General features: G+C 34.5%; 1 protein-coding gene across 1 annotated transcript; it reads right to left on the bottom strand.

Moving 5' to 3' along the window:
• Window positions 1-35,958: 35,958 nt before the first annotated feature.
• On the bottom strand, window positions 35,959-48,104 carry LOC131162581 (protein neprosin-like). Its single transcript, XM_058119196.1, has 8 exons — window positions 47,864-48,104; window positions 44,919-44,983; window positions 43,703-43,789; window positions 42,555-42,782; window positions 41,877-42,041; window positions 37,726-37,779; window positions 37,480-37,626; window positions 35,959-36,336 (listed from the first exon to the last, which is right to left on the bottom strand). The coding sequence occupies exons 1-8, from the start codon at window positions 48,102-48,104 to the stop codon at window positions 35,959-35,961; spliced, it is 1,365 nt and encodes a 454-aa protein (XP_057975179.1).
• Between the last annotated feature and the right edge of the window lie 23,985 nt (window positions 48,105-72,089).

Genomic DNA, 72,089 nt, shown 5'->3' with positions numbered 1-72,089 from the left:
CATATATTTGTGTTTCCTCATCTTTTGAAATAAATATATTTAATGGTAAGATATCTGGTTTCCATATTTTTAATAGCATGTGAAAAATGTGGGGATAGCGGTATTAGGTTAAATTTAAATTCACAACTTTTTTCAACACTCTATACCCGGGCTTTTACCTGCTAAGCAAATTGAAAGGAGTATAATATCGTTGTCCCCACGGGTAGGGCTTGGTGCGGGACTTCGCGAACACTCCCTCATTTTAAATTTTGTCCAACCCCTTTTGGGTGAGTAGGAGGTTTAGATTTGGGAACCTTTTATCAATAGGCAATTAGAGTCTACCCACACTACTTGTCTATAGGTCCTTTTCCTTAATTAAATAGAGCCCTTCAGAACCCTGTATAGAGTACGTACCCTGGTCCGGGACAGGAGCCACATCCCTCTCCATGTAGATATGTTGTCAAATATATGTTGTGAGATATTCTTGTATTATAATCATGCATTTGGCAGTTCCTTTTAGACATACCTACTACTTAACCAGTGTTCTGAAAAAGTCCAATAATATACCATGGGTCCATTCCTTTCAAAAAAAAAATAAAGCACTTGGGCCAAGTATTAAAATATGGGTCGGCCCAACCAACTTTTCAATAACTCGGACCCTTTATTTTTAAGCGAATAACCAAGCATAGGTCCAACCTTTTCCTAAGTAAAAAACTGCGGCCGGCTCATACTTGATTTTCAAAAGGGCACACCCAATTTTCGCAAATAGGCTTCAGCCCTAATTATTTACCTAAAAAATTCGGGGCCATACATTTTTTAAACAATCCAACCCAAGTCCTTTTTCAAGTAGGGTCGGACTCATATAAAATGATTAAAGCCCATATTTTAATACTCGAGATCCCAGGTGCATTTTAAAGTCCACAGCCACATTGAACAAATCCAATGGATTGACTACCTGTGTCACCCAAAGTTAGATCTATCTGATCCTTTTAGGATCTAAGTACATGGACCCTCACCAAGAAGAAACGATTGGAGGGAAAGATTTGAACTAAATTGCGTCATCAGATGGTTTGAAATCCTTTCATTATCGGACTTTTTCTAGATTTTGGCAAAGTAGTCATTAGGTTCGAATCGGCAATATTGCACTCATTTCACGCATAGCCATGTAGGAGAGGCCTACAGTGCATATTCTATCTTTGTTTTATATGTATAAGTGCACTAGTTAGATCCATGGCATAACACCTATTTTCATCATTGGTTCATGCCTTAAATACTCACACATTCTCACTTCGGTTCTAAAAAAACATTTTGGATCCACAGCTTCTCAAGGAAAGAAGCGCCTGAATAATCGAAAGCAATATTAGACCACTAACGCATCCGTACAATACTAAGGCGAAAGGCAAGAAGAAATGATTGAACAACCTAGAAAATGGGTACCGGGGCATAGAAACAATACAGAAGACTTTGACTGAGAAAATATGAGCTAAAAATTAAATGACGAAACAACTTTTATTGATAAAGAAAAAGCAAAAAAACAACCCAAGAAAAATGGATACAGAAATGATCCTGAACAGATACGGACCCTACTCATCCTCCAGGGCTCACCCCAAATCATGGACAAACATCAGCTCCACCACCTGGCATCATGAGGGATCCAATGCCAAATATACCTCCATTCATCCTTACTGTGCCAACACAAGGGTTTCATGTGGCAGGAACTTCCCCGTTAGTAACTTCGATATGGAGATAAACATATCTGAGTCTGAGCGTCGTTGTGACGTATTGGAGGAGCGCTTGAAAGCAATTGAAGGGTATAATACATTCGACTCCGTTGACCCTAGTGACCTTTACCTAGTGCCAAAGGTCACTGTGCCGCCAAAAATTCAAGATGTCGGATTTCGAAAAATTCGATGGAACCCACTGTCCTCGGACCCATTTGCGCCTTTATTGCCAGAAATGGTTTTGCACACACCGATGATGAGAGGTTAATGATGCATTGCTTTCAAGATAGCTTGACTGGAGCAGCTATCAGATGGTATACTCAGCAGGATCGAGCTCGAATCCGTACTTGGAAAAATCTAGCAAATTCCTTCATAGCTCAGTACCGCCACGTGATAGAAATGGCACCTGATCGCATGACCCTACAAAGCATGCAAATGAAACCTAACGAAACATTCAGAGAATATGCATATAGATGGAGGGACATGTCCATCCAAGTGAGCCCTCCGGTGGAAGATAAGGAGGCTATCTCCCTATTCTTGAATATATTGAAAGATCCTTACTTCGGATATCTCTTAGGGGCAACCCCTCATGGCTTCATGGATATTGTTTCTATAGGAGAGAGAATTGAAATGGCCATCAAGTCGAAAGAACCAAAAGTAATGGCGCAGAAACTGATCCGAGTAAGAGGAAGAAAGACAAGGAAGCACAGATGATTTAGGGGCATCCTCACCAAGAGGGTAAGACCCAGTGGACTAATAAGAACTTTGCTTACAAACCCACAGTCCATCAAATAGTGCAGCTAGGTGGGCAACCCCAAGCAATTTCCTAGGACCTAAGCCTGTTACAAGGCAGCTGAATGTTCAGGACATGAGAGGGGAACCCCCGATGGAAAGAAAAAGAAAAGAAATTCAACCTATTCTGATGACTTATGCGGAATTGTTCCCGCAATTGGTGTCAATTCAAATGGTTTGCACCAGTACCAGGATTGTTGCTTGTAGTCCCCTTTCCCGAGGGTGGTACGATCCAAATGCTCAATACGAGTATCATTCTGGGGCAATAGGTCATTCAATTGAAAAATGTTGGCATTTTAAGCATAAATTACAAACCTTAAGAGATTTGGGTCTACTGGCGATTTAAAACGGAGGAGCCCGTTGTGCAATATTAAAAGAATATTTTGACGTTCAAATCAGTCAAAGGAGTACAGCAAGTTTTGGATCAGAGATATTCTACATATAGTCTGAATGAATGGGTTTACTCTTTGACATGGAAACGGAGAAATTCAAGTGGCAAACTTTTGATCGTCCGCCCCCTTCAAGATGCTTTTGTTTTCTTCTTTCTTTTGTTGCAATTTGTTAACGCTTGTGTCTCAAAAATTTCCTTTTCTATTAATGAAATGAAATTATGCATTTTCGTATATCACTTACGTCAAGAGTTCAATTTCCAAAATTTGTCTACTCGTGTTTCATCCTAAGATAAGGAAAACAAAAATGCCAGTATTCATGAGCCACAAACGGACGATAGTTATGAAAATTCAAGTTAGGAAACAGAAAGTAAAGGAAGATGAAATAATGTTCGTCACTCTATGAATTCAAATACTGCGAAGAAGTTTTCAAAGCCTCATTAAAATCGTTTTTGGTTCCATTAATCTCTTGTCGGTCCGTTAATCTTGTTTTGATTGAATGATAGATGGTCATCTTTGGCTGACAAGTATCCCTACAAAGAACCAAATATTGATTTACCATTTGTTAACCCCATTTGAGCTTGATTGTTAAACCAATTTTTCTTAAAAGTCAGTTCACCAAAAATTTAACTTTTAGTTCTTCTGACTTTGATGGCTTGTCTCAATCCTCTCTCAGGTAGAAACGATGTCCATGAAGTCATGGGGGGTTGCCCCTAGAGATGCCCGAAGTAAGGATCTTTCAACGTATTCACAAATAGGGAAATAGCCTCCCTATCTTCCACCGGAGGATTTACTTGGACAGATATGTCCCTCCACCTATATGCATATTCTCTGAATGTTTCGGTGGGTTTCATTGCATACTCTGCAAGGTCATACGATCGGGTGCCATTTCTATAACATGGCAGTATTAAGCTATGAAAGAATTAGCCAGATCTTTCCATGTGCGGATCCGGGCCCGCTCTTGTTGAATATACCACCTGATAGCTGCCCCTGTCAAGCTATCTTGAAATCAATGCATCATTAGTCTCTCATATTGGTATGTGCAGCCATTTTTTGGCAATACAGGCGCAGGTGTGTTTCGTGGACAATGAGTTCCATCAAATTTTTCAAAATCTGGTACTTTGAATTTCGATGGCAGGGTGACCTTTGGCACGAGGCACAGATCATTGGGATCTACAGAGTTGAATGTATTGGATCCCTCAATAGCTTTCAGGCATTTCTCTAGTACATCACAACGACGCTTAGTTTCAGATTTGTTTATCCCCAAATCAGAAGCTACAAATGAAACAGTGGCTTAATAGATCATGTTTAGTTCTTTCAGAAAAATGATCAAACCGTAAATAGTTAGTGCCATTATATGTATCTGAACCTCTTCTTTTTCTCTTTTTCTTCTTTTTTCTTCTTTTTCGATTATTTCTTTCAACTGCTTCCAAGAGATTTTCCTCATTTCTGCACCTCCCTTCGAGAATGTTTTCTGGATTTTGACGCCGACAGCATCGTACATCTCCTTCACGAATGAAACACTAGCATCTTGCACATAAGGTTTGTATGGTGTCTGTAACTTGACCAGACGCAAAAGCAAAGTATACTCCTCGATGGTTGGTGTCAGGTCGATTCTGTTCATTGTAAAGCAACGATATGGTGCATTCTAGAACTCAACCAGTGCTTTTATGGCATGAATATTTACCGATATATGCAACAAGAAACCAATGTGCCCATATGTCTGAGAGAATTTTAAACGGCGTGCAGGGGTCCATTCCTTCCAAATGATTTTTAGATCGTATAATGAATTAGATCTCATGTTGATGAAAGTCAGAGCTGGTAGTTTGATGATAGATTTCTGAGTAAGACTGTCACCCCACTTGTTCTGCTGACTTTCTGAATATTGTTGTACTGTGGACTCAATCTCATGGTAAGCCACTGTGTTCCTTATGAATGATTCAGATCTCTTACAGAACCTTGATGAAGTAGACAGGATGCCTATGTGAATGCAGCATGTTAGTAAAGGTATCATACAACTCAAAACAATGCATGCAGTCATGAAACCAAATTGAAAATGATGAAGCTTATATCCCCCACCCGAGGTAGGCTTATATACAAGATTCTCCAAGGCTCTATCTTAGGCAAGGGGTGTTTATGCATGGGTGTACCTACCAATAGGGATATGAACATGTATGCAACCAATCGTGCATGGCTACACATGAAATGGAAAGCATGAATGCAATAACTACTTTGCCAAAATTCTGAAAACATCCCACTAATAATTTTGATTCAATTCTTCCCTTAACCATTTCTTTCCTTGATGACAGTCCACGTATGAAAGGTCAGGTTATGATATAGGACTGGGGTGACCCAGGCTAGTCAACCCATTGGATTTGCTCAATACAGGCTTGTGGACTTTAATATGTACTTAGACCTCAAGTGTTTTTAAAACATGGGCTTCAAGCTATTTCATGATGGGGTCAGACCCTAGTTGAAAGGAATTGGGCTTGGATTGTGTTAGAAAATGTTTGCTTGGATTTGTAGGTAATAGGGCCAAGGCCCACTTTTTGAAATCTGGGTTTTGACCCCTTTTTTAAAAATAAGGCTTGGGCCAAATTTTTGCTTAAGAAAAGGTCGGACCCCAAGTTTGTTTTTAAAGAATTGGGGCCGATTTATTTGAAAGGGTTGAGCCGACCCATTTTAAAATGCTTAGGCCAAGTTCTTCATTCTTGGAAAGGATGGACCATGGTCTCATTATTGGGCTTTTTCAGAATACTGGCTAAGTAGTATATAAGTCTAAAATGGATGCAAAATGCATGATATAATACAAGGTATCTCATAACATATATACAACAGACGGTATGGGGAGAAGGATGTCCCGACCCAGGGTAGGTATGTATATACAAGGTTGTTCATTGCTCTATCCTAATTAAGGAAAACTATATACAAACATGTGTGGGTAGGCTCTAACCCTATTGACAAAAGGTCCCCAGTTTGGAATTCCATCCTCCCCCATAAGGGTCCAAATAAAACCCGCACTGAGCAGAGTGGTTCGCGAGTCCCATCGAACTCTACCACGAAAGGACTGACGCTATTACACTCCTATTTAATCTTAGCAAGGAAAACTCGGGTATAGAGCGTGAAAGTATGTGAACCCTAAATTTAGTCTAATCCCGCTACCCCACATGCATGCACATGCTATTTCAAAATATGTAAACAAAATATCTACAATCAATATATATATTCAAAAGGTATGGAAACACAATATCTGCAATTAATATGTTTATTCAAAAAATTTGGAAACAAAATATTTTTAGTTAATATACTTACTTAAAAAAATATATGGAAACAAAATATTTACGATTAGCATACAAAATATCTATAATTAATATGCTTATTCAAAATATCTACAATTAATATGCTTATTTAGAATATTGGAAACAAAATATCAACAATTAATATTGAAAAAATTAGGAAACAAAATATTTTTAATTAATTAAGGTTGTTTGTAAATTATGGAAATAAAATATTTACAATTAATCAAAGTTATTTACAAATTACAATATTCACAAAATAAGGAGTAATTAAAAGATTATTAAATTTGAACTTGGGATAATTTTCTAATTAATTACTGGCTCGACTCTCTAATGTCCCCAGCGGAGTCGCCAAGCTGTCGCGACGTCCCGGAGCGCGTGTGCCCCGGCCCACGAAATTAAATCATTTTTAATTTTCAAGGAAAAATATGAAATGTTGGAGTTGCCACTAACCTTTAGTGTGGTTAGAACACATGATTACTACCCCGTTAGGGATGGAATGGGCTTACGTTACCAGAGCTGGGGTCGGGAGTTCGGTTACGCGAGGGGAAGGTACGAACACCCCCTACGCGCCCGTTCTTATGAATGGTACCTAATTAATTTAGAATTATTCCTACGTTAATTTAAAAAGTCTTTAAATTACTCATTTTATGAATTTATAAATACATAAGAAAAAACAATAAATAAATGTAATATATACATATATATTCCCTCAGAGCTTAAGGTACTTGAAGCGCGAAAGCTCATACCCTAATATTAAAATCATAGGAATATACCCATATAAAAATACTTACTAAAATAATACCAAAATACTAGAAATAATGGATACCGTAATACGAAATATAAACATAGGATATAGTTGAAAATTCCAGAAATATGTGATAATAATAGCCCTAATATATTATAATGATAATATATTACCTGTAATAATAATACTACTATAATAATAACACATATATATCTCATAATATTAATAACACATAAATACCAATACAATATTATAATACCACTTTAATATTTATATATATCATAACACGTAAATATTAATATCATACCATAATAATACTACTAGACTAATAATACATATATATCATAATTTTAATAACTATACAATATGATAATAATATATATCCTAACAAATACAGGCAAAAGCCTTAATTATAAATAATAAAAACTTTGACATAACACTAACAAAACCCAATATTAACAATAAAGGAAACATGACAATAAATCAAACCCTAAAAGTTAAATATAAACAAACATGGAAACAAATAAGACGAAATTATGGCATTTAGACAAACCTAAAAATAAATATACAATAATATGGAAATAATCAAACCCTAAAAACTTCAACGTGCAATAAAATGGAAATAAATCAAAAATCCTAAAAAATATGTACTAATAATTTGGAAACATAACAAATCCTAAAGTTAAAATGTGATAATAATATGAAAACACTCATAACCCTAAAATTAATAATCAATCTGTATAGAGGCAATCAAACCCTAAAAATATCAATAACATGCTAATTATAATAATGATGATAATAATAATAATAATAATAATGATTTAACAATAATAAACAATATGCTTGTATTTATACATAAACAATGTACTTAATACTACCAATAATGTACAAATAATATAACATTTATACTAACACAATTCATCTAATAGTAATACTTAATAAATTAACAATGATATAACCAATAATAGTAACATGCTAATTATATAATAATCTTACCAATAATGCTATACAAACAATATAGTAATAATACTAATATAATTAATATAATAATAATGCTAATGATAATGAGCCAACTACAAAACAATATGACTAATAATAATATATAAATCATACAATATTAATACAAATACAATCAACATAATAACAATACCCTTATAATCAATATAATGACAATATTAAAAATAATATACAAACCATATAATAATATTATTGATGGTAATATACAAACAATATAACAACATTATTAATAATGATATTCACACGATAATAATATTATTAACAATAATATATAACAATAACACTAGTATGGTTTATACATATAAGCATAAATATACATGTGTTTACAGAGGGACTTACAGAGGGGGTGTACCGTAGGAGTTGGGTACTGATGGTGGAGCCGGAGCTGGGTTGAGGCGGAAATAGGAGGCAACTGCTGCTATAGTTGCAGGCAGTCATGGAACACTCTCGGGTTCCAGCAGTGAGGTGTTGTCGGAGGGACGACTTGTGGAGTGTATTACTGCTAGCGAGTGGCCGGTGATGGAGTCGTGGTCGTGAGCAGCGAAAGCATCGAAGCTGGTACGCTGCTGGTGCTCGTGGTGGCTAGAGTTCCGGAGAACAGGGGAAATCCTGTGGTCCTGCTAGTGCGTGGCTGGAATAGAGGAAATCTTGCAGGAGAAAGAGGGGTGTTGAAGGAGTCTCGGCTACCGCTGTGTGCTCGGTGCTGCTCGGAGTGGTGGCTGGGATGTGGGGAATAGCAAAGAGTAGGGGGAGAGACCGAGGGAGGTCTAGGGGAGCCAAGAAAGAAAGGGCAGAGAAACAGGGGAGGTCTGAGAGAATGAGAGTCTGAAGGAGAGAGGACGGGAGTTTATGGGAGATGTGGGAGAGATGGTTTTGGCTGGAGAAACTGTGCGGAGCAGCAGGGAGCAGAAAGACAGAGGGAGAGAATGAGAGCAGGGGTCGGGCTATAGCAGGATGGGTTTTTTACTTTCTGTGCACCCCGGCTCTGTCTCCTTGGGTGTGTGCGTGTGTGCTTTATAGGAAAAAAATAGGGAGGCCGAGAAACCCTAGGGTTTCCACCCCCTCTCTTATCCTTTTCTTTTTTATTTTTTATTTTTATTTTTTCATTTTTTTGTCTCCTTTTATACCTTTATGGTAACAAAATATATGGGAATAATAATAATAATAATAATAATAATAATAATAATAATAATAATAAAGATGGAAATAGTAAAAATAATCATAATAAGGTAATAATAAGAGTAATAATAAAAATAACGAAAATAGTAATAATAAAGTAACAATAATAAAATAATAATAATAACAATAACAATAATGAAAATACTAAAAATAATACTGACACTAATAATAAAATAATAATAATAATAATAATAATAATAATAATAATAATAATAATAATAATAATAATGGTGGTAATAATAAGAATAATAATGAAAATAATCATAGTAAAATAGTAATAATAATAATTATATTTACAGTTAATAATAATAATAATAATAATAAAAGAGTAATAAATAGTGATGATAGTAATAATAATAAAATAATAAAAATAATGGTAATATCAATAATAATAAATAAATAATTTGTTATATTGGGTCTGGGAAAAAAATGGGGTGTCTACAAACCACATTTTTGAAATTAAAAATGACTCACTTTTTGAAGAAATAGGATTCACCTTAAATAATGTAGCCTATTTATTTTGAAATTATAGGACCTAAAATGAGATTAATTTTGCAACTAAAAGAACCTATACCAGGATGATGGAAACTGGATTAGAAAAATGAAAAAAATTTTATTCAAAAACCTGACAACTTGATTTGAAAATTTGTGAGACTCTATTTTTGTAAAATCAAAGACTCAATTTAAAAATTACAATTGTAGTAAAACGAACCCATAAAATAAAATAAAAATAATTAAAAGAAAAGGGAAATAAATAAAGGAAAAGAAAAATAAGAAATCGGTGAAGGACAGGACAAAATCGTTGACGATTTGGGGAACTTCAAATAAAAATCGTCGACAGTTTCCTCCAAAAAGGCTCTCGGTATTCTCTAACTCAGGTTTTCTATCAACGATTTCAGGATGGCCAACAAAACCATTGCCAGTTTTCTACGGGGATAGCCCACTTATAAATAGATCTTAGGTCATTTTTTTTTTTTTTCAAAATTCCACCCTCTCTCTCTCTTTTAGCCCCAAATCTCTCTCATCTCCCTCTCTACTTTAAGCCTCCTGGTAGCTCCCGAGTACTCCAAAATCCCCTCTCCCTCTTCCCAGCACGTAGGTTTACAATCATCCATAGATTTGAGCAGTTAGGGTCTTGGTTTTTCCATTCATTTCGGGTTGTTTATGGAAAAATAGGTAAGGGGAGTAAGTTATACCTATTTTTATTAATTTTGAACCAGTTTGTTTCGAGTATAAAAGTCGTATATTTATAGTATGATTTTCTGAACAATTTAGGCATTCCAAAAATGATGATTTTGAATATAATTTATATTTGGGAAAAACTAGTGTGACATGAGATTAACATTTTCATATTAGATTGGTTACGAATACTGTTGAAAATGCATTAATGGGTTTGGATGGTTTGTTTGGTGTGAGATGTTGTGAATACTGTTGTGAATGCATTGATATGTGTAAATGATGTGTGGTAAATGCACTAATATGTCATCGTATTGTAATGTGGTTGATGTAAATTACGATATAGTGTTCGCAGTGATATGAGGAGGTCATTATATCGTACCTGATATATATCACCATATAACGTTGGCAGTGATATGAGGAGGTCGCCATATGGTCATTTATATAAAGGGGATAAAACGTTGGCAGTGGAATGAGGAGTTCGTTTTCCGATTTACTATGAGTAGTATAGGTCGATTGGGAAGTTCTGGTGTGTATCTTATGTGGATGTGAATGAAGTATATGGTATCCTTGGTGGATGTGAATGAAGTGTATGGTATCCTTTGTGGATGTGTTGTGGTGTGTATGTATACGTGGATCTCTGCGGTGAAATTGATATTGTGTGAGTGTATGTGTGTGGAATTAACTGCATGAATATTTATGGCAAAGTAAAACTCTCCGCCTGAGGGCTAATTGAGTAAGGTGAGTGCCCTGATCAGTATCACTTGTAGTCATACTCAAATTAAAGGGTCAGGTTACAAAAGGTATCAGAGCAAAGGGGCGTTACATGTATGGGCGTGTAATCTCCCCAATCCACAAAAACTTTTGTTATAAATATTGGTTATGTATATATGAGTACGATCTGTCTGTGTGTGTCCTTTTAGTTAATCTTGATTATTAAACAACTATATTTTGTAAACGCTAAAACTTATTTGCCACACACTATTATAATTTATTCCTTCCTTACTAAGAAGTGTCTCACCCTGGCGATTTATTAAATTTTTTTGGTCCTTCAGGTGATCGAGCTTAGAAAGTTCTGGAGGCAAGGTTTAGTTTTTGTTAATTTTGAGTGGTGGTAAGAACAGTTACATGTATAGTTTATGTTTTAAATATTGGTGATGTAATACAGACAGATGGATACACTTTTTTGGGATGTATAGATATTACTCTCGTATTTCTATTGGAGAATGTTTAATTATTTCCACTGCGTGAATGGTATCAGAGACGCATGAATGGTCTTATCACACCCCGGCCCCCACCTAGTGGGTTCGAGGCGTGACAACAAAACTCAATTTCTAATTAAAAATCAAAAGGACTCAATTGGGGACTCAAGGTTTTAAAGGGATCTAGTCCAGGACCCAAAGTCAAACTTTATTACGTTAAGTCTTTTCCAGGTTGCCTAGTCAAAATTGGTGTGTCAACAGCCTCAATCCCAAATCCATCAAATACCAGTTCTCTCTCTAGTCGTCTCCCTTATTTCGTAGCTTCTACAACTCTCTACTTCTCTCCCATGGCAGAAGCTTTGGTCACACCCACCCCACTATTGAAGGATAAGCTCATTATCGTAATACCCAAGATCCGAAACCTAGATTTCTTAGAGATGTGGAGGCCTTTCTTTGAGCCTTACCACATGATCATTGTCCAAGATGACGATCCATCGAATTCCATGAACGTTCCAGAGGGCTTACACTATGAGCTCTACAATTGGAATGACATCAACAAGATTTTGGGTCATAAGGCTTTCTGCATCTCTGTTGACCTTATAGGTCATACCCTGTTTTGATTATGACAAATACTCAGGAATTTAATGGCTATCTAGTTCATGTGCAGGTTTAAATTGGCATATCATAATGATGGTACAAAGAAAAGATTAAAGTTGAAGACCCAATATATGTGTTGTAATGTATTTCATTTATACAAAGGGTCTGTAATAGTAAATAGGGTTTTGATTATAACAACTACTTGCATCACCTACAAGATATGATAGGTAAGTTCAAAATAAAAATGATCTTAGAAAAACCTTAGGGATCACTCTTCGGTCGATCGGTCGACCAACACTAGATATTTTTTGTGTGTTCAAAAAGATATAGAACTGGCCATAGGACACTCACTCACATACTTGTATATGTTAGGCACTTAAATAAAGTGATTGTGGAATGAAACAGGACCGAAATGCACAAAATGTGCACCTTCGGTCGATCGACCTGTGTAGTTCATTCTGACCTCGATCAACCAAACCCGATCTGGGTCAACCAGTTGACCATAGCCCGGTAAACCGAGCTATGACAATTCAATTGACTCCGGTCGACCGAACGTCCCTAAAGTCAACAGTTTGACTTCCTGGTCGACCGAGTTCCCACGTGTGGGAACCCAATGCCCTGGTCGACCGACCAGTTTAGTTCTAAATGACCCTGGTCGAATGAACCTCGCAAAATTGGAAAAATCGCCTCGGACATACATGTCCGGTCGACCAACCTAGGCAGTTCATTTTTGGTCTGGTCGACCGAACCCCAAGAACTTCGGTTGACCGAATATGTCCTAGTCGACTGGTGCTCTCGGGTTGGACCTATTTTTTACCGCGGTTAAGTCGGTTAAACGGGTTTAAAATAATTTAAAAATCATTAAATCTTTTCTAATAAATCCCAACCTTGTCCTTAACGGTTATAATTCAAGAGGAGTCTATTTATACCCCTTCATTTGGGATGATTGAAAACCATATTAGCCAACTTGATTAAGAAATTCTCTCTCAAGCTCTAAATTCCTACTACTCACTTTTACACTTCATTTCACTCATACTTACCTTCTACTATTGTCCAAACTCTCTGTAAGTTGATTGAGTGATTGTTTTTGAAAGGTTTGCATTCCTTGATTGGTTGTGTGATATGTTTTTTTCTTGAGAGCTAAACCTAAGTGTTCTAGGGGACTTTGTTAATAAGTCCATCTTAAGAAGACTTGTATAAAACTTTTGAGTAGTGCATATTCATTGCAATAACTTAGGAAGTTTATATTTATTTTTGGGTTGCAAAAAATTTTTCAAAAACATTTTCAAATATCTTGGGTGATTTATTTTGACATACTTTAGAAATGGTATTTTTTTATATAATATTAATCTTTTTTGTAATATTCATTGACTTACGTATACATATTACTAAATACAAAGATTAAACATCTTTTGCAAACAAAGCTTATACATTACTTGACATTTACTCGATTAAGATAACCTACGGGTTGATATACTTGAGATTTGATCGATATCTTTGTTTGAGCACGTTGATTGAATATCTTGTGATACAAAGATCGTACTGGTTTGCACTTTCATGCACTGATTACATCGATAGTAAATATTTATTTGAGAGTACATATTAAATCACATTGAGCTTACTTATTATTTCATATTGGTGGCATTTGTGATTGAGCATAATTGGGTACATATCTGCTTTACTTGAGAAGCATAATTACTATACCATTTACTTTGTGAAAAATACTGTTGTATTTCCAAGCATGGCCTGAGGGGGTTTGATCTAGCCTGTAAGGATCAGGTTGGGGTCAGCCCTGTGAATTTGACCTAGGACCTTCTCCACCCCGCAAGGAGAGTTTGTAAAGATTGAGGTTAGCCTTGTGTTAATTAACTTACTTGTATTAGGTGTCGCTCCACCCGTTAAATGAGCTATTAGTGGAATCCTCGGACTTGCGAGCTATAGGCGGGGACGTAGGCACAGTTGGCTGAATCTGGATAACGTATCGTGTGCCTTGTTTATATTTCTACACTTTATATTTACCGCACATATATGTTATGGTGTGAATGATGCACTTGATTTAAATTTTTGTACATTATATTATTGGCGCATTTGGAATTGCATAGAAAGACCCTAGATTGTATTATACAGGTATTTCATTTAACCTAGGAGATAAAACTTTAAAATTTCCAATTCACCCCCTTCTTGGGAATATACCAATTCTAACAATTGGCATCAGAGCATCATTGCACTAGACTTAAATGTTTTTACAAAAAGATCGCAATGGCTCATATTGGTGTATCCCCATTCGAAGAGGGACAATCAACTACTAGTCCTCCATTATTTTGTGGTGTTGATTACACCACTTGGAAATTTAGAATGACCATATTTTTAAAATCCACGAACTGTAGGGTCTGGCTTGTGACTGTTAGAGGAAGATGTGCACAAATAAATTAAAATGATTTAAACATGATTAATTCTAATGCCATGGGTATATTATACAGTGCTTTAGAGTTTAATATTTTGCTTGAGATTTTGACATGTGTAAGTGCAAGTGCAAATGATATCTAGGATGAATTTGAAAGAAAATATGGAGAGAAGTAGGAGAAAGAGATCACTCTTCCGGATGCTCTGAGTTCAAAAGGTCAGGAGGAGGTAGATCATGAACATGTAACATTTACAGTAAGTGAGGTATATGATTCATATTTAAATTATTTATTTTCAATATACAGCTAATTTTCATTTCATAATTCCATTCCCTCTCTAACTTACCAAACAAGTCATATGAATCGAATGTTCCAAATACTAAATCAAGCTTAGTAGTTAATTGGGTGGTCGCCCATGATAATCATACATGCTAGTGGGAGGGATATGAGATATTTCTCCTCTTTTATTAAGAAGGAGGCAAGGAGGCCCGTCTTGTACGCTTTTCTATTGCCCAAAAATCAGTTTTTATCTTTTGTTCCCTCTTTAACCTAGGAAGGGTACGCTCATTTAGTCCAAGAAATACCAATATATAAAAAAAATTATATATGATATAAAATTGCAGTCACTATTTTTAAGTTTCCTTACAAAGATAATAAAAATAAAAGATAAAAAATTATAAACTATTTAATTAATACTTCAGTGCATGCATGGAGGACCATACAGCTAGCACACATATACAAATTGGGCGGAGGAGAATTGGTCAAAAATTAAGGTGGAAAATTTAGTGTAAATAATAAAAATAGAAGATACTTGTTTGAGCTTTAAGATTTTTTTTTTTATTTAATTTTGTTTCTAAATATTAATAAAAAAAAAAAAAACTGTGGGTCAATTTTGAAAATAAAAACCCTAGGCCTAGGCCTAGAGGGAAATCATGGCATGCCTGTTTTGGATTAGCAAGACCACCATAGTAATAATGAGAAGTGAGAGCCCAACAGGAAATAAGGAAATAAATGGGCGCGGAGGGAGGTGGGGGTTGTTGACACTTGGGGCAGCTGTGGGTGGAAAGGGCGATACATAGAAATTAATAATATTACATACTATATTAGGAATGGAGTCACATTCCTACACGCCACACGGAGGTTCCAGCTGTCCACCATTTTTGATTGCGCAACTTCAAAAATAGTAAGGAACAAAAGAAATATACAGTACGCGTTGCTTTCCTCATCTTTTTGTATGGGCAGACGCTTTGATTTTTCCCAATGCAAAATTTGTAAGGAAAAAAAAAAGCTTTCCGACGGGCTCTAATTTCCAACCGGTCGTCTACAAATTATAAACCATAAACTATTTAACGACTGCCTGCGTGACACGTGTTACAAGTACCATTCAAAAATTCCTTCTCTTTTTCTTCCTCAGGAGACAGCGCAGTGTGGGCCATTTGAAATTAAGTGGGTTTTCCGGGGAAGGTTATTTTTAATAAAGAGGAGAGATACCTCATATCCCTCCGGCTAAGGCGACCACCCAATTAAATTAACTTCGAAGCTTGGTTTAGTATTTGAAACATTGAATTGATATGACTTATTTGGTAAGTTAGAGAGGGAATGGAATTGAATGTTTATCCATAATAATATTTATTTAATAATTTGAAATATTTTATATTTAAAATGACCCACCGCGTGCGCGTGTGAGTGTTTCTTGTTTTGATGTGAAACTCGTGCTATTATGCTTAAATTTAAAGGAATTGCATGTCAATTACACCTCTTTATTGTATGTCTATTTGTGCGTGTGCCTGTGTGTGTATGTTTGTGTATATACAAATTATGAAGTTTTTAATTACCCACATTTGTGGTCTCTCTCTCTCTCTCTCTCTCTCTCAATTTACCACAAAGATGTTCGACGATATACCATAGAGAAAATCTTGCTCATTTTAGATTGATGAATTGGGATGGATTCCACTCTAAATGTACAACTTAATTTGATTCAATTCTTTGAAATGAATCAATAAAGGCACTCGCTCTGCTCACATATAGATTGGATCGATACTTTGGCACAATGGTGACCACATCACCAACACATCATGACGAACAAACTCAGCATCATGAGAATTAGTCACGCCTTCATTATATGTGTGCACTAAAGCATGGATGTAACTAGATGTAATATTATTTTTATGTGTTGGGGGTGACAGGGAAAGTAATACTATTTGGGCAGATTTTTAATTTTTATTTTTTGGTGTGTGGTTTGTATTTGATGTCATATGTAAAAGAGTAAAATCCACTTTGATAGCTTAAAATTTTAAAATAAATAAATATTAAAGTGCTGATACATCCACAATAAGTTTTCAATATAATTAAAAAAAATTGTATATGAGAGAAAAAATTTCAAGAATAACAATGGGATGTTACATAAATCGTAGAAAAATATAACAATAAAATTTTATGAAATTTAAATTAATTTTCAGAAGAATATTTAGTGTCACAAAGGCGAAACATTAAAAAATGTCTACGTCTGATAGTAAAAATTATAATTTTATACACATCATAAAGGTCTATTTATATTCTATATAGCCATGATTGCGGTAAATTTAGAGAGAAAGACTACTAATGTGGCTAATTGAAAGCTTCATAATTTGTATATACACAAACACACACACACACACACACACACACACGATAAAAAGGTATAATTGGCATGCAATCCTTTTAAATTTAAGCATAATAGCATGCGTTTCACATCAAAACAAGAAACACACACACACACACACACAGGGCCATTTTAAATTTAAAATATTTTAATTTTTTTAAATAAATATCATTATTAATGTTGCGAGATAAAATGTCAAAGAATCTTCGATGAACTTATGGTTCTCGGTCGTATGAAAAAGAAGAAAATGACAGTGGCTTAAAGGAACCGGGGTGAACACCGGGGGATCACTCTGATGAACTTTTTGTTCTCATTCTTACTCACCAATCTCTTCTTTCTTTTTTTGTCCTTTCAAGTTCTTCCCATCTCAGTTCGCAATTATTCTTAAAAACCCCTCTCTCCTTTCTTGAATCTGAAAACCTAATTTCACACAACTTCCTTGTCGAGCCTTCGCGGTCTAGTTTGAACCGTCTCAAAGTCTTTCGGTGAAACTTATCATGAGCAGTGAACACCCCAAGGGGGTGTGTCGAGGGGGTAGGTCGAGGGGAACTACGTGGAAGCCCTATTCAAATTTCGAATATGTTTCCCACAAAGATAAATCTATTTGCTTTGATTTCTTTCTATTTGATTCCCCCTTTTTTTAGACTTATTTTATTTTGTTTTTATGATTGTCTGTGTGTGATCTGTGTGCGAGGTTGTTCTACTTTCTTGGGGGTCCTAGGTATCCGATCAAGGATTGGTTGGATTAGGGTTCTATTGCAGGGACAGGGTTGAAGACGAGTCACCTTGTCTCAACCCAGTGAGTAGTGTCGAGTTGACTCACATGAGTTAACCCGGTGAGTGGGGGACTCAAGTAAACTTGAGTTGGGCTGAGACACGTGGGAAGTTTGGACTTTTGGCTTTAGGGTTAAATGGGCTTGCGGTAAATTTTTGAAAGGTTGGGCCTCGGGTAACTTTTAAAACGGGCTCTGGGGTTAAATTTTCTTTAAAAATGGCTTGAGTTAATCTTGGAAATGGGCCTGGGTCAAATCCTTTTAAAAGACTGGCTTGGATAAAATTTAACACGGGCTTGGGCAAAAAAAATTTTAAAAGTAGGGATGAATCAATTTTAGCAATGGGCTTGGGTTAGATTTTGAAAACGGGCTAGGGTTTAAATTTTTCAAAGGGGCTTGAGGAACCTTGAAAATAAATGGGCCTAGGTTAGGTTTTTAAATCGGAAATGGGACTAGGGTTTGAAATGGGCTTGGGGGTAACACAGATGGGCTTCGGTTTAAGTTTTGAAAACAAGCCTAGGGTGACATTTTCTTAAGACAGAGCTTGGATTACGATTTTTAAAAGGCGAATGAGCTTTGGGGAGTTTGAAAACAAGGCCCTAGGCTGGGGAGTTTTAAAAACGGGTTTCAATTTTAAAATTAAAATGGGTTGGGCTTAAAAATTAAAATGGGCTTGGTTCAAAAGGGGTTTGGGTACTTGGTTCAGGGGCTTGTCCTGGGTTCAACAGACCTGAACTTGAGCTCAGGTTCAGGTTCAGGTTCAGTTTCATGGTTGCTCTAAGCTCAAGTAAACCTAAACCTGAGAAGAGGGGGGGGGGGGGGGGGGGGGGGGGGGGGGGGTGGTGGTGTGGGTGGGAATACCAGCATTCAAACCTAATTCATTGCTATCACATGAATTGAATCATTCAAGAAGCAGAGTTTTTAGACTGTTACTCTTCTCTTTCCCTCCTTCTATCTTCTTATCCTTTTTCTCTGTTTGATTTACTGTCTGCGTCTGTCTAGGTGTGTGGGGTGCTCTGAATAGGCCTCGGGTTCCCGGGAGAGATCCTCTATGTCCGCTCTTGTTCTGATCCCTTCTACTTCTCTCTATTTCTCCTCAAGTTCTGAAGAGTTTCTACAAAGCTTCTCTCTATTTTATTTCTTCTCTCTCTCTCTCTCTCTCTCTCTCTTTATTCCAGCAAAGGTTTTCTACTGCCCTCAATTCTTTTGTTTTTCTTAATTTTTGCAGAGTTCTCTCGAGGCTCTGATGGTGTCCTTGCTACAGGCGAGCCTTCCATTTATAGGGAGGCTCAGGGTTCAATTGGTGCCAATTCTTTTCCCCTCCAACAAAATTCCTTGCGCTAGCAGGGAATATTTTCTTTTTAACAAACTTATTCCTGTACATGTGAATTTCTTTTCCTTTTATTTTATGAATTTCCTTTGCTCACTAACGTGTTAATTCTTTCTTTGTGCGCAGGTGAACTTGAGGGGAGCTCTCAGATATGCTAGCTGGCATTCAAGGATTCGAAGACCTTGTTTATTTACTTTTCTTTTTGCATGTACCCCCGAGTTGCCTTCAGTGCAACATGTATTTGTACCAGCTTTTTTTTCCTGTAACATTTCATTTGCTTGCATCTTATTTCCCAGTATTTTTTTTTTTTTTTTATCTTCTTGCATTTTTGGGTTTTTTATTTCCTATGTATTCGCACTTCACATGTGCACACATTTTTCAATGAAATGTGATGTTTCTACACTTTTGAATTTTGACCAAGAACCAAAATCTTGTTTGACCTATTTTGCACAAGAAGCAACCGGTTCTAAAATGTGACTTTAAGACCTAACCCACATCCCTAATTTTAAAATTAACAGACTCACTTTGGCAATTAAAAGGCTCAATTCAACACTCTTGAAAAACTCAAGTTAAAATTTTTACTTAAAATTTTGAAGGACTCAACTCAAGATTTAGGACTCAAATTAAAGACCAAGAAACTCTATTCTCATTTTTGAAAATTTGACCAAAGGTTTTGAATTTTAAAATTACAAAAAAGGACTCAATTTTGCAAAAATGCGGGGCTTAATTTTGAAAATCAAACCACATTTTTGAAATTATAAATGACTCACTTTTTGAAGACATAGGATTCACCTTAAATAACGTAGCCTATTTATTTTGAAATTACGGGACCTCAAATGAAATTAATTTTGCAACTAAAAGAACCTATACCAGGACGATGGAAACTGGATTAAAAAAATAAAAAAGATTTTATTCAAAAACCTGACAACTTGATTTGAAAATTTGTGAGACTCTATTTAAAATCAAAGACTCAAATTAAAAATTACAATTGTAGAAACACAAACCCATAAAAATAAAATAAAAATGAATAAAAGAATGCCAAAACCATTTATTATTGCTCATTTATTTCATATAAATATTGTATTTTAGAAATGAAACGGGTATTAAAATTTTTTTAATTGATTATATTCAAATATCATATAGTAATTTTTATTTTTATGTTGTCTCTCTCCTTTGGAGTATAGTATTTGATGGAAATTGAAGCATGAAATCATTTATGGAAGATGATGAAGTCTCTCTTATTTTTATTTATTTTTTGGATACGCCGGGTGTCTTAAGCTTTTGCACCAAACTAATCCTACGTCTACGCTAGTCGTGCTCATAGCCAACACGTAGGAGGTAAATCCGGATGTGCACTACAAGCGCCAGTGTTCGATTCTCAGATCTACCGTTGTAAGCAGCCTTTTGGGACAAATCCTTACCACCCGAGCTTATGCCCGATCTACAGTCTCTTATTACTTTTAAGTGAAGTGGGACAAGAAGAACTTTAAATTTTAAATATTATCATAGATAGAATGGATTTGATGGGATCACGTGGGTTGAGCTCTACTTGTACAAGGGGCCTAATCACCACTCAACCAGAGCTAGTTTAACCCATCTTGCATGGCGGATGCAGTTGATGTGTATTGCATGCTGGTAGTGGATATAGGTTCTCGTGTGCCTTCAACTTCTTATAAATGTTCTATTTGAACCTATCAGGTGCAGGTTTAATGGGAAAACGTCCAATTTATAGATGACATGCTGCCGAAATTGCGTTAAAATTTTTCCAAACAAAAAGGAAAGATAGGCTTAGTCATTTAATGTTAAAATATTTTTGAAAAGATGAGTGAAACTTAGGAATCATAATAAATGTGACAATGTAGACTTAGTTAATTTAGAACGGACATTTATTTATATGTTTTTGGTCCGGTAAGACTAAAGCATTCATTGCCGTGTCGAAATTATTGAAAATATTATTTACACTTGGCGGAAGATTTGAAAATTTTGAAAAAGTGGTACGTTGAAAATATATACATAACTCATAGGGAGCATCAATTTCATACTTATTTAAATTAAATGCTCTAATCATCTCATAACGTTCATGTCCAAATGCCTAGATGAATAACAGTACTACACTAAACCAAATACTATCCATTGTTCTCTACTATTATATGATTGCATGCTAGTCTAGAATGTCTCCTGCATGGCGGATGCAGTTGATGTGTATTGCATGCTGGTAGTGGATATAGGTTCTCGTGTGCCTTCAACTTCTTATAAATGCTCTATTTGAACCTATCGGATGCAGGTTTAATGGGAAAACGTCCAATTTATAGATGACATGCTGCTGAAATTGCGTTAAAATTTTTCCAAACAAAAAGAAAAGATAGACTTAGTCATTTAATGTTAAAACATTTTTGAAAGGATGAGTGAAACTTAAGAATCATAATAAATGAGACAATGTAGACTTAGTTAATTTAGAACGGATATTCATTTATATGTTTTTGGTCCAGTAAGCTTAAAACATTCATTGCCGTGTCGAAGTCATTGAAAATATTATATACACTTGGCTGAGGATTTGAAAATTTGAAAAAGTGGTACGTTGAATATATACATAAATCACAAGGAGCATCAGTTTCATAATTATTTAAATTAAATGCTCTCATCATCTCATAACGTTCATGTCCAAATGCCTAGATGAATAACAATACTACACTGAACCAAATACTATCCACTGTTCTCTACTATTTATATTCTAAATTTAAGATATGGTTACATGTATTACTATTGTGAATATGCTACATGATTGCATGCTAGTGTAGAATACCTCCTACATGGCGGATGCAGTTGATGTGTATTGCATGCTGGCAGTGGATATATGTTCTTGTGTGCCTTTAACTTCTTATAAATGCTCTATTTGAACCTATCGGGTGCGGGTTTAATGGGAAAATATCCAATTTACAAATGGCATGCTGCCGAAATTGCATTAAAATTTTCTCAAACAAAAAGAAAAGATAGGCTTAGTCGTTTAATGTTAAAATAATTTTGAAAGGATGAGTGAAACTTAGGAATCATAATAATTGAGGCAATGTAGACTTAGTTAATTTAGAACGGACATTCATTTATATGTTTTTGGTCCGGTAAGCTTAAAGCATTCATTGTCGTGCCGAAATCATTGGAAATATTATATATACTTGGCTGAGGATTTGAAAATTTGAAAAAGTGGTACGTTGAATGTATACATAACTCACAGGAAGCATCAGTTTCATAATTATTTAATTTAAATGCTCTCGTCATCTCATAACATTCATGTCCAAATGCCTGGGTGAATAACAATATTACACTGAACCAAATACTATCCACTATTCTTTGCTATTTATATTCTGAATTTAAGATATGGTTACATGTATTACTGTAGTGAATATGTTACATGATTGCATGCTAGTCTAGAATACCTCCTGCATGGCGGATGCAATTGATGTGTATTGCATGCTGGTAGTGGATATAGGTTCTTGTGTGCCTTTAACTTCTTATAAATGCTCTTTTTGAACCTATCAGGTGCAGGTTTAATGGGAAAACGTCCAATTTACATATGGCATGCTGCCGAAATTGCTTTAAAATTTTCCAAAGCAAAAAGAAAAGATAGGCTCAGTCGTTTAATGTTAAAATATTTTTGAAAGGATGAGTAAAAACATATGCCAAGTCCGAGCCAAAAAAAAATTGTCATGATGTAGTGCCTTTTCAGCTGTTGAGTGAACAATATAAATCTGTTGGACTATCTTTAGTTTGCAGAATGCTTATTCCTAGGAATAGAGATAGTTGTAATAGAAGAACTTGATAATTTGTATTAAAAATGTATTATAATGCACAACTGAAAATTTTTAATTTCTTATCAATCATAGTAAAGAGTAGGCAAGGAATGGCTATAGTTTCATCATAGATATACGTTCCATATTCCATGTTGAGTGGAAGAATGATGAATAAATATGAAATGACTATTATCTCTATTCCTAGATATCTTCTTGTATTCCGTTCTATTCGTATGAATAGCTATTCAGTGAACCAACAAAGCCTCAATGTATCTGGTGAACTTTATGAGGCATCCCACTCATCATCTGATGTCAATTGTTCTCATGTGGTGAGGTGCCCTATTTTTGTTAGTTGTTTGTGGTCAGCTTGTGAAAGTAGCTTGGGCTTATTTAGTTGTCAAGAACAATTTTTCATTTTTCATTTCTAGATTTAAAATGATCAAAATATAACCTTGTTTTGAATTAATATAGATGTCTTCAAAACAAGGAAATGTGCTGACATTTTTTATTTCATTATATTTTGAGAATAGAAAACAAAAATTATTTTCCAATACTAAACTAGCTGTTACATTTTCTGATACTCAACGATGAGGGGGGTATCTTTTGCATGGAAAATTTGTCAAGCATCAATTTATACCACTGAATATTGCTATATTTGTTTTGATTTTTCTTTTATGTTGGGCATCTTGGCTAAATGCATTGGTTAGATGGTTTTGTAGATATATTTTGGAGGGGAAAGAGTTGGAATTCTACATGAAGAAGATCCAGAGGAAGAAGGGAAAGAAGAGAAAGGGAGTAGGTGCTGCCTAAAGTTTTGTTGCCTAGAGATCATCGTTTTCATTTTTCTCAATCCCATGCCTTCAGGCATTGGACTCTCAAAAGATTTTCAGATGAATTTGTTTGTTTATCTGAACTTTGCGTCTTGTGTTACTGTTCAATATAGTTTTAATTGTTATTTAAACAAATGAAGTTTTTGTATTTTAATTTGAATTTGTACTAGTATTTGTATTTGAATTTTGAATATTTTTAAATAATTTTTGTTTTCTGAACATATGTTATTTCTTCATTTTAATTGAATTTATATGAAATTTTAAATGGTTTTAGTTTATGTATTTGAAAATGTAATTATAGATTTTTATATAAGAATTCATGATTAAAAAAATTAGTATTAAAAGGTTTCTACTTTTTTATTTTTCTAATTATTAGTGAAGAATTCAAATTCATCACTAATACCCTACTATTAGTGACAAATTTGAATCATTCACAAATAACTTACTTTTCGTAACAAATTTCGGATTCTTCAATAACATAATGCTAGTAGTGACGAATTTTTAATTCGTCACTCATACTACTTCTATTAGTGACTAATTTTTAATTCGACACTAATACCATACTAGTAGTGAGGAATTTTAAAGTCGTCACTAATACTCAACTAGTAGTGACGAATTTCTAATTCGTCACTAATACTCTTCTAGTAGTGACGAATTTATTTTTTGTCACTAATACCCTTACTATTAGTGACGATTTTGAGTTGAGCCGTATAGTGACAATGTTAGGGTTTTAGTGATGGACTATATCCATCACTAATATTCCATTATTAGTGACGAAAGTTATATTCGTCACTAAAAGTTATTAGTAACGGCACATATAGCAACTATTTTGAAACCGTCACTAATAGTCATAAATTCAACACTAATACTATTAGTGACGAATTTATGACTATTAGTGATGGATTTGATCCGTCACTAATACCCTGTTTTTTTGTAGTGATTGGGTGTTGATTGCACAAAACTAGCATCACCAAGCTTACATTATATCTATATTATTGATATGTATGTGAACGTGCGTATTTGGGTACATATCTGCTTTACGTGAAAGCACTATTTCTGTACCATCTATTTGAGAGAACACTGTTGTATTTCCAGCTATGGCCTGAGGGGGCGGTAATCCAACCCGGTAAGGATTGTGTAGGTTGAGGTCAACCCTGTGTTAATTGACCTAATTGTAAAGGTTAAGATCAACCTTGTGCTAATTGACCTGGTTTGTATAGGTGCCGCTCCACCCGTTAAGTGAGCCTATAGTGGTAATCCTTATGCTTGTTAGCCAAGGCGGGGACATAGGCAATTTGGCTGAATCTCGATAACATTTCTAGGTGTTGTCTCTTTTATTGCTTTATTGTGCATGCTTGATTAAATTTCCATTGTAGTTTAAATATCATTGTATATTTGGATTGATTTATTTTACATGCACTAGATTGACCTTAGGCTTGCATAATACTGTTGATTAGTGATTGACCTAGGGGACAAAATTTTTAAATACCTAATTCATCCCCCTCTTGGGATTGCACAAAAGCTAACAACTTCTAACCTCTTAAACATTCCCTGGTCTCACCCAACTCACCACAACCTCTATCTTACTCGGATCAACCGATACACCCGCCTTAGAGATCACATGGCCGAGAAAAGAAACCTGCCTCAGCCAGAATTCACATTTCTTGAATTTTGCGTACAACTTTCTCTCTCTCAATGTCTGCAACACCAACCTCAAATGATGCTCATGCTTCTCCAAATTCCTCGAGTAGACCAGTATATCATCAATGAATACTACAACAAACTGGTCCAAGTACTGATGAAACACCCGATTCATTAAATCCATAAATACTGCTGGTGCATTAGTCAATCTAAATGGCATCACTAGAACTTGTAATGCCCATATCTCGTTCGAAATGCCGTCTTCGAAATGTCTTCTGGCCTAACTTTCACTTGACGATATCCCGATCGAAGATCAATTTTAGAATAGACCTAGGTCCCCTGCAGCTAATCAAACAATTCATCAATCTTGGGAAAAGGATATTTATTCTTAACTGCCAGTTTATTTATCTCCCTGTAATCTATACACATCCTCATGGTCCCATCTTTCTTTTTCACAAATAAAACTGGTGCTCCCCAAGGAGACACACTATGCCTAATAAATCATTTATCCAGTAATTCTTGCAATTGATCTTTCAGTTCCTTTAATTCGTCTAGAGCCATTCTGTAAGGTGCTTTGGATATCGGTGCTGACCATGATAGAAGATCCACGGTGAATTCAACTTCATGGTCTGGTGGTAAACTAGGTAATTCTTCTAGAAAAACGTTTGAAAATTCTATAACCATAGGAATATCAATTTGTTTCAGTTGTTCTTTTGACAATTCCTTTATGTAAGCAACAAATACCTAGTAGCCATCTTGGATCAGTTTCCTCACCTAAATAGTTGATGCAAGTTGTGGCAAAGAATGCACATGTGAACCAAGAAATCTGTATTCTTGTTCACTAGGAGGTCTGAAAATCACTTCCTTCAAATGACAATCAATACTAGCATGATCAACTGCCAACCAATCCATTCCCAGAATTATATCAAACCCTTGCATGTCTATTATCACAAGATCAGTTGGCAATACTTTTCCCTAAATGGTCAATGGAAAGTCCCTGAGTATTCTCTGACATCTCACCACTGATCTAGTTGGCGTAGCCACAACCAACCCAACATCCAATAACCGTGCCTCATACCCCGTCAACTTAGCATATACCGACGAAATAAAAGAATAGGTGGCACCTATATCAAATAAAACAACATCTTTATATGAAAAAGCAATAAGGATACCTGTAACTACGTCTCCAACTGCCTCGGTGTCACTTGGCATCAACGCATAGACCCTCTCTAGTACCGTGTTCCTTTGTTGGCCTCCGCGGGGCACCTAATAACCACCCCGAAATGGTCTAGGAGGTGCCTACGCCAGCAATCCCTGACATGACCAGGATCGGTGCCCAGATTTCCCTCAATGATAGCAAACGTCCTCTTCCATTCTATATTCACTTGGATGTCTTTGACCACATCTAGGACAGGTAGGAAAAACCCGTCCACCTAGAGGATCACCACGCCCCATCATTCATCCCTAACTACCTCCATATTGATCTCCTATCCATGGCCCTCGGCTGGAACTCGCCTGAAAATCCTAAGGCGCGGGTCTCTTTCTCTGACTCTGAGCTGCAACACTTCTCTGCATGCCATTCTTGATAATGGTAGCTCTATCCACCACCTCCGTGAACGTATGTGCCCGAAAACCGATAACATGCTCGAATAGATTCTACCTCAGGCCTTCCTCAAACTTCCTTGCTTTCTTCTCCTCATCTGGTGCCAAGTGTAGGGAAAAATGGGACAACTCAATAAATCGAGCTGCGTACTGTGATACCGTCATCCGCCCCTGAGCTAAGTGCATAAACTCTGCTGCCTTTATGCTTTGAATGATAATAGGGAAATATTGCTCGAAAAACAACTCCTTGAATCGACTCCACGTCACCGGTGTTGAATCCGTCCTCTGCTCCTCAATCAATCGGATTGATCTCCACCACCGTTTTGCCTCTTGTGTTAGTTTAAACGATGCAAAGGACACCTTCTTCTTGTTTGTACATGCAAGCACTACCAAAATCTCCTCAACATCCTGAACCCAATTTTATGCTACAATCGGGTCAGGTCCTCCAACAAAAGATGGAGGCTTCATCCGAATAAATTGCTCGATTGTGCAGCCACACTCTCCCGCGCTTCTAGTCATCTCAGCCATCACCTGCTAGGTGACGCTGCGCAACACTGCATCTGTATCTCCACCTCATATATTGGAGGGTCCTGGTCTATTACCTCTAGCATTCGTACCACTGCTCCCTAAATCCATCTTGAAAATACAAAGAACACTATTTTAGGATCCTATTTCCCATACACACATAATATATTTATTCAACTAAAACCTTAGATTCTCTATTAATTATCACCCATGTTCCTGACCCAAAATCCAATCTTGCAACCTAAACACACGACTTGTCAAAAGTTTACTATGGCTTTCCTGAAATCGTCATCCTAGAAAAAACACAGAAACCACCATGAAAATCCTGTATCTAGACCACAAAACAAAACCTCAAATCTTTTTCCTTATATTCTGGTATTGTTTCCGTTGCATTTCAAAGTCTACAGAACCTAGCAACCTAGGCTTGGATAGCAAACTGTAACAACCTGCTACTTATATCATTTTTAAATATATATATATAGAAACATCTAACCAATCTGTCTATAATACTATTGAAGACATCTCAAGCCCAAAGGAGCACTGAGGAAACTCTGTACACCATACATTCTTAAGCAGTAACTGTAAAACTATTAACAAATATATACAATACTAGAAAACTATGATTCCCAAAATACATATATTTATCACAAAGTACCCAGTGACATCATCAAAAACCTGGGGTCTACCCCAAACTACTGCTACAATAGAGACACCTACCCTTCCAGTAAGGGCAATGTAAGCAGTCCTCTATCTGCGAACCTGATCCGCTCTCCTAGCTGGATCTTCTGAAAAATAGTAAGTCATTGGGATGAGACAACGCTCAGTAAGAGGAAATATGCTATTACTAGTGTGTGGCGGCTGAGTTACACATTTAATATACATATATAATACTGATGTTGTAAAACAAAAATGTTGGTACACTGTACAAAACTCTCGAAATATAATTTGAAATACAACTGTGTATCTGTGCTTTCTATTTATACATACTTCTAATATTATAATATAACTGTTGTTGTGTGATATATCTGTACATAGGAACTTCTGAGATAATACCCTTGGATCTATATGTCATGATTTTACCCCTCATGACAGGGTTATGCAGCCCGTAGGCTGGACTTACTCTGGTTTGCCTACTAGGCAAGTCAATTTATATCTCTAACATTCGTCAATTTAGCCCACTGCAATCTCTCCCGGCACGCTACTACTATACTCTACCTCGTCTAACCAACCACCTCAACCCAGCTTGCTTGGAAGACTGCAATCTCTCTTGGCGCGATTAGACAGAATCCACATACTATCTGAGTTATATGGTTGCACTCTATCTGTAATAGCAACGGTACCATACTCTGTGCTCTATTGTATGCATCTATCTATAATTTCCTTAGGGATTTGATACTGTGTAATACTATATATATATTTATCTTATTGTTTTAACATGATTTCAAAATAACCTTAACACTATAAATATGAACTAAAATATCTGAAATATTTGATTGAAATATCTATAATATCTGTCTGAAATATTTGTCTCAAATATCTGTATTATCTGTTTAAAATATATGTAATATCTATCTAAAATATCTATATTATTTGTCTGAAATATCTGTAATATCTATCTAAGTGTTATGGTTTTAGAAATCATGTCATTCTGAAAACTACTATAAATCATACTTTCTGCTAATATATGTATAAATGGATATTTTTAAATTTATTTAATGATCATACTATACTGTTATAAACTCATGTCACACATTTGAGTAATTAAAATCCCATGCTCAATTTCTGTAATTCTACTGTAATACAAATAACAATAAAACTAATCAATAAGCAAATATATATATACATACATAAGCATAGTCTTCTAACATACATTCAAAAATCCCTAACATAACATATTTCCCTACCTGATTACTAGAAAGCACCTTGTATGATCGGTCCTATACCCGCAGGGTTCCCCGTTAAACACCCCGAAAACAACATCCCCTATAACAAAATTTCAGTATTTCTCTGTGTACTACATTTCTTATAACTATGAAAAATCCAAATATTGAATACAAGGTCTTACCTTGAATTTGAGTTGAAATCCAAGGCAGTCCCACCAAAGATCCACTCCAGCAGACTTGAAGAGAACCTTCCCAGCAGTGTTGTGGTGACCTCGGATCGTCGAACCGGCAAGAATCCGGCCCAAAAACTTAGAGAGAAGGTGCGAGAGACAAACAGAAGAGAGAATGGAATGTTTTTGCGTGAGAAATTTGCAGAAAATCCGAGTTTAGACTATTTATACACTGGCCTTCGTCGACAAGCCACGTTACCTCGTCAACGAGGTCAAGAAGGAAGTTTGTCGACAAACTATTACTCCTCATTGACGAAATTCAAAATTGCAATATAGCCTCTCGGTATCTTCTCGTCAACGAGACACGTCCCTGTCAACGAGCCCCTCATGTGTGCTCGTTGACGAATCCCCTGTGTTCGTCAAAGAGACCTTGTTTAATTTTCTAATTTTAATTCCTTTTCTCTCCTTCTCCTATTATTAAATTATGAAGATTATCCGAGTCTCTACAGTAGCTTTGTGATCCTTGTCGCGACGTCATGGGAGCGCGTGTGCTCCGGGCGACGAAATTAAAAATCAAATTTATATTTTCAAGGAAAAATCATGGAATGTAGGAGTCGCCACTAACCGTTTAGTGTGGTTAGAACACATGATTACCAGAGTTAGGCTCGGGAGTTCGGTTACACGAGGGGAAGGTACAAGCACCCCCTACGCGCCCGTTCTTACGAACGGTACCTAATTAATTTGAAATTATTCCTAAGTTAATCTAATAAGTCTTTAAATTACTCCTTTTATGAATTTATAAATACATATGAAAAATAAATAAATAACTAAATAAATATAATATATACATATATATATATATATATATATATTCCCTCAGAGCTTAAAGGTACATGAAGCCCGAAGGCTCATACCCCCCGCAATAAAATCATAGGGATATACATATGAAAATACTTAATAAAATAATACAAAAATACTAGAAAGAGTAAATATTGTAATACAATAGAAACATAGAAAATAGTAAAAAATAAAAAGAAAATATATGTGATAATAATAAGGCTAATACATCATAATGATAATACACTACATGTAATAACTATTCTACTATGATAGTGATACATATATATATCTCATAATATTAATAACATATAAATGTTACGACAATATTTTAATATTATATATCATAACACGTAAGTACCAATATTGTACAATAATAGTATTATTAGAATGATAATATACCTATATCACACTATTAGCAATAGTAATACACATATATTATAACAATACTACTAGAATACTAATACACATATACCACAATAATATACATATATCATAATAACCCAAAGCCTCAATAACCCAAATATTAATAATAGAGGAGATTTTTAATAACAAGGTAGTGAATCACGTCCTAAAAGCTAAATTAATATAATATGAACCAACATGGAAATAAATAAGACAAGATAATGAAATCGAAACGGTATAAGTATACAATGTCAATCCAACCCTAAAAAAAATGTACATCAATATGGAAAATAAGGCGAAGCCTAAAAGAAGTCAATTAGTATGGAAACATGTGATAGTAATATGGAAACGTATCTATCCTAAAACTAATACACAAGTTATATGGAAACAATTAATTCCTAAAATTAATACACAATAACAATATAGAGGCAGATAAAACACCACTCAAAACCCTAATAACGTAAAATAGTCAAAATCCTAAAATAAAACAATAACCAAAACCTTAAATGATAATATCATGAAAATAATGTAAATAATCAAGAATCATGAACATGCGTAAATATTACAATCCTAAATAATAAACAATAATACACAAAATCCTTAAATATCATATAAACAATAATCATGATAAATATCCTAAATACATCAAAATGCCTAAATAATGTCTACACAATAAAACAAACACCCTAAATAATATGTAACAATAAAAATAAGTACATTACAATGACTACAAAAAAAAAAATACAACGATAATATAAATACTTTAAACAAATATACAACAATAAATAAAGATATATAATAATGAGAAAATATTAAATAATAATCCAAACCCTACAACAATATTAGATATCAACATTTAAACTTTAAACATTAAAACAAATTCCTACAATAAAAATTCTACAATAAAAAAAAGAAGGCATATGAATATTAATGGAACAATCATCACAAAAAAAAAAAAAAACTTCCTATAATAACCATAAAAAAAATTTCGTGCATTGTACAGGCATAGTGTGAGTGTGTGAGTTCACTATGTGTGTATTGTGTGCGAGTGAGTGAGTGTGTGCACGGGAACTTACCAAGGGGGTTGCCGGAGAATGGAGCAGGGGGCACCGGGAGGTCTTGCCGTTGAGGCTCGTGGAGATCTGGAGCAGATGTAGCCGGAGATGATGCTGCCTGGGCTGCTGCTGCTGCTGTGGCATGACGGAGGGACGCCGGAGACGATAGCTGGACTCAACTGGTGTCTTCGGGAGCGATGCTCTGCTCGTGATCTGCAGGGGCTGCTGCGGTGTGCTCTGTTCTGCTGTGGAGGAGTGGCTAGGGCTCGTGTGGTTGAAGATGACCGGAGCAAGGGAGAACAAGGTTGCAGCGGCAGACGGGCGACTAAACATGTGCGTCGGAGCTCCTCGTTAAAGGTTGGCCGTGGCAGTGCTCTGCTCGGCTGGTAAGGTGTTGCGGTTTTGCTGCTGGTTCGTGGAGAGGCAAAGGAGCTTGGCTGGCTGGAACGGCTGGAGGAGGACTGCTGCAGACGCTATATGGAGGCTTGGGTATCGTGGGGGCTGGTGGCGCAAGATAGGGAGAGACAGGAGAGATGGGAGAACGTGGGAGAGAAGAACGTGAGAGAGAAGGGAGTGCTGCGATGGAGGCTTAGAGGGGCCGGGAGCTGTAGCAAAATTTTTTTTTCTTCTTTGTCTTTGGTTTCAGCTGCACTGCTGTCCGCCCCCCTTCTATGTGTGCAGCGCAAGCCTTTTTAAAGGCTCTCCCCAAAACCCTAATCAAACTTTCCTTTTTTTTTTTTATTTTTTTTTACAATAATAATAATAATAGTTATAATAATAATAATAATAATAAATAATATTAATAATAATGATAATAAAAATAATAAATAATAATAATAATAATAATAAGCCTAATAATAAGACTAATTGTGGATAACAAATGTATCATGATAACAATAAAAAATTACTATGAACTAAAATACATAGTACATAAATAACAGAAATTAATTATATAAATATAAGAAAATAATAATAATAATAATAATAATAATAATAATAATAATAATAATAATAAGACTAATGAAAATTGATAATAATAATAATAATAATAATAATAATAATAATAATAATAATAAAATAATAATAATAGTAATAATAATAATAATAATAATAATAATAAGAAATCAATAAAATAAAATAAAAAATACTAATAATAATAATAATAATAATAATAATAATAGTAATAAAAAATAATAATAATAATAATAGCAAAATAATAATAATCATATTGGGCCTGAGTAAAAATGGGATGTCTACAATCCTTGGTGATCTTTGAACTTGCATTTCCTTTGATATTTTCAACTTTTTCATGTAAGCATTCCTGAAACATCATTACTTGACAACACATGTCAAATCAACATTCATTTGTTATCATCAAAACGAGATTCGAAATCCATGTAAGGCCAACAATGGAGATTGTGGTTGTCTTAGGGTGGTTTGTGGAGAAGATATTAGAGAGGTATAGCATGTTTAAATCGGTCATCGGTACACTGTTGGAGAATCATTTTTATTTATCTACCGCTTACTGCCCAAGGATGAACGGTGATGTTTGGGATATGTCAAAGGTCTCCTATGCCAGTACAATAGGGTGTTTTGGCAGGCAATAGAGTGATCCGTCAGTTGTGATCTTTGTGGATGTAGATTATGCAGGAGACTTTGATGACATGAGGTCTACAACAAGATATGTTTACTATTATGAGAAGGCCTATTTGTTTGAAGTCGAAGGTACGGTCTCTAGTTGTACTGCCTACAACTGAGTTGGAATTTTTGGCAGTAGCCGAAGCTATCACGGACAAGTTCAAGCATTGCTTGGACTTGGTTTTTGTCTCTAGTTGCTAAAAAAGAGATGGTCCTAACCTATTGTCCCAAGGTGGAGCAGTGAGTATATTTTTTTAGTTTTCTCCTAAGGGGCGTATATTCGCCAAGGCTAAGATTGGTGTAATATGTGGCTCATATGTTGAGTGGAAGGCATGTACAAAGAGAAAATTTGAAGAAAATAGGAATGCTAACTTCTAGTAGGAAACCGTCGACGGTTACAAGGAAATCGTCGACAGTTTGGTTAAGTGCAGTGAAATAGTCGACGGTTCTGGGTCTATAACTTCGACTGTTTGCTCTCAGTATTAAACCGTTGACGATTTGGCTCATTTACTCATTGTTTGTTTATAAATTTTGAATTGGGATATTGGACAGGTTGGGTTTTGGAGGGAAAGCCTCTGGGAAACACACACACACACACACATATATATATATATATATGATATATGTTGTAACTATGTAATGTTCAAGTCTTTGGACACAAAATAGTAAAATTTCATTGTTGATTGCTCCCATGGATGTAGGCATTGCCGAACCATGTAATTTTTCACGTCATTTTTTTATTACTTTCGTTATACTTTGTGTGATTGTGGGGTTTTGTATATTGCACTATTGATTGCTGCATTGTATGATCATTTGTTTCCGCTGTGCATTCAATTTTCACAATAAAGTAGTATCAGAGCATTGTCGTAATGACTTCTGGAATTTCTTTTGTAAAGTTTGATGTTGTTAAATTCGATGGAACGGGAAACTTCAAACTATGGCTATGACCTAGCCCACCCTTTTTTCTTTTCAAGCTTTTCTTTAAAAGATATAGTGATCTGATAAATTTTATGTTGGCTTTCAACTACCTAACGCAACCCCAAAACACCCATTCTTTTGAATGACTACGTGCTTACCTTGTGTGTGTGTGTGTGTATCTCCTATTTTTTTTTATGAAATAAAACATTTAAATGTTGAAAACTATTAGAAAAAAAAAAAAAACATTTTTAGGCTTGTATAGGCAGTTGACCAAATTTCATTTCCTTGGTTGATTCTTTTCAAAACATTTCAAGCCCCTAACCCCTTTGGAAATGATTTTATACGACTTATGTAGATAACTTAACCTCATGAAAATCCTACTACTTGAATACCTAATCAAATTAGACGTACAAACATATTCAAATTGAATCTAAACAATGAAGAAAAATGAATAAGAGATTTACTTTTTTTTGTTTGGTATGAATGGATCTACAAAGTAGACTGCCTATATATCCTCAAAAGAAGAATCAAGTCATCTTAGTTTCCAAAAAACTTTTTTTCAAAACAAGCTTGGAAAACTTTTTTGATGAGTATTTCGAAAAAATCCCTTGAAAACATTTGAAAACAATTGAAATTACTTGAAACTTTCATTGAAAATTTTTTCATTTTTATTAGAAAATAGATATTTAAATGGATTCTTTGTAAAGCTAAAATTGAAAATAAAATTTTATACATTTTGAAAATAATGTTTCCACCATCAAGCCACTTCATTGGTGATTGTTTTGAAAGATGATTTGAACTTGTTGAAAAATTGAAATATTTTGTAGATTTTTAGTAGGAGAACAACAAACTTGCCTTGAAAACTCAATTTGCAACTTGGAGAACACTTAAAAGCCATACTATAGGTGTGACACTCCAAGGTTTTTTAAGACAACTTAAAGAACACTTGAACATATTTTAAACATCATGGATGACCATGTTTAAATCACATAAAAACTTAGTTTTTAATGGAAAAAACCAAGAAAACCTTCACAACATCAAGATAAGGTAAACGCATGAGCGAGAGAGTGTGTGCCTGTAATGGAGTAAATTTACAATATGCATTTTAAAACTCAAAAAATACTTGTCAAAATCTACCTTATGAAAATAAAATAAAATCATTTTGGGAGCCTAAATTTAGGTGAAATAAAATTAGGTATTGATGGTATAACCAATCTATGCTATATAGATGTTAAGTGGAGATAGGAAAGAGCTAGATGTGAATTAATTAAGTCTCCACCTCACACACACATTGTAGCATACGTATTAGTAAGTGTATATTGATGCATGCTTCTTTTACTTATCATAAAGGCATATATTGAATGTGATCAAAATCCCTTTTATTCATCATATCAGTTAGTAATAACTAACCCAAACATATATTGATCTTAAATACACTGGCCATTACGAATACGACTGCCATAACAGAAGACATAGTCGTCAACTGTACCTGGTATAACTCCATTATCTCCCGTAAGATAGCAACGAGATTCGTCAGCTACAATGTAATTGTTATTAGGAGGCGCAGGGTTGGGTGACTGGTAGCTCCTAACTCTAAGAGTATTCATGTAAGCTGTGCGCCAAGCGCTCCCTTCTTTGAAAGCACCGCTTCCCATCTGAGCGCTTAATTCTTCGTTGTCAGGAGTTAAAACAGCCCCACCCCATCGAAGTGTGTCAGCACCAAGATTCATGCCTTTGAACACATTGTTCGGCCAATATCCCACCGGAGTCCCTCCCAAAAGCAGCCACCATTGAGCAGCTGAATCCTATTCATGCATATGCATTAATTGAACTAAAATAATTATATAAAATAGAAAAATTAAACAAATGACGAGAAGACATTATATATATATGCGCAGACTAGACTACTGGTTTGCATGCATGGTGATTGTCTTTTGAAGGCTTAAAAACAATCTCCATGAATTAATATATCAAAATGGCCAAAACATTAATTATGAGAAGAAGCATTAGTTGGGGCTTTTTTAATCAAATGTATTTACTTGCAGGAGCGGCTCTTCCCAATATGGAGTCCCAGGCGAATGATTTAATTAGCGGCCCTTAATATTTTATTTAATTTTTTTTATTTAAAATTAATTTTTATAAGTACATCAAGTAATTTTAGTTGCACTGCATGCGCACTCCACCCACCAAACACGTGAATTCCATGAAATTAACAGAGATGGAGAATGGCGAATGCATGCGTGGGGTGGGGTACCAAATTGAGAAATGAACAGTTAAATTAAATCTCAGAGGCTGGAGGCGCATAGACTTTATTGACACAGTAGCTAGTAGTTAAAAATAATGTTAACATTATTATATTAAAAAAAATATATTTTGGTAGGCAAACACCTCAATGGCCTTAATGAAGAGCCGACCCTATTTACTTGAGCAGGTTGCATAGCTCTAAGTTTAAAGCACTAAAGAATATGCATGTTTAAAATGAAAGGACTAGAATAAATCTCCTAGATCTAGTAATTTTACATATGTTCAAAAAAAGGAATAACAGTGCGCCTTCTTAGCATATAGAGGGATTCATTTGAAATTTGAAATCATGAAAAATGGTCAGCATAAGTAGGTAAATTAATTATGAAAGTTAAAACTAATCATCAAAATTTTTCAATAGATGACCCCGCCCAATGAGACTTAAAAGACTTGATTCGTTGTTGTTATATACAAAATTTTTCAGTTGTGGTTTTACTAAAATCATTAAAGAGTCCTAGAATCAATCGAAGAATTTTAAAGCAGATAAAAAATAACAACTTTTAATAACATATATTCATAAAAATGAATTTTTTCCATATTGATTTACTTGTTTATAATTTTTAGAAATATTTATACTATAAGTTCACTATTACACAAGTATTATCATTATAATGCTTAGAAATGATGAAGAAAATATATATACTTACCAGTGTGACTTCGACGGTAAAGTGACGTTGCACTTTACCTCGAATAGATATATCTGTTATTGTACTATCAATAGGAGTTGTACTACTTGTTTGTACAAAGCCTGGACAATGAGTATTAAAGCAACCAGTGGTCTTATAGTTGTCGGCCTGAAAATTATGTTTAATACAAATGGTTAATATATCTTTAGCAAATAATTCCTCAAAACTATTAAACAAAATTAGAAAATTAGGTATAACAATACTCACTGTCCACAACAAATAGTGATGTGTGAGACTATCACCGTACACATCTGGATTTACCTGAAAATGATTGTACAAATTTAATATGTATACAAAGTATAAACAAAAGCATGCAAGTGTTATTACTTTGTGCAACTTAAAATTTTTTTATAAGTAACGAATGAATAATTATTTGTGTAACTAATCGAAAGCTATATGTTTATAACAAGTATGTACATAAAATATATTTTGATAATAATGTAACATAGACTTTATTTAAATACAATAATTCTTCTAATTTTTTCTTCTTCATTATAATATTGAAAATCTCCAACTTATGACCTACACTAAAATAGCAAAACTTTACCCCCATTCAACCACCAAACCAACGTGTCACAAGCTAAGTTTGATCAACACATTATGCTTGCATGTGACTACTCATCGTTTGTTTTTTAGATGAGTAAACATCATGTAAGTAATAGCATAGGTTTTATTCTTTGAATAAGACTATTCCTTAGTATACAATGAAAGTATAATCCTCTATCCATTTTATGTTTCCTTGTGCCAAAGCTAGAATAGCGTAGAAAGCTTTGTCGTAGAGGGCAAGTGTTCATTAGCTATGGTAAAACTCACTCGCCTTCATAAATGTGTTTAGCCTACTTACTTCCCTATCTAAACACATGTTTCCTATAAAAATGTGAATAATTATTTGCATCATTTTACAATTTATGGTATGACTTTTGTTTATTTGCATACTTGTGTTTTGCTTCCATTTAACTTTGTACTCAATGGTTGAGAATTTGTTTGTGTCGTGAAAAACTATGGTATACTTTTGTGCAAGGGTGTTATAAGTAGTGATGCACGACCTTCACAAAGGGTGAAACGTCAATAAGAAACCATACCAACTAATACCTAGAGAATTAATGCGGTAGAGGCGTAGGTTAGGATAGCCAACGGTGTTGCAACGAAGATGACAAAACTTGTTGATTTATTGGAGGGATTATAAAAACATCAAGAGGGTTCTATTTGGAACTATTAGAAGACTTTTGTGCTACAATAGAAGCTTTATAGATTTAGATGAGGGATCTTACTGCAAAGATGAACTTAACGGTTCATGTAATTAGGAATTCTAACTCTATAGTGGTAGAGAATAAAAAGAAAAAAGATACTACAACCTCAAGCATGTATGGGTATCCATGATGTTAAGAAGTTAGAGAACTTCTTATTTGACATTGAGCAATTCTTTTGTACCTTGATATTGATTTGTTGTCTAAAAACAGTCCCATATTTGATTTTAAATATTTTATTTTATTTTAGTTCATAAAATGAATATTAAGAGCCAGATCAATTTGCAACACAAAATTAGAAATAAAATATCATTACCAAAGGGATAAAAAAAAATTGTAGGCCTAATGTGGTTGAAACATCACCTAATGGCTTAGATACTTGGGCTTGAATAGGTTGCCCCTAATTGAGCATCACAAATGGGTGAAAATGCATCAAGAATAAGGTTAGTTATTTAGGTTCAATGGGTTATATACAAAACTAAAAATGATTTGGTACTTTATCTTACTATTCAATGTTGATGCATTGGAGCACCTAGTCCCTAATATCTTCTATATGTGCCTTACATCCAGAGTCATAAAATTTTTTACATGGATTCAAATGCACATATAATATTAATAGTTTTACATTTGGTGAGTTTGTATTTCACTCTAGATGAGGTTCTGCAAGCATCTTTATTGGCTGATAAATTTTTTTAAGGACATTTTGGAGGAGTAATAAGTTTTATTTAGCTTTTGTCATAATTACTTCAGCTTTTTTTGGTTTTTTGGTTATGGATTTTTTTCAGGAGAAGCTCCTTTGTCTAAATGTCTACAAAGAGGATCTCTAGGGTATTCATTGGGAAGGTCACATGTTCCATAACACCTCAAATGAAAATTCTCCAGCCTATAGAATTTCTCCAAATGCATCTACCACATATATAACCAATGAAAAATCCCTTAGCTTGGAGAGCTTCATCTTGCGCTTCAGCAGGATATGGTTACAAATTGGAACTACTCTACCTATCTTAGGAATAAGAAGAGCATAAGCTAATTTCAGGAAGTAGGTGAAGTCCCAAGTTTGTGGTACTAATAGTGAACCTTAAATATTTCCAAAATTATTCTCTTCATCTTTCAAAGCTATTATGTTGAACTTTGCTGAATGCAAGTGTGTTAGAACTTAGAGACCCAATGCTATCTCTTGACCCTAAAGGAACTAGCCTACCACTGATAATTACAGAGTTGCATTATTTATTAATTATAATGATAGAGTATTTATGGTGACTAATGAATATAACTTAAGTAGGTCATAACTCAAATATGTTTTTATAAATATTATATATTTTAACAATTTCCATCAACCCCTTTTGCCATTAGTTGAACACTTCACACCTTGTGAAGGGTTGTTTGACACTACTTATATACTCCTTAACTTAACAACCAAAATATACAGTGGTTTCACCAAATGAGCAAATTGTCAACCATCAAATACAAAGTTAAGCGAAAACATAAAACAAGTATGAAACAAATAAAAATCACATGGTGAATTGTAAAGTAACGCAATTCATTATTGATACCACCAATGCAACAAGTTTTTATCAGGGCATCTAAGTAGGGTAAACATATTAACAAACACTGATGAGTTCTACAATGAATGATGAATACTCACCCTTTCCTAAAGACTTTTATGTGTTATTCAAGATTTGGAACTAGGAAATGAAGTACTAATCGAGGAGTTATACTCCCATTTTTGCACTAAGGTATTATCCTACAAAAAGAAAAAAGAAAAAGAAACTATACTATCACATAATGGTTATCCATCACATGTACACATGAAAAGAAGTTATAGGCATGCATAATTTCCTAAACAATTAAACTTGGCTCAAGGCCTTCCCTTGCACTTGTGTCGTCAACGTACTCGTAGATGTGGATGCAAAGTACACTACAACTTTATCCACAAATTGTTTTAGGTCATCTATTGACATCTAGTTGATTTCTTCATCTATAACAACTTTCAGATTCACTAAGAACTTGTGTCTCTTCTTTGATGATGTGAAGTCTATGTTCGCAAGTTTTTTCTCTTATTTCTCATCTATCAGATTGCAATATCTTTAATGTTGCTATGATTGACTAACTTTTACATAGATACGTAATTTCAACAATGAATAACTTAAGGCAACTGATAAGAAAGAAATAGACATTCGCATGGTTAATAGTTAATCCTTGTCTATTCCTTGTTATGGACCAATAAAAAGTTTCACATTGTTAGTTGATTTATGGTATCAACATAATTCTTTTGTATAACTATAAACTAAACTATTATTAGAAATAGATATTCTATGAACCAAACGAAAGATAAATGTATTAGGTATGGCGATGGCAAAGAGCTTTTTCCTATTATTTCATAGTTTTGTATAGACAATAAAATTATAACTACTTATCCTAAAAACGTTGTGACCTAATATCATCTTTCACTCTAGTTGTTATCCTCGATATACGATAGCTTTGGATTTAAATTTGAAAATACTAACTTATTTTTCATTTTCATTCTTATAAAGTAGCTACTCTTTTATGTTGTGTTTGACAAGATTTCGTGGTTGGTGATGATGTGTCCCACATGGGCAAAAATTATATAACGAACCAATGCAAAATTTCTTGTGACTAGCTAAGTTGATTTTCATTCTCTTACTATAGTTTCGAAAATGGCATTTGACTTTTGGTCGTAGTGACTAATCGTCCTTAAGTTAATTATTACATGGTTGTTCTTACACTAGTAAAAATGTCTCTTTTTTTAAATATAACGCACGATATAAGCAGTCATATAAGTGTTATTTATGGAATTAGTCATGACATTGTTAGTATTCAACATTTTAACCCACAAACAAGAAGAAACAAATCTATGGAGCAAGATTAATTTTTTTAGTGCTAGAATTTACTACATGAGTTAATGTTATTTTATGGAAACTACTTCGAATCCTAATCAATAAGCATGCATGCTAAAATAATTCATTTTAATTGAATGGATGCATGTTGAAACTAAGAACTACCAATTGTCACATTAGTTCAAACTTTCCACATTGCAATAGTTGTTTGTATAATAATAAATTATGAGAGACCCAAATATACTATACGCACCGTCCATCCAACATGTATTAAGTTTGAATGATCAAAACTTTCAACAATAATCAATGAAGAGCTATATTGGTGAGCCCCATTAAGCTTTGGGTTCCAAACACTCATGGAGGCTGCAGCTCCAAGATATTGACCTGCAGCACCCTTTGCCGTCTGTATTCCTGCAAACTATTTTTCAAAGAAGACACATACATATAAACAACTCTTCTCTATTTCATGCATTACTTCCTTCAATATGTACAAAAATAGATAGATAAAACAATAAAAGACACTAATTTCTCTTGAAATTAAATAAAAAGACAATAATTTTCTTCGAGGGCTCAAAAAATTCAAGGATCTCTCTTGAGATTTCAAGAATTTTATAGATCTATCCTTAGATTTGTCCAAAAAATACTAACCTCTATTTGTATTTTTTTGCAAAAAAGATAAAAATTTTGGAGGGTATAATTGTCTCAACAATGAAATGTCATATATGGCTCTCAAAACCTTAAGAGAGGTCGATGATTTTTTAAAATTTTAGATATATATGCTTAGCATTGGCTACATAATGCTAACAACAAACACCACCATACCTTGCCATCATGGATTTGATAAAACATTAGCAGCACATAACCAGCATTTGGATATGCCTTATCAAGTATGTATGTATGTATGTATGTATGTATATATGTATGTTCTTACCTCAAAGCCATACGATGTTGCCAATTGAGCAAGTCTACGAGAGCTATTGAAGATGGAAGTAGTTGTTGTAGTAGTAGAATCTTTTGAGAAATTGTATTGGGTAATCCTTCGAATGGGAACAGTTCCTGGAGGGCACCCCTCGTCAAGCTCCACCTTCACCTGCTTCCTTCTTCCTCCTTTTGCATTCTTTTTATTTAATGCATCATATACCTCCTTGCCTGGTCTCATCTGATCCAAAATATTTATCTTTGTGTTATAGAATTACCTATACATAATTATTAATGCACGTAGCTAGAGGTTGTGGATTATGCATGTTGCATTTTTATTTCAATTGTTCTTATGTGGCGACTAAATTTATTTATTATTTCAAATTTATTAATTAATAACTAATTTATATATTAATTGTCCAATGTTGCAAAAAATGATAATAATTTGACTATGGTTGATAGGGATTACAAAAATTAATAGTTATTTAAATTACATGTATTAAAGATTAGCTTATGGGAGCCCAAATAATATGGATTGACTACTGCAAAAGTAGATCCTATTTGAAAGTTATGAATCGCAATAGTGTTGTCCCTAGTAATAATGAATCTATTGGCTACTTAATAGACTATTAACATTAAAAAGTTTATATAAATATAGGTTCCCACTACAAATGTTGAATTTCACTTAATAGATCTAATTAAGGTCCTAGTCTATGACGACTCTCCTAAATGAAAATAGTCAACAACTTACTATATATGTTAAAGTCAAAAGACACATGTACCCCTTGGCATTATGCAATATCAAGAAGAATCAAAAGAAAAAAATAATGATAATGAGGATAAAGAAAATTGCACATCATTAAGTTAATCACTGATTTCATACTACTGATTTAAATTTATTTTAATCCTTATACTTTTATTTAATACAACTGAAGACTTTTATTCCCTGATTTCATGCAAATTTTTTTTTCATTCTAATTAAATCTAAAAGTATTAGTGAAGCGCCGTTACATGTATATGAAATGTTGAATTAACATTATACATTATATTATTATTTTTATTTGTTATGAGTATAGCTCTAAAAAAAATCTCAAGATGTTTTATTTTTGAAATAATTATTAGAACAACATATAAAAAAAATTCATAAAGAAAATAACATACCTGAACTTTGTGATTTTTCAATAAAGGATGGTTCAAACCAGGTTGCTTGTATATGAGGGTGCAGTCATAAATATCACCATAAGCTGTCTGCAAATAAATATATTATTCAAATTTTAATTATTAACTTTCAAATTGAAAGATTGCGTAACTCCAATATAAAAAAAAAATAGCTCAAACCAAAAAGTGAATACCTTGGTAAATTAACTAAAAGAAAAACAACAAAAATGTGTTGCTTAATTTTCTAAATCACTTTAGATATGCCCATAATTAATCGCACTAATAAGGGCAGGTCAACGCCTGCCTCGCACTTTCTCAAGGTCTGACATTTTGACGAGTGATTAGCTCCGACCTAATAAAGAGAAAGAGGAATCCACGCCAACGCCTTTAATAATCGAGTGATAGGCGCACGCACTTATAGCAGGAGAGCGATTCACGCCCCCGTGCAATAAATTCGAGTCAACCGGCAGTCAACTCAAGCCCCTATAAGAAGAGATATGGAGTACAGGCAAAGGTAAGTTACAAAACACTACTCTACTGTTGCATTTAGTCTCCTTAAAAGCCTTCCTCTTACTTAGGCATCGGAGAGATCCCCCGGAGTACACCCCGGGTTCTCCAAGCCTCTCTTCTCTATTTCAGGTCAACGAGAGTCGAAGGAGCACTCCAACCATTTTTTACCCCGCAACAGCTTTTATTTAAACAAACTTTTCATCAGTACTAAAAATCATGTGTTCAAAAAATAGACCAAATATATACTTGACCCATGTTTTGTTGTGAAATGAAAAAATTATTTAATATTATATTATATAAATATGCGTATGTGTATATATGTTTGCTTGTGTGTACAATCGTGTGTGTATGTGTGTGTGCGTATAAAATTATAGATGTGTATGTGTGTATACGTGCACATAAGCGTATATGTAATTATAGTCATATATGCAAATGTGAATATATTTTATGATTTAGTAATATTGATGTTTCCTTTTTTTTTTAGGGGGGAGGGGTGGGGGGGGAGGGTGGTGGGGGGAGGTCAATTCTATTGGAGAATTGCAGTGTGCCAAGCTCACACATATCAGGATTTAAATCTGAATCCTCCTACAGCTCCCAATAATGATGTTTCTAACAAAACAGCGATTAAGTTTGAGCTACATACAATATATACAAATGTCGAAAAGGAAGATCGTTATAATGAGGAGTATAACAAAAAACAAAGACATACTTTGATGGTTTTAGTAATATGCTTGTGTTGCTCTGTCTTCAAATAATTCATCTTCATTTCTTCCGCTGCATTGCAGGTTGCACCAACAATTAACAAGATAAGAAGCATGATGAACACTCCACTTGTAGCCATAGGGCTAATGTTCTCTTCCTAATAGGATTTTAAATATATTTTTCAAGATGTTGTGCTTGAGACTAATTGTTCTTATACATGTGTATTTATATATTGGAGAGAAATAAGAGAAATATGGAAACTAGCACTGATATGGACACTAGCACCTATAAAAATTGAAAAATTAATGACCATTAAAAGCATTTACCGTAGCGCTGTCATTAGAACGTTAGAATCTATCTATACCATTACACAATACAAGATAAGGCCTAGTGAGAGTCCATATCCCTAATTCGATCCCAAATCTATCTATACCATTACACAATTTATTAAAAACAATAATATAATATAAATTTTTTCTTTCACATTAAAAAAAAGGGTGTAACTTAGTTGTCATGCATAATTCCTCTCTCCATCTTATGTGGTTATATTCCCTAATTTCTCCACCCCTTTCACATGGAAAAATATTCTTTGAAAAGAAAAATACCAAATATAACTTAATTGAATTGAATGGAGTTAAAAAATAATTTTACTAATGCTAAGTTCAAAACTTTTTTTTTTTAATATAAACTTAATGACTAATATGCTAAAACTATGAGGAGATAGAGTGTCATATTTAGAAAACTCGAGGATATTATTAAATTTTCCTCGTAGAATGAAGTTAATTTTAAAATAAATCTTAGGATAAAATCTAACTACACCAACTAAATTTTTAGAAAATGACACTTCACTCCCTTAGTTTCCATAAACTATCAAAGAGTCCATGAAGATTCATTTTTATTAACAAACTAAACCTTCTATTAGTCAATAGTTAGTCAACCATTAAATTTATGTAAAAAAAAAAAAAAAAAAGTTAAGTATTGCGGTTGAGAGCATCAATTTCAAACTTTAGATTTGAATTTGGGTGGATTTTGACAAAATTCAATACAATTTTATATTATCTTTTTTTTTTTTTTAATGAGTCAACTCAAATACAAATTCATTGCCTCTCTAAAGCAAAGGGTTAGTAAATCTATAAATGAAAATGAAGTACAGTATCCTCCTCTCTCTCTCTCTCTCTCTCTCTCTCTCTCGTGTGTCCGCATGTTTTTATAAGATGCAGCTGCCTAATTGTTGGCAAATACATCCACACTAAATTGCAATGTCAAGAAAAAATAAAGAAAGCAAGTCAAAATAAAAATAAAAAATAAATGTAAGAAGAAAAAAAAAAGAAAAAGCAAAAAAATTTTGCTACTTTGCACAGTATTTTTCATTGTTATACGAATCAAATATTATAAATGCAAAAAATTTATTTAAAAAAAGTTAAATTAAAAAGGAAACAAATGAAATATAAATTATTAGTAGATAAATAAAATTAAAATTAAAATTAAAAAGTAACAAACTAAGATATTAATAAATGATTAAAAAATGAATGAAAAGGAAAACAATGAATGATTATTGAAATATATACTATAACATTAAAAAAGATCGTTGTGCCCTCAAACACCTCCAAATTCCAATTCCAATTTTCTCAAATTTTTTAATAATTAAAAAATACAATTAAATTTACGATTGGTCATTTTTCTTAATCTCTTCCTTTGATTGGTTGGAGTAGTTTTAAATGTGTTAAAAATGAAAATAAAATCATTGTCTCTTCTTTCTGCTATGCAGCGTAAAATTTGTAGTTCTTTATGCTAAAAAATACGCCTTGATTTAATGAAACACCAACTATGAAGCAACAATCTCGACGACCTTACATTCATCTTCACACTCACAATAATATCTCTATTAATCATCTCTTCTCTTGATTAATGGGATAATTCATGAAAACTAAGGTGTAGTCCCAAGAGGGGGGGTGAATTGGATTTAAAAATTTTCTTTTAATTCTTTTTAGGAATTCTTAACTTCTTGTTGATTTTTCAAACTTTCAACAAAAGTTTGTTTCTTTATTCAATCTGCAACCATACAATCATTTAATCATCCAAATAATCAATCAACCAAACCAATCAACCACAATTTGAAAACAAACAACCAAATCAAGATTTAAATATACAACACTTTAGTAATGTAAGAACTTAAGATAGTTTTTTTGTTTATATAAGCTCTGTGAATATGAATTTGAAAGCCGTGTAGAGAATGTAATTTATTTCCCAATTTAGTATTCAACAAAACATTCACACTCTTCCTAAAATTCAGAATTCAAATAAACTCTTAATTAATTTATTTTTGGGATGTTAATCAAGTAATGTACTCTCGTATGGTTTTCTCAAAGTATGGTTTAACCAACGTACTCCCTTTCAGTTTCCGCAACCCAAATTAAAATTAGACTTTAAGTTTACTTGATTTCCAAATACACGTAGTATATATGATTACTAAAGTTTTTCATTTAAAAAATCAACGCAGCTCATCGATTAATAATTGATCTTAATTGGATAATTAATTACGAATTTTATGTAAAAATATTAAATATGAAACCAAGCTTCTTTATCATCAACTAGCACACTAAGATAAGGTAAATGCATAAGGGAGAGAGTGTGCGCATGTAATGGAGTAAATTTACAATATGCATGGTATAACCAATCTATGCTATATAGATGCTAAGCCGAGATAGGAAAGAGAGAGATCTGAATTAATTAAGTCTCCACCTCACACACACATTGTAGCATACGTATTAGTAAGTGTATATTGATGCATGCTTCTTTTACTTATCATAAAGGCATATGTTGATCGTGATCAAAATCCCTTTTATTCATTACATCAGTTAGTAATAACTAACCCAAACACATATTGATCTTAAATACACTGGTCATAGCGAATACGACTGCCATAACAGAAGGCATAGTCGTCGACGGTACCTGGTATAACTCCATTATCTCCCGTAAGATAGCAACGAGATTCGTCAGCTACAATGTAATCGTTATTAGGAGGCGCAGGGTTGGGTGACTGGTAGCTCCTAAGTCTAAGAGTATTCATGTAAGCTGTGCGCCAAGCGTTCCCTTCTTCGAAAACACCGCTTCCCATTTGAGCGCTTAATTCTTCGTTGTCAGGAGTGAAAACAGCCCCACCCCATCGAAGTGTATCAGCACCAAGATTCATGCCTTTGAACACATTGTTCGGCCAATATCCCACCGGAGTCCCTCCCAAAAGCAGCCACCATTGAGCAGCTGCATCCTATACATGCATATATATATGTGTGTGTGTGTGTGTGCACACAAATATACACACGTCCAATTAACAACCATGCATGAATGGAAAAAACTAATGTGTGTGTGTGTGTGTGTGTGTGAGAAAGAGAGAGAGAGAGAGAGAGAGAGAGAGAGAGAGAGAGAGATGCATTAATTGAACTAAAATAAATATATAAAATAGAAAAATTAAACAAATGACGAGAAGATATATAGAAAAACAATATGCATATGCAACATGCATGTACATATATATATGCGCAGACTAGACTACTGGTTTGCATGCATGTTGATTGTCTTTTGACGGATAAAAATCAATCTCCATGAATTAATATATCAAAATGGCCAAAACATTAATTATGAGAAGAAGCATTAGTTGGGGCTTTTTAATCAAATGTATTTACTTGACCAAGTTGCAAAACTCTAAGCTTAAAGCACTAAAGAATATGCATGTTTAAAATGATAGGACTAGAACAAATCTCCTAGATCTACTAATTTTACATATATTTATAGAAAGGAATAACAGTGCACCTTCGTAGCATATAGAGGGATTCATTTGAAATTTGAAATCACGAAAAATGGTCAACATAAATAGGTAAATTAATTATCAAAGTTAAAACTAATCACCAAAAGTTTTCAAAAGATGACCCCACGCAGTGAGACTTAAAGACTTGATTAGTTGTTGTTGTACACAAAATTTTTCAATTGTGGTTTTACTAAAATCATTAAAAAGTCCTAGAATCGATCGAAGAATTTTAAAGCAAATAAAAAATAACAACTTTTAATGACTTATATTTATAGAATTGAATTTTTTCGATATTGATTTACTTGTTTATAATTTTAAGAAATATTTATACTATAAGTTCACTATTACACAAGTATTATCATTATAATGCTTAGAAATGATGAAGATATATGTATAAAATTACCATTGTGACTTCGACGGAAAAGTAACGTTGCACTTTACTTTGAATAGATATATCTGTTATTGTACTATCAATAGGAATTGTACTTCTTGTCATTACAAAGCCTGAACAATGAGTATTAAAGCAACCAGTGGTCTTATAGTTGTCGGCCTGAAAATCATATTTAATACAAATGGTTAATACATATTTTGTAAATAATTCCTCAAAATTATTTAAAAAAATATAAAATTAGGTATAGCGATGCTCACTGTCCACAACAAATAGTGATGTGTGAGACTATCACCGTACACATTTGCATTTACTTGAAAAAGGTTGTACAAATTTAATATGTATACAAAGAATAAACAAAAGGGTGCAAATGTCATTACTTTGTGCAACTTAAATAAAATTTATAAGTATCAAATGAATAATTATTTTCGTAACTAATAGAAAGCTTTATGTTTATAACAAGTATGTACATAAAATACATTTTGATGATAATGTAACATAGACTTTATTTAAATACAGTAATTTTCTAGTTTTTTTCTTGTTCATTATAATATTGAAAACCTCCAACTTATGACCTACACTAAAATAGCAAAACTTTACCCCCATTCCACCACCAAGCCAACGTGTCACAAGCTAAGCTTGATCAACACATTATGCTTGCATGTGACTACTCATCGTTTGTTTTTCAGATGAGTAAACATCATGTAAGTAATATCATAGGTTTTATTCTTTGAATAAGATTATTCCTTAGTATAAAATGAAAGTATAATCCTCTATCCACTTTATGTTTCCTTGTGCCAAAACTAGAATAGCGTAGAAAGCTTTGTAGTAGAGGGCAAGTGTTCACTAGTTATTGTAAAACTCACTCGCCTTCATAAATGTATTTAACCTACTTACTTCCCTATCTAAACACATGTTTCCTATAAAAATGTGAATAATTAATTACATCATTTTACAATTTATTGTGTGACTTATGTTTATTTGTGTTAGCTTTGGTGTATTCCCAAGAGGAGGGGTGAATTTGAATTTTAAAATTTATTTCCTAGGTTAAAGTAGATCAACAGCAACTTTACACAAACCTAGGGTATTACTATTTAATTATAACCAAATCAACACATGCATTACCTATAATGAATTAAGCATACAACATACATGTGCTAAAAAATAAAAGTACGGAAATAAATTTGCGGAAATATAAAAAAACACGCATGATATATTATCGGGGTTTGGCCAATTATGCCTACATCCCTGCCTCTAACTCGCAAGCCCGAGGATTCCACTAATGTTCACTTAACGGGTGGAGCGACGCCGATTATAACCTGGTCAATTAGTACAAGGTTGATCTCAACCTTTACAAATTCTCCTTGCGAGGCGGAGAAGGCCCTAGGTCAAATTCATAGGATTGACCCCAACCTGATCCTTTCGGACTAGATCAAGCCCCCTCAGGCCACGCTTGGAAATACAACAGTATTTTCACAATATAACTAGTATATTGATTATGCTTCTTAGGTAAAGTAGATATCTACCTAAATATGCACAATATAATCAATGCACCCCAATGATGTATGAACTATAAGCTCGATGCTCTACGTGTGCAATCAACACTCAGAATAATGACTTTATCTAATCAAGCACAAGAGTGTATATCAAACAAGCTATTCTTTGAAAATTAGATAAACTATATCTCAATCTCAGATTAGGGTTTTAAAGATGTTAGTAATAATATTCAAACAAACTAGGGATGGAGTAGAGGCTGAGTTAGAATTATGGAGAGAAGCTTTAAAATTTAGAGGTTTTAGGATAAGTAGAAATAAAACAGAATATATGAAATGTAATTTTAGTAATGATAGGAGGAATATTGGAGACAAAGTTAAACTTGATGATGAAGAAATAAATAGAACTTGTAGATTTCGATACCTTGGATCTATTATACAAGATGAAGGAGAAATTGAAGATGGTGTAATACATAGAGTTAAAGTAGGTTGGGTAAAATGGAGAAATGCTTCAAGTGTGCTATGTGATCGTAAAATACCCTTAAAATTGAAAGGGAAGTTTTATAGGACAGCTATAAGACCAACTATGGTATATGGATCAGAATGTTGGGCAATGAAGAAACATAATATCAAAAAAGTAAAAGTTGCCGAGATGAGGATGCTTAGATGGATGAGTGGTATAACATTGAAAGATAAATTAAGGAATGAACATATTCGTGGTATGTTAGGTGTAGCTCTTATAGAAGATAAGTTAAGAGAGGGACGACTCAGATGGTATAGACACTTGCAACATAGGCCTTATAGTGCACTTGCGAGGAAGAGTGACTTAGTTACTGTGGGGGGCAGTAGAAAGGGTAGGGGTAGATCTAAAATAACTTGGGAGGAGATAGTGAGTAAGGATTTAATATCCTTGAATCTATCAAAATAAATGGTCCATGATCGCATAAATTGGCAGGAAATGATTCATATAGCCGACCCCACTTAATGGGACTAAGGTTTGGTTTTGTTGTTGTTGTTGTTAGCAAGCACAAGAGTTGTTTTAAAACAAGCTTTGAAAATAATTTTTGCACACAAAAGTATAGGCTTTGGTTACTTACAATGACAATGCAAGAACCACAACCTTCCAAGTTTTCCCACACAAGATTTATCAAGTTAAATCAATGGAAGAACTTGATGCGAAACTCTCAATAAAATCAAACAATCAATATAATCTAATGAGAGTATTAGCAAGTATGAATGAAGCACAAGCACACATAATATACTCACAACACTTGCAAGATCAAGAAAGATGATGTGTATGAGTTTTTTTGAGTAGTATAGACTAAAATAGGGTTTTGGATTTTGAGAGAATTTTGCCCTAATCAAATTTGCTAATCTTTGCTAATTATGACAAATGAACAGGTATTTATAGGTAAGGAAAGATTTTTGACCATTGGGGACCTAATGGGAATAATTAAAAAGGTTTAAAATAGGTTTTAAAAAATTAACCCCATTTACCTCTTTAAAATAATCAGTAAAAATATTTTAACCCGCAAGGTTTGGGTGTCCAACCTAAGGTTTGGGTGCCCGAATAGACTCAGTCACAAAATAATTATAAAAAGGTTCGGATGCCCAAAATTATCCTCGTGTGGCTGAATCAAAGTCAGTAGCCTTTGGCGCATAGTTCGAGTTCCCATTGCTACATTCGATTAACTGAACCAAGCAATTCGATCGCCTGAGGACATTTTGAACGTGAAGGTATGGGCACCCGGGTTGGTGAAAAACATCCTGAAATGGGTTTGGTTGCCCGAGGGCGATTCGTTCATTACAGGTTCGGTTGCTCGAAACATGGTCAATTTGCTGACTTCTTAGCGGTTCAGGCGCCCGAGGTGTTTTGAACACCAGGGGTTCTGTCGTTCGACCTCTCACATATTTTCAATTAAGTCCAAAATTTGCTTTAATTAATTCCCCTGATATTATAAGTGATATTGGGGACTTTGAGTACTAAGTGTTGGGACCTAAGGTCTTTCTAAGGCCTTTTTAAGTACACCAAAAAACTTGGTGTTGGTTGACCGAAGGGTGATCCCTAAGGTCTCTAAGGTCTTGAGTTTTATAGTTTCTACATGCATGCAATGCGGATTATTGCAGACATTTTTCCTATTTAATATTACAGACCCAAATTGTACCAAATATAAATTACAATGAGTCTTCAGGGTCTTTAGTCTTCAATTCTTCTCATATACTAGCATATGATCTGATAATATAAACCTGCACACAAACTTGATAGACATTAAATACCAAGGTGTTTGTCATGATCAAAACGAGATGTGACCAATAGAGTCAACAATTTGCATACTTGTGTTTTGCTTCCATTTAACTTTGTACTCAATAGTTGAAAATTTGCTTGTGTGGTGAAAAACTACGGTATACTTTTGGGTCACCAGTTGTGCAAGGGTGTTGTAAGTAAGATGCATAACCTTCACAAAGGGTGAAACATCAGTGAGAAACCATACCAACTAATACCTAGAAAATTAATGTAGTAGAGGCGTAGGTTAAGATAGCCAACAGTGTTGCTATGAAGATGGCCAAACTTGTTGAATTATTGGAGGGCTTATAAAAACATCAAGAGGGTTCTACTTTGGAACTATTAGGAGACTTTTGTGCAACAATAGAAGCTTTATAGATTTAGTTGGGGGATCTTACTGCAAAGATGAACTTAACGGTTCATGTTATTAGGAATTCCAACTCTGTTGACCTTATAGGTCACGCCCTGATTTTGATAATAACAAATACTCTTGTATTTAACAAATATCTAGTTCATGTGCAGGTTCATATTAGCATATCATCAATGGCACGTGAAAGCTCAAAGCTTGAAGACAATCTTATGCTCTCAATTGTAATAATTTTTAGTGAAACTTGTCTGTAATAGTAATTAGGATATTCGGTTTGTAATAAGCACACACATCATATGCATGGTTTATTTTGTAAGTTCAAACCAGATACAAACTGAAAAATAACCTTAGAAAGACTCTAGGGTGCACTTTCACATATATTCACATATTCACATATATTTGTTAGGCACTTGAATAGGACTTGTTTGGTTCAATACGGGACCGAAATGCACACTTGGTGCACTTTCGGTCTACCGAAACCTGTAGTTCAAAAGGCCCTGGTCGACCGAACCTCAGAATTTTGGAAAATCACCATGCCTCGGTCGACCGACCACTCAGTTCAAAATTTCCCTGGTCGATCGAGCCATTTGAGTCCTGGTTGACCGAACCATTTCTGGTCAACCGGACCTCTCGGGTTGCTCCTATTTTTTACCGCGGTTAATAATTTTAAAACAGGATTAAATTGATTTAAACATCATTAATCTTTTCTAACAATCCCTAATAGGTCCCCAACGGTCAAAATTTTCAGCATGTCTATATATACTCCTTCATTTGATAGATTAAGCACTGATTAGAAAAAAGGATTAAGAAAATCTCTCTCAAGCAAAAATACCTTCTTTTGATTCCTATTTGCTCATACCTTGCCTAAAAACACTCTAGCTTACTTCTTCAAGATCAAAATCATTTGTAAGTGCTTTTGAGTGTATATTTTAAACGGTTTTTGCTCTCATTGTTTAAAGAGTTTGAATCGATTTTTCTCTCGAGAGCATAACCTAAGTTTTCTTAGGAGGCTTTGCTAATAAGCCTACTCTAAGAAGACTTGTGGTAAACTTCCGAGTGTTGCATTATCATTGCAATATCTTTGGAAGTTTATATTTGTTTTTGGTTTGCAAAAACATATTTCAAGTTTTCTCAAATATCTTGTGGAATTTATTGAACTATTTGTGAAAAGATATTTGTGCTTGTTACACTAATCTTTGTGTAATATTTATACAAGTATTTATATCATTTGCCGAAAACAAAGATTATCTATTTTGCAATCCAAACATATACACATTCGTATGATTGACACATTCTATTGATTGATAATGTTGAGACTTGTTTGATACTTTGTGTGAACACGCTTGATTAAATATTTTGAAGTACACGGATTATTATTGACACTCTCACATACTGGCTACACTGATAGAAAACATTGTTGAGAGTTGACATATTTAGACCACACAGAGCTTACATTTTAAATCATCTGTGGTGTTTGTGTTTGTGCGCATTAGTGGTACAAATCTGCTTTATGTGAAAGCACTCTTGTATTGTACCTTATGATTGTATATCTGAGAGATTCCAGGCGTGGCCTAAGGGGGTGGTAATCCAGCCCGTTAAGGATTGGTGTAAAGGTTGAGGTCAGCCCTGTGGTAATTTGACCTGGTTTGTATAGGTGACGCTCCACCCGTTTAAGTGAGCAAGTTATTGTGATAATCATTGTGCTGGTTAGCCAAGGCGAGGATGTAGGCAGTTGGCCGAACCTCGATAACATATCTGCGTGTCATCTTCTCTTTACTGCTTTCTGGTGCTTGTATGATTGTTTAAACTTCTTTATTTAATTTCTGGTATATTTACATTATTTGCATTAGATTTACCCTAAGCTTGTGAACATACTGCTGCTAGGAGGAATACCTAGGAGATAAACTTTAAAAATACCAATTCACCCCCCCTCTTGGGATCACGATAAAGCTAACAAACTCTATAGTGGTAGAGAATATATATATAAAAGGAAGAAAAAAAAAAAAGATACTACAACCTCAAGCATATATGGGTATCCATGATGTTAAGAAGTTAGAGAACTTATTTGACATTGAGCAATTCTTTTGTACTAGGATACTGATTTGTTGCCTGAAAAGGGTCCCATATTTGATTTTAAAATTTTTATTTTATTTTATTTTATAAAATGAATATTAAAAGCCAAATCGATTTGCAACACGGAATTAGAAATATAATATCACTACCAAAGGGATAAAAAAATTGTAGGCCCAATATGGTTGAACCATCACCAATGGCTTAGATACTTGGGCTTGAATAGGTTGCCCCTAATTGAGCATCACAAATGGGTGAAAATGCATCAAGAATAAGGTTAGTTATTTAGGTTCAATGGGTTATATTCACAACTAAAAATGATTTGGTACTTTATCTTACTACTCAATGTTGATGCATTGGAGCACCTATTCCCTAATATTTTCTATATGTGCCTTACATCCAGAGTCATAAAATTTTTTACATGGATTCAAATGCACATATAATATTAATAGTTTTACATTTGGTGAGTTTGTATTTCACTCTAGATGAGGTTCTGCAAGCATCTTTATTGGCTGATAAATTTTTTTAAGGACATTTTGGAGGAGTAATAAGTTTTATTTAGCTTTTGTCATAATTACTTCAGCTTTTTTTGGTTTTTTAGTTATGGATTTTTTTCAGGAGAAGCTCCTTTGTCTAAAGGTTTACATAGAGGATCTCTAGGGTATTCATTGGGAAGGTCACATGTTCCATAACACCTCAAATGAAAATTCTCTAGCCTATAGAATTTCTCCAAATGCATCTACCACATATATAACTGTCGCAACGTCCCAGACCCACCCAGAGAACCACTCTCCGGAAAAAATGGATGCGGCTGCGAACTGGGAAAAATGGGATGTGAATTTTGAAAAAGTATTTTTTTTTTTTTTTTTTGTGGAAAACAATGTGTGGTGGAGTCGCCACTAATCTTTGAAGTGCAGTTAAAACACTTGATTGCTATCTTGTTAGGGGTAGAATCGGTCCGCGTCACCAGAGTCGGGTTGGGGAGTACGGTTACGTCAGGGGAAGGTATCAGCACCCCCTACACGCTCATTCTTACGAACAGTACCAAATTAATCAAAAATTATTTCAAAATAAATCTAATAAGCCTTTCAAAATTACTCCCTTCCAAAAATCAAAAAATGAAAATATTATATAGGTATTCCCTCAGAAAATGGGCAAGCCAATATTCCGAAAAGTCCATGCTCTTTGTTGCAATCATCGAGATGGAAAATGAAGAAAATAGGATACAAAATATGCTCCCGAAGTTTTGAAATCTCTAGGATTTTTCTAAGTGAAAGTAATATTCCAGAAAGTTTTTAAAATTTGTTTGGGGTGGAAATGATTTTCTATGCGTAAAAAATATTTTTGTGATTTTTTCCAAGTATGAAAATATTTTTGTGATTTTTGTGATTTTTCAATATTTTTCCCGAACTTCAAAATAGAGCCAAATAAAAACCATGAAAATCAAAGTATGAAAATATTTGTAGGATTTTTCTGAGATTTTGTGATTTTTCTTGTAAATTTTCTGAAAATCAAAATAATAAACAAGTGAAATAGAGAAAACCGGCGTGAGCTGGTTCAGGGGAAGATGAACCGATCAAACGTTGACCGGACTGGAGAAAAACCAGTTTAAGGTCTTGGTCGAGACCATTCAAGCCAACATGCGATGATTTTTGTGAGTGTGTGAGAGTGAGTGTATCGGGATGACAAGGTACCGGGGATGCTCTTCATGTTCCAAAACATTTTTTTTTTCTTTTTTCAATTTTTATCTTTTCAAATTTTTTGTAATTTTCCATATCTCAAATATTGAAAAGGTAATTAAAAATAACGAAAGTCAAGTCTAAATAATAATAATAATAATAATATGATATAACTATAATGTGGAAACCTATGACTATAATGTGAATTACCCAACATATATACACTAACCATGACAAGATTTAACTTATCCATTGACAAATTACAACCCATAAAAATTCTACCATAATAATAGTCAATATTTATTATTTACAAGCCTCACGAATATAAGGCATAATAACGATATTAAATCACTAACCGGTACCACAATAAGAAAAATTCACAAATACTGTAAAATAAAAATTACAAATTAGCATCAATAATGTACATTAGTGACAGCAAAAGAAAAGCAAAAATAAAAACATGGATATTATTATTCCAAACAAATACTAAAATATTAAAATAAGATGAGTGCATGTGCTTGTGTGTGCGTGGGTGGCATGCATGCATGCGTGAGTCGCTGTGTGTGTGTGAGAGTGGGTGAGAGAGAGTTAGTGATTTTAAATTATTGGGTAAGTGGTGTGTGTGTCAATGTGTGTGGAGGTAGGTGTAAGAGTGTGTATGGGTAGGTGTAAGAGTGTGATGTGTATATTTTATATTTTTGTGTAACGTGCGTGTGGGTGCATGAGTTTTTTTTTTTTTTTTGTGAAATGGTGTGTGTTTTAGTGTGTGGAATAGGGTGTGTCACAGTGTGTGCGTGTGCACGTATGTTGCTGCACGGCTATGGCTGAGAAGGGTGCCGAGAAAGAGCTGCTGCTGCTGCTATTCTTGTTGGCCGTGACCTGTTGCTGTCCGTTAGCTGTTTCTGGTGTTGTCGGTGACAGGTTCTGCTGCTGGCCGTGTGAAGACCACTGCTAGCCGTGTGTGGTGCTATGGTTGGCAAGCCACAACTGGGCTGCTGGAAATGAGGGAGAGTAATGGAGCGCATCAATGTTGTACGCACTGTGTGCGTTTGTGTATATTTATGCGCGTAAAATAGTGTGTGAGAGGGTGTTTGAGTGCAGTCATTATTGTGTGTTGTTTAGGTCGTGTAAAAGCGTGTTAGTGTGCATGTTTTACTTTGTGTGTTGTTGTGCATTTTAGTGTGCAAACAGTGTGTTCAGCGGTGTGTCTATCTGTGGGTTTTTGTGTGTGTAAAAGTGTGTATCAGAGCAAAGTTGTTGTTCTGTGATGTTGTGGTGTGTATACGTAAGAATTGTGTGGCTGTGAGGTGCGTGTTGTGGCTATGAAAACGGTGTGCTACGTGAGTGGGTGATCGACGAGGTCCTGATGCTCCAGAATGAGGCGAGAGTGAGGCTAGTGCGGAAGCTCCAGGGCATGTATTTGGATTTGGTCGATGGTGAGGGGGTTGTTGGTAGTTGTGTCACAGAAGTTGGCAGAGATGGTTTTGGAAGAAAAATGGAGGAGCGGAGTGAAGTGAATTGTGTGCCGTCCGATTGGCTGAAAGTCGCTGATGAGATGGAGTTGATGCTGCCATGGATTGGCAAGTTGTCTTGCTGCATTCTCCATCCTATTCTTGCTGAACGCGTAGCAGCAAAGAACAGAAGAAATAAGGAGAGAGAAACAGAGAGAACTCATGGGAATGGAGATGGAGTACGTGAAACTTGGTGTTGCTGTGAGTCTGCTACGGCTCCGACGACGGCAGCAAGTCCACTAATGCTCCGGCGAGGCTTGAGATGTCACAGGGAGAATCTGTGAGTTCAGGAGAGAGCCTGAGCCAACGCCGGAAACGAAGAGAGATTGAGATCGTCGAAACTGAGAAATAGAGAGCGGGTTGTAGAGAGAGAGATGTTCTGTTTTTTTTTTTTCCCACCGCTCGGTGTGTATGGTGTGGTTATGGGAGTCATAGGCGAGGTGGAGGCCGAAAGGGAGGAAGAGGGTTGCTATGTGTGGCCTGGAGAATGAGAGTTGGTGAGATGGGTAGAGAGAAGATGGAGTTGCAGCTACTCTTCCCTGAGATGGGTGAGTAATGGCTGAGTGGCTATGAGCTGTATATGGAGGTTACGGGTGAATCTCCGGTGTGAGAGGATGTGCGGAGGCGACGAAGTTGTGAGAGATAGAAAGATGAGAGAGAGTTGGAAATAGAGGGTGCTGGTGGTGAATAGTGGAATGGAAATTCCCCCCCCCCCCCCCCCCCTTGCAGCTCTGCGCATTGACAATTTATAGGGAATATGGAGTTTTTTTTTTTTTTTTTTGGCCTGCAAAATCACACGGAATTATCTTTAACAAAAAGGTATTCTCTCTCAACAGAAAAACTTTTCTCTCTCGTGCGTTGTTAGGTGGTTTTGAGAGAATCTCTCTCTCTCTCTCACATGCTTTTTCCTTTTCATTTATTCTTTTAAATTTCTTATTATTCTTTTTTTGTTGGCCATTTTTATCTTCCCAAAAGAAAAGTCTCGGGTTTAAAAATTGAAACTCGATCCCAACAATTAAGAGGACTCAGACTCGAAAAATAAAAATGACTCAAACAAAATAAAAGGAATTTAATTTTACACAAAACGGAACTGAACTTGATTTTTATTCCATAAAAACTTAACTTTAAAAATTAAAGGACTCCCACTAAAATAAACCGAAACTCAATTTGGGAATAATTAGGACTTAATTTTGGACTAACTGGAACTCATTTTTGAAGTAAAATGACTCAACTTTGAAGACTCGGGACTCAACTTAAGACTCTAGGACTCAATTTAAAATACCAAGGCTCAATTTAAAACACAGGAACTCAAATGAAAAACACCAAGACTAGATTAAGGACTTCAGGACTCAATTTAAAATACTAGACTTTCTAAAAAGGGTCCTCCAATTTTCGGATTCGAAGTCAATCTTTTATTGCACCAGGTCTCCTCAAGAAGGGTCGGTAAAAATTAAGGTGTCTACAGTTGCCCCTCTTTATAGGCACTATTGTTTAAAATAACAGTGGAGACTGCTCCTCTATTATTTTTAGAGCAACATGACTATAAAGATAAAAAAAAAGCCCCAATTTTTACCAAGCCAAAGCACATTGATCATCAAGGAGTTTTTTTTTTTTTTTTTAATGGTGATTATGGTGGATTCCATGGTATCTTGTATTGGATTTGAGAACTTGAGCATTATAACAATTGATGACTCATGCCAGGATCAACCTGAATACTATGGCAAATGACAACTCATACTGGGATGGATCCAAGTACTATAGCAAATGGCAAACTTGTACTGGGATGAACTCAAGTACTATAGCAAAGACAACTTGCATTGGGATGAACCTAAGTGCTATAGAAAAGGGCTTGCACTAGGATGAACCAAAGTACTATAGCAAAGTATGGCTTACATTGAGATGAACCCAAGTGCTATAGCAAAGGATGGCTTGCACTGGGATGGGCCCAAGTACTATAGCAAAGACAGCTTGCACTGGAATGAACCCAAGTGCTATAACAAATACAGCTTGCACTGAGATGAACCTAAGTACTATAGTAAAAATAGCTTGCACTGAGATGAGCCTCAATGCTATAGCAAAGAGCGCTTTCACTAGGATGAACCCAAGTGCTATAGCAAAGACAACTTGCACTGGGATAAACCCAAGTGCTATAGCAAAGACCACTTGCACCAGGATGACCCAAGTGCTATAGCAAAGACAAGTTGCACTGGGATGAACCCAAGTGCTATAGCAAAGATAGCTTGCACCATGATGAACCCAAGTGCTATAACAAAGACCACTTGCACCAGGATGACCCGAGTGCTATAGCAAAGATAACTTGCATTGGGATGAACCCAAGTGCTATAGCAAAGACAGCTTGATCCGGGAACCTAAGTGCTATAGCAAAGATAGCTTGCATTGGGATGAACCCAAGTGTTATAGAAAATATAGCTTGCACTAGAATGAACCCAAGTGATATAACAAAGACAGCTTGCACTAGGATGAACCCAAGCGCTATAGCAAAAACATCTTGCACTGGATGAACCTAAGTGCTATAGCAAAATTAGCTTGCACTGGAATGAACCCAAGTGCTATAACAAAGGCAGCTTGCACTGGGATGAACCCAAGTGATATAGCAAAGATAGCTTGCACTGGAATGAACCCAAGTGCTATAGCAAAAATAGCTTGCACTGGGATGAACCCAAGTGCAATAGAAAAAAACAGCTTGCATTGGGATGAACCCAAGTGCTATAGCAGAAACAGCTTGCATTGGAATGAACCCAGTGCTATAGTAAAGGTAGCTTGCACTGGGATGAACCCAAGTGTTATAGTAAAGACAGCTTGCACTGGGATGAATCCAAGTGCTATAGCAAAGGCCAATTACACTGGGATGAACCCAAGTGCTCTAGCAGATAGGGAAAATTCTAGAAAAGATCATTTGAATGTTGAAGACATATTTTGGGATTTGAAGGCTTGTGCCCATGTATCAAAGTGATGTTTCAAAGCATCTTATTCTGTGCCTAGGACCAATTGCCCTAGTTTCAAGGTATGTCATTTTGTGTCTAGGGTCAATTGCCCTAGTTTCAAGTATTCTCAAGACAAGGATGACTCAAACGTGGATGCAAAAGAATTATGAAAAAAAAAAAAAAACCTATTCAATAGCATAAGTATGAATGGATGGTATTCTACCACTATATGTATGCATGTAGCTAACTATGATCTAGGATGTAAGGACAGGTGCATGTTGAACAATACAATGTGTATGCAATATGTATTTACTTTATGCAATGCATGAAATGCATGTTGAAGTGTGAACTTTCCAATGTGCTAATGATCGGCGATTTCAACTCTAACTTTAGCCATTTTAAATTCCAATCCAAAATGAGAATCCCTGAATTGGTTTGTCAAAGATTCGACCTGTCATTTGCCCCAGTTACATTCTTTCAACTTCCACCATGATGTGAAGATATACCGAAACAGACTATAGTAAGGCTCAACTCAAAATTTGCCCCAGTTGCCATTGATCGTGGCCAATCTTTCATCCTTTGACTCCTATTCTGACACAAAGCACTGGAATTGACTATAATGAAACTCCTCACGCAATTTTCCCTAGTTAGATGCATCTATAACTGCTCCTAGCTTTCTCTTCAAATTCTGCTTGAGAAAATCTTTGAATTGGCTATCTTTGTGGGATACTTTTTTGATTGTCCAATCATCTTCTGGAGATTTTGAAGGATGGAAGGGGTTTTTGTGGATGAGAAATCACGCATTTTGGACATCAATTTGCAGAGTCAAAAGGGAATATGCACAAGATAGATGTTCTACTATGTTCATGCCTGAGAGGAAAATTTTATACCAGTATTCGAAAGTCATATGATGCTGGTCTTTCAGCCTGGATGACTGGCTTTCTCCCTTTGTTGATTGCCCCAGTTTTGTTGAAAGAAATATTCCCCTTTTTGTCTTTTGATGGGGAACCATTGACACTTCCTTACCCTGGTCGTCGTCCATAGCTTAATGAAGTTTTTACCTCTATTTTAATCTTGAGATGGACTTTATGACTCAGGACGAAATGTAGGCCTCGGGATATGGGTTCTCATAAAAATAAGGAAACTAAGGATCAAAATTCCCTTCCCCATATGATATCTTTTGCCCCGGTTTGTGGCGGGGTACTTTGCAAAGTGTTGACAGAACCTATCCTTTTAAACAAGCTGCCTACGTACCCTTTCGGGATCAAGTCATTACGTAGTTCAGACTCAATATTGAGTCTGACAAATCACACAGAAATAAATAGACCCCCCCCCCCCTGCAACTCTACACATGGGCTCTTTATAGGGAGTATGGAGTTTTTTTGTTTTTTTTGTGCGCAAAATCACACAGAAATATCTTTAACGAAAAGGTATTCTCTCTCAATAGAAAAACTATTCTCTCCCGTGCGTTGTTAGGAGGTTTTGAGAGAATCTCTCTCTCACACACATGCTTTTTCCTTTTGATTTATTCTTTTAAATTTCTTATTATTCTTTTTTTGTTGGCCATTTTTATCTTCCCAAAAGAGAAGTCTCGGGTTTAAAAATTGAAACTAGATCCCAACAATTAAGAGGACTCAGACTTGAAAATAAAAACGACTCGAACAAAATAAAAGGAATTCAATTTTACAAAAAACATAACCAAACCTTGATATTTATTCCATAAAAACTTAAATTTAAAAATTAAAGGACTCCCTCTAAAATAAACCGAAACTCAATTTAGGAATAATGGGGACTTAATTTTGGATTAACCGGAACTCATTTTTGAAGTAAAATAACTCAACTTTGAAGACCCGGGACTCAACGTGAGCTTCTGGGACTCAATTTAAAATACAAAGGCTTAATTTAAAACACAGGGACTCAAATGAAAACACCAAGACTCGATTAAAGACATCATGACTTAATTTAAAATACCTGGTTTTTCAAAAAGGGTCCTCCAATTGTTCAGGATTCAAAGTCAATTTTTATTGCACCGGGTCTCCTCGGGAAGGGATGATAAAAATTAAGGTATCTACAATAACCATGAAAAATCCCTTAGCTTGTAGAGCTTCATCTTGCACTTCAGCAGGATATGGTTACAAATTGGAACTACTCTACCTATCATAGGAATAAGAAGAGCATAAGCTAATTTCAGGAAGTAGATGAAGTCCCAAGTTTGAGGTACTTATAGTGAACCTTAAATATTTCAAAAATTCTTCTCTTCATCATTCAAAGCTATTATGTTGAACTTTGCTCAATACAAGTGTGTTAGAACTTAGAGACCCAACGCTAGCTCTTGACCCTAAAGGAACTACCCTACCAGTGATAATTACAAAGTTGTATTATTTATTAATTATAATGATAGAATATTTATGGTGACTAATGAATATAACTTAAGTAGGTCATAACTCAAATATGTTTTTATAAATATTCTACATTTTAACAATTTCCATCAACCCCTTCTGTCATTAGTTGAACACTTCACACCTTGTGGAGGATTCTTTGACACTACTTATATACTCTTTCTTAACTTATCAACCAAAATATACAGTGGTTTCACCAAAAGAGTAAATTTCCAACCATCAAATACAAAGTTAAGTGGAAACATAAAACAAGTATGAACCAGATAAAAATCACATGGTGAATTGTAAAGTAACGCAATTCATATTGATACCACCAAATGCAACAAGTTTTTATTGAGGCATCTAAGTAGGATAAACATATTAACAAACACTAATGAGTTCTATAATGACTGATGAATACTCACCCTTTCCTAAAGACCTTTCTATGTTATTCAATATTTGGAACTAGGAAACGAAGAACTAATCGAGGAGTTATACTCCCATTTTTGCACTAAGGTATAATCCTACCAAAAGAAAAAAATAAAGGAAACTATACTATCACATAATGGTTATCCGTCCCATGTACACATGAAAAGAAGTTATAGGCATGCATAATTTCCTAAACAACTAAACTTGGCTCAAGGCATTCCCTTGCACTTGAGTGGTCAACGTACTCGTAGATGTGGATGCAAAGTACACTTCATCTTTATTCGCAAATTGTTCTAGGTCATTTTTTGACACCTAGTTGATTTCTTCATCTATAACAACTTTCAAATTCACTAAGAACTTGTGTCTCTTCTTCTTTGATGATGTAAATTCTATGTCCGCAAGGTTTTCTCTTATTTCTCGTCTATCAGGTTGCAATATCTTTAATGGTGCTACGATTGACTAACTTTTACATGGATCTGTAATTTCAACAATGAATAACTTAAGGCAACTGATGTGAAATAGAGGATGCAACTTCATCCAATATGAAGGGTTAACCTTGTTGAAAGCCTTCTTGACTTCAGCCAAGAATGGGTTGGCCCTTCATATTTGCAAACTAATCTTTTAACTTGGCCTTGTAGTCACTTGATCAATTGTAGATGAAGCTTAACAAATAGCAAGTCACCCATATTGAAGTACGAGCTACTCTCCCTTGACCTACCAAGTTCTTCATCCGCTCTGAAGTTTTCTACAAGAGAGTTTGGTGATCTTCATGCCCTATCTCCATTCTTGGTAAAGATGCACACTCTCAAACCCTTTTCTCTATATAAATTTTTTATATTTATAGGGAATTCTCTATATAATAAGTTTTGAATTTTCAATATCAAAATAGAGAAATGTTCCACGTACCCTCTTACTGTATAAATGTGCCTTTTGCACTGAGCATTTCGCTTAAAATTTTTAGAAAGGAGTTGTTTCTTGAGCTCCCTCTCCAGATCTTCCCAAGTATCAATTACATGCAGCCTATTTTGTATCTCATTGTACTTGGTATGCCAACACAGCTTAATGTTGGCCTAAATAGGCTTACAACTCTTGATTTTGATGATAACAAAGTAAGGTTATCTAATATTGTTTTCAAGTGATACTATTTCAGGCAAAGATGATTTTCTCAAACTTCCTCAAACTTCAAAGGATCAAGGAACAAGGAAAGCCTTACATTAATACAAGTGATCCATAATGAAAGTTCAAGGAAGTTTGGAAGACCAGCAACAAAAGAACTCAAAGCAAAGAAATGACAAATTTGTTTATAGAACAAGCTTTGTAAGTACTTCAAGTTGATTCAAGTATGAATTTTCATTTTGAAACTTATTAGGTAAAGATACTTAGAAATCTGAAGTTTTAAAGTCTTGGAACATGTTTTTCAAAGTTAAACAAGTTAATTATCCAAGATTAATTAAGCAAAAATGAGAGAAATAAAAATGATTTTAAAAGAAGGAAAATTTGCTTGGCAGACGACTGGCAAATTAAAAGACCTTAAATAAGTAACAAAAACATAACAGACAACTATCGAGCATTTGACAGACGACTGTCAGTGCAAAATGAGATGTATGTGTGGGTTTTGTTAGTCGACTGCCACTCTTCTGTATGTTTTAGAAAATTGAATTACTCAGTAACAGACAACTGCCACCCTGAGGACAGACGACTGCCACCTTTCTATTTGTGAAAATTATAATTGAAATACATGAATAGATGATTGCCAGGGAGCCTACAGTCATCTGGCTCGTGGCAAAATTCAAAATAACCAATAGGCATAGTTTTAAATTTTAAATTTCTTGAAGCCCAAATTAGTCTAAAAATTTGACCCTACTCCAAGTAAACTTGAGGAACAAGCTAGAAACCTTTCTACATCTATAAACACCCTCAAGATACATTGATTTGAACACCAAGATTGCAATTCAGCAATAACACTCTCTCTCAAAGCATTCTGAAATTCTAAAAGCTCTTTGTTGCTCACAATATCCACGAAGTTTTCTAAAGTCATGTTGACTTTCTTACTGAGATTGTGCTCAAATACTAGTTATTTCATCCATTGAAAGAGCCCTACGGTGATAAATCTCTAGAGCTTCAATCTGAATTTCGTATTGTGAATTTACTGAAGTATATAGTTTTTAATCTGTACTAATCAGCTCTTTGAGGAGTAATTCTTATACATCTTGTTTTCAATCTTTGTAGCAGATTGATTGACAGTTCGAGTATTGAATCGTTGGACCAAACAAGGGAATATTGTTTGCAGAAGGCATGCTCTAGCATTAACCAAGGAGTGTTATAATCGGTATTGTTCCGCCTAGTAAACGAACGGTGATAGTGAAACCTTTGGGGGTTTTGCCAAGGGCAAGGATGAAAGTTGTGTTGAAACCGAACCTCGTAAAACATTGTGTTCTTCTTTCTTCCCTACTTTTTACTTTTCAACTAAGTTTATAAATTGCGTGGATGTTTTATTAAACTCTAAATTCTAAGTGTTTGGTTGTTAAATAGACCGGAAAGTAATTTTTTTTGGCTTGATCAGCATTGATTGCCGAAATTGAAAGGGACTACGTTGATTGATCATCCTTAACTTATTAATCTAAAAGTTTATTTAAAAGCTAAACATTGGGAAGAAGTGTGTTTGTGAATTTTTGACGCAGGTCTTATACAAGTTCAGCAAAGTTTCATATTGATACAGGGCTATTGTTACAAGGATTAAGTGATTGATTATCATGTTTTTGTTGTGATTGTCTGAATCATTTTGTGATTGTGTATAAAGTATTGATTATTGTATAAACCTTGAGAACTTAGTAAATTAATATGTAACTTGTTTAGCTGCAATGAATGAAATGAGTTGTCTTTGGAATAGGAAACTAGGACATGCTAGTATGGATCTATTATCCAAACTATCCAAGAAAAATCTTGTAAAAGGATTAACAAAAACAAAATTTATAAAAGACAAAATTTGTGATGCATGTCAAAAAGGAAAACAAGTTAAAACAAGTTTCAAAAAGAAAAAGTATATATCAACTAGTAGACCCCTACAGCTTTTGCACCTAGACTTATTTGGTCCAACAAGAACCTTAAGCTTAGGAGGCAAACAGTATGCTTTTGTAATTGTGGATGACTATTCTAGATTTACTTGGGTATTATTCTTAGCAAACAAAGATGAAGCTTGTAACATGCTAATTACCTTATGCAAAAAATTACAAAATGAAAAAGGCTATAATGTGACTGATTTTAGAAGTGATCAAGGAAGGGAGTTTAAAAACAAAGATGTTGATAACTTTTGTAATGAACATCGAATAAACCATAATTTTTCAGCACCTAGGACTCCACAACAAAATGGAGTTGTAGAAAGAAAAAATAAAACCCTCCAAGAAATGGCAAGAACCCTGATAAACGAAAACAATCTACCTAAATACTTTTAGGCAGAAGCTAGGAATATAGTCTGTTATATAATAAATAGGGTATCTATTAGATCAGGTATAGACAAAACACCATATGAACTATGGAAAGGTAGAAAACCCAACATTTCCTACTTTCATATATTTGGGTGCAAATTCTTTATTCTTAATACCAAAGATGATTTAGGTAAGTTCGATGCAAAATCTGATAAAGGTATTTTCTTAGCTTACTTTACAAATAGTAAAGCTTATAGGATTTATACTAAAAGGACTCTTACTATTATTGAATCAATACACATAACGTTTGATGAATCAAATAATTATGACAATAAATTAAAGATTGATGAAAAAGAAGATATCTCACAAAAAGAATAAGATATTGAAATAAAATAAGAAAACAATATTGAAGCTTCAAGTGAAAACAACATAGAAAATTTAGAACTACCTAAAGAATGGAGATATGTTAAAAGTCACCCAAAAGATCAAATTCTTGGCGAACCATCAAAAGGAATAACCACTAGAGCCTCATTAAAAAAATATTTGTAACCATTATGCTTTTTTGTCTCAAGATGAACCGAAGAATATTAAAGAAGTCTTAAAAGATGATTCTTGGATTATAGCAATGCGGGAGGAACTAAATCAATTTGAAAGAAGTCAAGTATGGGAACTTATACCTAAACCCAAAGATAAATCAATCATAGGAACCAAATGGGTGTTTAGAAATAAAAAGAATGAACATGGGGTAGTTATTAGAAACAAAGTTAGGTTAGTAGCACAAGGTTATAATCAAGAAGAAGGTATCGATTATGAAAAAATCTTTGCTCTCGTAGCAAGAATGGAAGCCATAAGCATGCTACTTGCATATGCATCACATAAAGATTTTAAATTATACCAAATGGATGCAAAAAGTGCATTCCTAAATGGTTATATAAATGAAGAAGTTTACGTTAAACAACCTCCAGGATTTGAAGACTCTAAAAACCCAAATTATGTATTCAAGTTAAAAAAAGTCTTATATGGATTTAAACAAGCTCCTAGAGCTTGGTACGAAAGACTAAGCAAGTTCCTACTCCAAAACAATTTTTCAAGAGAAAAGATAGATAGCACTCTATTTGTAAAAACCAAAAATAATGATATGCTTATAGTACAAATTTATGTTGACGATATCATATTTGGAGCAACTCATGAAGATTTATGTAATGAATTTGCTACAACTATGCAAAGAGAGCTTGAAATAAGCATGACAGGAAAATTAAATTACTTCCTAGGGTTACAAATTAAACAGGATAAAAATGGAACATTCATAAATGAAACTAAATATATTAAAGACATGTTAAAAAAGTTTGATATGGAAGAAAGCAAACCTATAAGAACTCCCATGAGCACCTCAACGAGTCTTGACAAGGATGAAAAAGGAAAAGAAGTAGATACCAAGCATTACCAAGGGATGATAGGAAGCTTACTACATCTAATAGCAAGTAGACTAGATATCATGTTTAGTGTATGTATATGTGCTAGGTTCCAATCGGCTCCTAAGGAATCACTCCAAATCGAAGTTAAACAAATCCTTGGATATCTACTAGGCACACTCGATCTAGGACTATGGTATCCAAAGGGAACTAACTTTGAAATGATAAGTTATTCAAATGCAGATTATGCGGGATGCAAAATAGATAGAAAGAGTACTAGTGGGACTTGTCACTTTGTAGGACACTCACTAGTTTCTTGGTTTTCAAAGAAACAAAATTTCATAGCATTATCTACAATAGAACCAAAATATATAGCAATAAGGAGTTGATGTGCTCAAACGTTATACATGAAACAACAATTCAGGGACTTCAAAATTCAATACCAAACAATTCCTATAAAGTGTGACAATACAAATGCTATAAATATTTCAAGAAATCCAGTATCACACTCAAGAACCAAACATATTGATATACGTCATCACTTCTTAAGAGATAATGTAGATAAGAAAGAAATAGTTCTTGAATTTGTTAACACTCACGATCAATTAGCTGATATATTTACAAAACGACTAGTAGAAGATCAATTTGTATTTATCCAACAGGAATTGGGAATGTTACATATACGAGAAGTTAACTAAAAGAGAGAAGGATTTTCTTTTTCAGGGCAGACGACTGCCAGACACCATGTAGGCTCCTGATAGGCTACTACCTAATAGGAAAGACAAGTGACAGCTGACTATCAACTTGATGACAGACGACTGCCTCACGACGATTCATGTTCATTTAACATATAAAACATTTCTTTTAAAGCCCCATACACCTGTCCATTTGTCCACCCTTCTCTAAACCTGCCTCTCCTTATTCTCCTCTAAGATTTTCTTCTTCAAACCTCCTCCAAACTTCCCTCTGTCAAAACCTTAGAACCTTCACACCTAGGGTTTCTCGAATTTCTACTTAGTCAATATACCAAGAACCAAAACAGACAGGAAAAAGGACAAGGCATCTTCTTCTACAAGGCCAGCCAACAACAATGAAATTGAAAAGTGGTTAGTCTCATCTCATGCAAAAATCTTGTACCAAAATCCCATCTCCACTATCGATCCCATATTTGGTAAGGTAATTGATGTCTCTTCCTTTGAAGAAAATTTCCCTGAGATTCTTGAGTTTTTCAAAAATATAGGATGGGGCAAGTTTATTCTTCACCAAGTTAAGGGATATTACCCTAATCAGATCAAACTTTTTTATTCAAACTTGGTTAAGAAATATGTTGGATTTGCCACTGAAGTATTTGGCCAAAAGATCATACTTACTCATAACTCCCTAAGGAAAATGTTTCGTATTAAACATGGTGATTTTGAGTGCAATCCAATAGAAAAGCAATGGACAATGGAGCAGGGTTTTTCACCACAAAAATTTCTGCCTCTTGTGATGAAGAATCAACGATTTACTTTGGAAATCCTCCACAATACAAGAAGCTCAATTTGCAAGATCAGGATTCTTTGATCACAAAAATTTTTCACAAAATCATTTCTTATAATATAATTCCTAGATCAGGATTCTTTGATCACATCTCCTTATTTGATTGTTTCATCATGTGGTGCATACTAAAAGGAAAGAAATTGGATGTAGCTAGCCTTATACTCAAATGGATGGTCATGAAGCTCGAATCTCCTCGAATTGGACTTCCATATGGTGGCATTCTTTCCTTATTTTTTGCTCACTTCCAAGTCCTCACTCCATCTTCCAAAATAATGAAGCGAACCCATTACAACATATTCTCCTCCACCACTTTAAAACAGATGGGTTACAAGAAATATAATGAGGGATGGGTGTTTAGGGGTAATAGACCTATTCAACCAAAACAAGAAGAACGTAATCCAACTCCTGAAGAAGCTGATATGCCTACATGGTTTCTTTCTTTTTATTTGCATTATTCCAGCCTTAGTTCTAATATGAGGGATGGTTTTTCTTCTCTTCAAGACAAGATTGTAAATATTGATGATAAATACACGTTACTAGATAAACGTCTTGACAAAATAAAGCAACGTGTTACACAAAATGACACTAATTCAGAGAAAGAAAGAAATACAGGTTTACAGCAATCTAAAGGAAAAGGAATTGCTGCAGATAGTGACACTGCTTCTGATGCTTGACTAAAGACTTTTGATGATATTTGAACTTTTTGATGTTTTGTCTGCTACACATGCTCAATTTGTGGATGTATTATGCCTTTTTTTATGTCAAAAGGGAAAGTATGTGTGCGCGCAAAGTCTATGAGTCTATGTTTCTAGTTTGATAGTTTGATCTACTATGAGTTCTATGTATTTGACTACGAGTTCTATGTATCTGTTTCTATGTATATGATGTTAAATATGAAATTATGTCTTAAAGACTATGTTTATTGACAGGGAGAGTTCTATTCTTTATATTTTTGCTCCTTCTTTGTCATCATCAAAAAGGGGGAGATTGTTGACCTAGCTAGACTTACAACTCTTGATTTTGATGATAACAAAGTAAGGATATCTAATATTGTTTTCAAGTGATACTATTTCATGCAGAGATGATTTGCTCAAACTTCAAATACCATATATTAAGAGCTCACAAAGGATCGAGGAATAAAGAAAGCCTTCCATTAAAACAAGTGATCCATAATGAAAGTTCAAGGAAGTTTGGAAGATCAGCAACAAAAGAACTCAAAACAAAGAAGTGACAAATTTGTTTATAGAACAAGCTTTGTAAGTACTTCAAGTTGATTCAAGTATGGATTTTCATTTTGAAGCTCATTAGGCAAAGATACTTAGAAATCTTAAGTTTTAAAGTCTTGGAACATGTTTTTCAAAGTTAAACAAGTTAATACTCCAAGATTAATTAAGCAAAGATGAGATAGATAAAAATGTTTTTAAAAGAAGGAAAATATGCTTGGCAGATGACT

This window comes from Malania oleifera, chromosome 8, assembly GCF_029873635.1.
Source record: "Malania oleifera isolate guangnan ecotype guangnan chromosome 8, ASM2987363v1, whole genome shotgun sequence".
Lineage (NCBI taxonomy): Eukaryota > Viridiplantae > Streptophyta > Magnoliopsida > Santalales > Ximeniaceae > Malania > Malania oleifera.
The sequence above is the reverse complement of the archived record's forward strand: the minus strand, read 5'-3'. Positions and strand labels throughout refer to the sequence as shown.

What these genes read in the sequence shown, in the direction of transcription:
- LOC131162581 (XM_058119196.1), bottom strand. Translation starts at nt 48,104, where the DNA reads ATGAATCTTGGTGCTGATACACTTCGATGGGGTGGGGCTGTTTTCACT. An exon ending in ATCACTATTTGTTGTGGACA is followed by an intron (nt 37,627 to 37,725) that starts GTGAGTATTGTT and finishes CATAATTTTCAG; the next exon opens with GCCGACAACTATAAGACCAC. An exon ending in TTACCGTCGAAGTCACACTG is followed by an intron (nt 36,337 to 37,479) that starts GTAAGTATATAT and finishes ATGCATGAATAG; the next exon opens with GATTCAGCTGCTCAATGGTG.